A 72,089-nucleotide genomic window follows, 5' to 3' on the forward strand; every position below is an offset into this window, starting at 1 on the left:
ATTTTTCTTACTATTCATTTCATCAAGCACTTCTTTTTGAGCCTTAAGTACTTGTTCTACTTGTGTGGTAACCATAGAAGCATGTTTGCTAACAAGTTTAAGTTCACCTTTAATATTAGCCATGTAATCACCCAAGCGTCTAATCATATAAGCATTTTCTTTTAATTGTCTACCAAAATAAGCATTGAAGTCGTCTTGCTTAAACATAAAATTATCAAACTCATCCAAGCACTGACTAGCAATTTTAGTAGGAGGGACTTCAGCTTTATCATATCTATAGAGAGAATTTACCTTTACTACCTGTGTCGGGATATCGGGATCAGGAGGTTCTTCAATAAATAAAGAATTGAGATCATATGTTTCTTCAACGGGCGGTATATTAAGACCATGTATTTCTTCAATAGGAGGTAAATTCTTAACGTCTTCAGCTTTAATACCTTTTTATTTCATAGGTTTCTTTGCCTCTTGCATATCTTCGAGACTGAGAAATAGAATACCTCTCTTCTTCGGAGTTGGTTTAAGAATAGGCTCAGTAATTGGAGCAGGAGCTGGCTCAGGAGGTGCCCAATTATTTTCATTTGTCAACATATTATTCAATAGGATTTCAGCTTCATCTGGTGTTCTTTCCCTGAAAAGAGAACCAACACAACTATCCAGGTAATCTCTGGAAGCATCGGTTAGTCCATTATAAAAGATATCAAGTATTTCGGGTTTCTTAGGAGGATGATCAGGCAAAGCATTAAGTAACTTGAGAAGCCTCCCCCAAGCTTGTGGGAGACTCTCTTCTTTAATTTGCACAAAGTTGTATATTTCCCTCAAAGTAGCTTGTTTCTTATGAGCAGGGAAATATGTAGCAGAGAAGTAATAAATCATATCCTGGGGACTAAGCACGCAACCAGGATCAAGAGAATTAAACCATATCTTAGCATCATCCTTTAATGAGCAGGGAAATATTTTGAGTATATAAAAGTAACGCGATCTCTCATCATTAGTAAACAGGGCAGCTATATCATTTAACTTAGTAAGATGTGCCACAACAGTTTCAGATTCATAGCCATAAAACGGATCAGATTCAACCAAAGTAATTATATCAGGATCAACCAAGAATTCATAATCCTTATCAGGAACACAGATAGGTGAAGTAGCAAAAGCAGGGTCAGGTTTCATCTTATCTCTAAGTGATTCTTTGTTCCATTTAACTAATAACCTCTTAAGCTCATATCTATCTATGCAAGCTAAAATAGTGGCAGAAGATTCCATATCAAAAAGATAACCCTCAGGAATAACAGGCATATTTTCATCATCACTATCATCATCGTATTCAGATTCAATAATTTCTTTTTCTCTAGACCTAGCAATTTGTTCATCAAGAAATTCACCAAGGGGCACAGTAGTATCAGGCATAGAAGCAGTTTCATCATAAGTATCATGCATAGCAGAAGTGGCATCATCAATAACATGCGACATATCGGAACGAATAGCAGAAGCAGGTTTAGGTGTCGCTAGCCTACTCATAACAGAAGGTGAATCAAGTGCAGAGCTAGATGGCAGTTCCTTACCTCCCCTCGTACTTGAGGGATAAATTATTGTCTTAGCGTCTTTCAAGTTCTTCATAGTGTCCAGTAGATATAAATCCCAAGTGACTCAAAGAATAGAGCTATGCTCCTCGGCAACGGCGCCAGAAATTAGTCTTGATAACCCACAAGTATAGGGGATCGCAACAGCTTTCGAGGGTAGAGTATTCGACCCAAATTTATTGATTCGACACAAGGGGAGCCAAAGAATATTCTCAAGTATTAGCAGCTGAGTTGTCAATTCAACCACACCTAGAAACTTAGTATCTGCATCAAAGTGTTTAGTAGCAAAGTAATATGATAGTGGTGGTAGCGGCAACAAAAGTGAAGACAGCAAAAGTAATATTTTTGGTATTTTTTAGTGATTGTAACAGTAGCAGCGGGAAAGTAAATAAGCAAGAACCAGTATATGGAAAACTCGTAGGCACCGGATCAGTGATGGATAATTATGCCAGATGTGGTTCATCATGTAACAGTCATAACATAGGGTGACACAGAACTAGCTCCAATTCATCAATGTAATGTAGGCATGTATTCCGTATATAGTCGTACGTGCTTACGAAAAAGAACTTGCATGACATCTTTTGTCCTACCCTCCCGTGGCAGCGGAGTCCTATTGGAAACTAAGGGATATTAAGGCCTCCTTTTAATAGAGAACGGGAACAAAGCAATAGCACATAGTGAATACATGAACTCCTCAAACTGTGGTCATCACCGGGAGTGGTCCCGATTATTGTCACTTCGGGGTTGCTGGATCAGAACACATAGTAGGTGACTATAGACTTGCAAGATAGGATCAAGAACTCATATATATTCATGAAAACATAATACGTTCATATCTAAAATCATGGCACTCAGGCCCTAGTGACAAGCATTAAGCATAGCAAAGTCATAGCAACATCAATCTCAGAACATAATGGATACTAGGGATCAAACCCCAACAAAACTAACTCGATTACATGATAAATCTCATCCAACCCATCACCGTCCAGCAAGCCTACGATGGAATTACTCACGCACGGCAGTGAGCATCATGAAATTGGTGATGGAGGATGGTTGATGATGACGACGGCGATGAGTCCCCCTCTCCAGAGCCCCGAACGGACTCCAGATCAGCCCTCCCAAGAGGTTTTAGGGCTTGACGGTGGCTCCGTGTCGTAAAACGCGATGATTTCTTCTCTCTGATTTTTTTCTCTCCGAAAGCAAATATATAGAGTTGGAGTTGGCGTCGGAGGGCATCCAGGGGGCCCACGAGGTAGGGGGCGTGCCCCCGCCCTCGTGAACAGGGTGTGGCCCCCCTGGTCTTCATCTTTGGCGAGGATTTTTTATTATTTTTTCTAAGATGTTCCGTGGAGTTTCAGGTCATTCCGAGAATATTTGTTTTATGCACATAAAACAACATCATGGCAATTCTGCTGAAAACAGCGTAAGTCCGGATTAGTTCCATTCAAATCATACAAGTTAGAGTCCAAAACAAGGGCAAAAGTGTTTGGAAAAGTAGATACGACGAAGACGTATCAGTAAGAACTTGTAGCGTCGTTGTAGTTAATTATAGCTTCTAATGTTCCAGAATTTGGTTGTTGTCTCAGTACCAATTATTTCATTTGCACATTGATCTTTTTGAGAACATATGTCATAATTAACATGTTTCTTCAGTTTTAAAAAATAAGCATTGGTGATTTTCTATGTTGCTATAAACCCATTTCCCCTACAATTTTTACTGATCTAGTTTGAAATATTATAGGATGAACGGAAGTGTTCTTACCTGGAGTGGGTTGATCAAGGGTGGCCATAGTCTTGGAAGATGTGCCTAGCGAAGCTCTGGAGCATGTATGAGGAAGAGAACAGACGTAGGCTTAGAGAAACTGTTGTCAATGCTGAAGAATATTTGAAGATGCGGGATAAAAAGTTGGAGGTGGAGAATGAGCTCAGATTTTTTAAATCAGACTTTGCTAAGATGGTGTTGGCGAAGGAGGAGGCACTTTCCCAGTTGTCCCATGTTCTTACTGAACTGAAAGTAGAGGTGGATGAGACAAGCCTGGATGATCTCAATTAGGGAAATGAATATATTGTTCTTATGAAGTTGAACTAGCTATATGTTGTACCGTGTTGTTTTCATGTAGCTACTGTACTGTGATGTTATAATATATTTATGTGCCTGATATGAAATTGGAAAACAGTTGTTCAATATGAAATGTGAATTTACGTAATACTAGAATTATTAATTGTAAACTAATAAACCCGCTAAATGTGTCATGGACCTTTGCAAACGGTTCTAGTAGTAAAAGCGCTCGCGATAGATAGCCCAATGCCACACAATTTTCTTCATCAAATCGTGTGTGATATAGTTGATAAAAGCAAACAGTTAACCAAGGAAGACCATGTGTGATAGTAACACCTTTCACACACGAGCCTACAAATAAAACTGTGTGGGATGTACGTACGAACGGAAACATTTTCCCTAGATTGACTGTGTGGGATGTACATAAGAATAGAAACGTATTCATTGGATTGACACTGTGTGATATACATAAGAATGGAAATGTTTTTCTGGGATTCACCGTGTGGGATGAACATACCTACGGAAATGATTTTCTCGGATTACCATGTGGGATGTACATATCTACAGAAATGATTGGGTTTCGATGCCTCGCCCGATCACACACGGCCCCAGCCTGTGTCCCTGGAGGGCCTATCCCCGACGATTTCTGGGTCGTGTGGGAAGGACACCCTATCGCACACACTCACTTGGCGACGGTTCCAAATGCTGTCGTGGAAAGGGATTAAAAACAGTTTGTTTAGGATCAACGCGTACCAGTGTACACAGGACAATTTTTGGAACGATTGTTGTTTTCCATCGAGGTTAGTTTCATTCCATGGCTTATATCTGCTCACTGTTCAGGATATCGGTAGCTGGTACCATATAGGCCGGGGGCTGATAAGGGACTGATCGGTGAATCGGACTTTTAACTGAATATATCTGCAACCCATTTATCATTAGGTTAACTAGGGCCATATGTAATATATCTGAGGCTACATAGCAACATGCACTATACTTAATGTCTAAATATGCAATCCTAGGATACATAGCAACAAGGAAGAGTGTTACATTAATGTTCTAATGATGTCTAGATATACGTAGAAGAGCAGCAACAACAACAACACAGCCATGTTTGGATACTCAACTTAGCTAGAGGTTAGATTTAGTTTCTAGCTCATGACTAACCTTGAACTAATTCCATCCAAAGAGTTGTTTGGATGGCAGGGTTAGATTGACAATAAATGCACTAGAAGAACTAGCTCCAATTAGCACCTCTTGGGTTGGATAGTTTTTTTGGGTGGGTTATAGATGCAACTAGCTCAAACTAGCCCTCATGTTTAGATATACTTTAGGGCTATTTGAGCCCGAACTAGCTCAAACTAACTATAACGCATGGATACAGCAGCAATTAATCAGCCGATAATTTGTAAGAATGCACTAAACTTCTTCCAGCCCATAATATAAGATGTTAATTCATCTAATATGTGAGTATATTGGATGTTATAAGATACTACCTCCATTCCTAAATATTTGTCTTTTTAGAGATTTCAAATGGACTACCACATACAGATGTATATAGACATATTTTAGAGTGTAGATTCACTCATTTTGCTCTGTATGTAGTCACTTGTTGAAATCGCTAGAAAGACAAATATTTAGGAACGGAGGGAGTATTATAAAACAGTGTTGTACTACATCATTATGCAATTGTTGTTTAGCTTCTAATATTAACTTGGTGCTTTTAGGTACATATGTCATTGGTAAAGATCCGTGCTTCGACCCTTTCTGCATATGGGGCAATGAGATATCGATGAACCAGCATCAAGTGAGGAAGCTGATAAAGATTGTTAGTAAAATGGGTCCAAAGATGGCAATTAAACTACTTTTTTACACTTTATCCAAGACAACAGCGAACTTCATGATGGTAAGTAAGAACTCTTCAGCCTTCTTTTTACTGCCCATAATGAGTTGTGTTAGATGACAATGTCTGAATCTTTTTCCTTTGAAGTGGTTGCCAAAGCAGCTTACTCAAGATTACCTCTCAAACTACATGATTGGTGGGCATGCAAAGGTTAAAGTATTTCTACCAGAACACGATCATTATCTAGATGTTTTCATGAAGACCGTGAAGGATGGGCGGTCAGCCATCACAAGGGGTTCGACTAGAGTTGTGCGTGCCTTCTGCATGGAGGAGGGCACAATATGGGCATTCCGCTTCACCTTGTTCAGCAACCAGAATGTATTTCGCCTCTTTCTTTACCGTCTTTAATAGTACAAGTATACAATTGTGGTTCATCATTCTTTATTTGGTTCTTATGTAATTCTTGAACATATGTATGTATGAATCGAATAATGCATTGGTTGTTTGAACCTGATGGATATGAATAAAGTTGTAGCATACATTCAAATTCAAATCTGGTACAATTCGAAATAGCAACAATTAAATTACGATGAAATTACGCTCTCCAGGTTGTTATGGCACGCCGTTGGTAAAACACAAACGTTTGCGATATACACCATAATCCGAGACGGATCACACAGAGGAAACGTGTGCATGCAAGCACACAGTTGCCGTTTGCAAAGCGTGTGCGATGTCAGACAATATCACAAACGGTGGGGGAAAACTAAATGTTTGTGTTAGTTGCCTTATCGTACATGATTCGCAACCATCAACTGTTTCTGATGAAGTATGCATTGTAAACGTTGCACCATAGAATAGCGTGTGCGATAGTTATCGTGTACGACGATGTTACGACGGTCCGATGTTTCATAATCCTGTCTGACACTGGTACGACGATTAGCTAATCTTCTTAATAGTGAACTGTTTGTGATGGGCCGCGCATTATACACGTTCTATAACAGTGAACCGTTTGTGATGGGCCACGCATCGTAAACGTAGCACCACAGAATACGGACTATGATGGCAATGCGAGCACAAACGAGTAGGAGTACTGTTGGGTCCCTATCCCCGACGGTTTCTGGGTCGTGTGGGAAGGACCCCCTATCGTTGTCACTCACTAGGCGACGGTTCCAAATGCCGTCACAGAAAGGGGTTAAAAACCATTTGTATAGCACCGACGCGTACCAGTGTTAGGATCACATTTCATTCTAGCATTCAGAGATTTTTATTTATACTTGCATAATAATTTCTCTAGATCATCTCTCTCTCTCTCTCTGCAAGCAAGAATATCTCTAGTTGTCTCCTCATTCATACATAACCTTCTGGTACCTTAGGCAATTCATATCTAGGCAGGCTCGTTCTAGCAGGTGTTTCAGGAGTTTCAGTTTCAAGCTCATCATCAGATTCAACAACATCATGTTATATTAATCTAGCGATTTGTTTATCAAGAAATTCACCAAGTGGCACATCATCATTATCAAGCAAGGTACTAGCATCATCATAAGCATTATCTATAGCAGAAGTAGAATCATCAATAACTTGCGAAATATCATAATTAATAGCATATGGTGGTGTTGCAAGTTTACTTATAATAGAAGGTGAATCTAAAGCAGAACTAGATGGCAGGTTCCTTACCTCCCCTCATCTTTTCAGGAAAAATCTAAGTCTTAGCATCCTTCAGATTCTTCATAATGATAATATGATAATAATCCCAAGTGACGCAACAAATATAGCTATGCTCCCCGGCAACGGCGCCAAAAAAGGTCTTGATAACCCACAAGTATAGGGGATCACAACAGTTTTCGAGGGTACAGTATTCAACCCAAATTTATAGGTTTGACACAAGGGGGGCCAAAGAATATTTGAACGTAGTAGCTGAGTTGTCAATTCAACCACACCTGGAGATTAATTATCTGCAGCAACGTGATCAGTAGCAAAGTAATATGATAGTTTTGATAATAGTAGCAGTAGCAATGGTAACAGTAACAGTGATAGCAGTAGTTTCGTAACAAGTGCAACCATAACGATAGCAGTAGTAACTTAGCAAGAACAATATAGGATAAATTTGTAGGCATTGGATCGGTGATTTGTTGGATGATATTCATCATGAGATAGTTATAACTTAGGGCGATACGACACTAGCTCCAAATCATCAATATAATGTAGGCATGTATTCCTTAAATAGTCATACGTGCTTATTGAAAGAACTTGCATGACATGTTTTGTCCTACCCTCCCGTGCCAGCGGGGTCCTATTGGAAACTAAGATATTAAGGCCTCCTTTTAATAGAGAACCGGAACAAAGCATTAACACACGATGAATACATGAACTCCTTAAACTACGGTCATCACCGGGAGTGGTCCCGACTATTGTCACTCCGGGGTTGTCGGATCATAACACGTAGTAGGTGACTATAACTTGCAAGATTGGATATAGAACATGGATATAATGGTGATAACATAAACGGTTCAGATCTTAAATCATGGCACCCGAGCCCAAAGTGACAAGCATTAAGCATGGCAAAGTCATAGCAACATCAATCTTAGAACATAGTGGATACTAGGGATCAAGCCCTAACAAAACTAACTCGATTACATGATGAATCTCATCCAACTCCTGCCGACCAACGAGCCTACGAAGGAATTACTCACTCCTGGTGGGGAGCATCATGGAATTGGCGATGCAGAAGGGTTGGTGATGACGAAGAACGAAGACCCCCCTCTCTGGAGCCCCAAACTGACTCCAGATCTGGCATCCTGATGAAGAACTAGAGGTGACGGCGGCTCTGTCTCGTGGATCACGATAATTCTTTCTCCCTGATTTTTTTCTGGAAAAATAGGATTTTATAGCATCAGTTTCATGGTCTGCGGGGCCAACAGGTGGGGACAACCCACCTGGGCGCGCCAGGAGGGGGCACGCCCTGGTGGGTTGTGCCCACCCAGGTGCCCCCTCCGGTGGTTCTTGGCTCCAGAAATTCTTGTTTATTCTATAAAAAATCTTTGCAAAGTTTTCTTCCATTCTGAGAACTTTTATTTCTACACAAAAACAAAACCATGGTAGTTCTGCTGAAAACAACGTCAGTCCGAGGTTAGTTTCGTTCAAATCATGCAAATTAGAGTCCAAAACAAGAGGAAAAGCATTAGGAAAAGTAGATACGTTGGAGATGTATCAGTCACCCACAAGTACCAATCTATAGTTCTGGTTAAAAGATTGAACACAAGAGATGAACTAGGGTTTGAGAGGAGATAGTGTTGTTGAAGATGTTGATGGAGATTGCCCTCCCCAAGATGGGAGAGTTGTTGGTGATGATGATGACGATGATTTCCCCTCCGGGAGGGAAGTTCCTCCGGCGGAATCGCTCCGCCGGAGGGCAAAAGTGCTCTTGCCCAAGTTCCACCTCGAGACGGCGGTGCTTCGTCCCGAAAGTCCTCTCCTTATTTTTTCTAGGTCAAAATGACTTATATACCAGAAAATGAGCACCAAAGGTGGGCCAAGGAGAACCAACCCACCAGGGCGCTCCTGGGCTCCTTGGCGCGCCACCCACCTGGTGGGCCCCTCTGGTACTTATTGGCTCCAATATTTCTTATATATTCCATAAACATACCTCGTGAAGTTTCAGCACATTCGGAGTTGTGCAGAATAGGTAGCCTGACGTAGCTTTTTTGGGTCTAGATTTCCAGCTGCCGGAATTCTCCCTCTTTGTGTAAACCTTGCATATTATGAGATAAAAGGCATTGGAATTACTCCAAAAAACATTATTATGCATAAAACATTATAAATAACAGTAGGTAAACATGATGCAAAATTGACGTATCACCTATCTCTATTAGATCTCATCCTTGCAAGTAACCGTGATGGGATTGACAACCCCTTTATCGTGTTGGGTGCAAGTATTTGTTTGTTTGTGTAGGTGCTATCATTGGAGACTTGTTCCTTCCTCCTACTAGATTAATACATTGATTCTTAACTGAGGGAAATACTTATCTCTACTTTGCTGCGTGATACGTCTCCAAGTTATCTATATATATTTTATTGTTCCATGCTATTATATGATCTGTTTTGGATGTTTTTTATGCATTAATATGCTATTTTATATTATTTTGGGGACTAACTGAATAACCTAGTGCCCCGTGCCAGTTTTAGTTTTTTCCTTGTTTTTGACTTCTACAGAAAAGTAATATCAAAAGGAGTCCAAACGGGATAAAACTTTACGATGATTTTTCTTGGATCAGAAGAAACCCACGAGACTTGGAGAGGAGGCCAGAAAACCTACGAGGCGGCCACAAGTCATGGGGGCGCGTCCCAGGGGGGACGCCCCCTAGGTTGTGGGCCCTCGTAGCCCTTCCAGCCCTAATCTTTGCACTATAAATCCTCAAATATCTCCCTTACTTCAAAAGAGACACAAACAATACTTTTTCGCCGCCGCAAGCTTCATTTCCCGTGAGGTCCCATCTTGGGGCCTTTTCCGGCACTTCACCGGAGGGGGATTCGATTACGGAGGGCCTCTACATCAACCTTGCTGCCCTTTCGATGATGCGTGAGTTCTTTACCATGGACCTAAGGGTCCATAGCTAGTAGCTAGATGGCTTCTTCTCTCTCATTGATCTTCAATACAATGTTCTCCCTGATGTTCTTGGAGATCTATTCGTTGTAATCTTCTTTTGCGATGCATTTGTTGAAATCCGATGAATTGTGGATTTATGATCAGATTATTTATGAATATTATTTGAGTCTTCTTTGAAATCTTTTATGCATGATTGAGATAGTTTAGTATTTCTCTCTGATCTATCGATTTGGTTTGGCCTACTAGATTGGTTTTTCTTGCAATGGGAGAGATGCATGCTTTGTGTTGGGTTAAATCTTGTGGTGTCCTCTATAGTGACAGAAGGAATAACGAGTCATGTATTGTATTATTGTCAGTAAGGATAAAAAGACAGGGTTTATGTCATATTGCTTGAGTTTATCCCTCTACATCATGTCATCTTGTTTAAGGTGTTACTCTGTTCTTATGAACTTAATAATCTAGATGCATCCAGGAGTCAATCGATGTGTGGAGTAATAGTAATAGATGCAGGCAGGAGTCGGTCTACTTGTCATAGACATGATGCCTATATTCATCATCATTGCCTTAGATATCGTCATAACTCTGTGATTTTCTATCAATTGCTCAATAGTAATTTGTTTACCCACTGTATGCTTTATTCAAAAGAGAAGCCTCTAGTGAAACCTATGGCCCCTGGGTCTATTTTTCATCATATTATATTCAGATCTATAAAACCAAAAATCCGAAAATACCTTGCTGCAATTTATTTATATTTACTTTAGTTTGTGTTTTTATTTATATTTTATGTCTATCTCTATCCGATCTCACTCTTGTTCATGACCATGAAGGGATTGACAATCCCTTTTCCACGTTGTGTCACTGGTGCGCGTCGGTCCTAAACAAATGGATTTTAACCCCTTTCCACGATGGCATTTGGAACCGTCGCCAAGTAAGTGTGGGCGATAGGGGGTCCTTCCCACACGACCCAGAAACCGTCGAGGATAGGGAGCCTTCATGCATACAGTTGTCCCTATATAACCATTTCTGATATCTCGAATATCCCAAATGCTTCATCCTTGCTACTCGTTTGTGCTCACATTGCCATCACAGTCGGAATTTTGTGGTTCTTCCTAAAACCAGGCAGATTCCAGGCACGGGAGTTTTCCAGGCAGATTCTAGGGATGGGAGTTTTACAATGCCTAGCACATCACAAAGAGTTCATGATTATAAACCGTGTACGATAGGTAGACAATCACACACATTTAGTTTTCCCGCACCGTATGTGATAGTTACATCACACACGCTTCACAAACGGCAACTATGTGCATGCTTGCACACGTTTCCTCTCTGTGAACTGTCTCAGATTATGGTGTATATCGCAACTGTTTGTGTTTTACCAACCGTGTGTGCCGTAATGACCTGCACAACGTAATTTTGCCCTAATTTAATTGCTGCTATTTAAAATTGTACCCAATTTAAACTTGAAAGTAGGCTATTGAAGGAAATATGCCCTAGAGGCAACAATAAAGTTGTTATTTATATTTCCTTATATCATGATAAATGTTTGTTATTCATGCTAGAATTGTATTAACCGGAAACATAATACATGTGTGAATACATAGACAAACAAAGTATCACTAGTATGCTCTACTTGACTAGCTCGTTGATCAAAGATGGTTATGTTTCCTAACCATAGACATGAGTTGTCATTTGATAAACGGGATCACATCATTAGGAGAATGATGCGATTGACTTGACCCATTCCGTTAGCTTAGCACTTGATCGTTTTAGTTTACTGCTATTGCTTTTCTTCATGACTTATACATGTTCCTATGACTATGAGATTATGCAACACCCGATTACCGGAGGAACACTTTATGTGCTACCAAACGTCACAACATAACTGGGTGATTATAAAGGTGCTCTACAGGTGTCTCCGATGGTACTTGTTGAGTTGGCATAGATCGAGATTAGGATTTGTCACTCCGATTGTTGGAGAGGTATCTCTGGGCCCTCTCGGTAATGCACATCACTATAAGCCTTGCAAGCAATGCAACTAATGAGTTAGTTGCAGGATAGTGCATTATGGAACGAGTAAAGAGACTTGTCGGTAACGAGATTGAACTAGGTATTGAGATACCGACGATCGAATCTCGGGAAAGTAACATACCGATGACAAAGGGAACAGCGTATGCTGTTATGCGGTTTGACCGATAAAGATCTTTGTAAAATATGTAGGAGCCAATATGGGCATCCAGGTTCCGCTATTGGTTATTGACCAGAGAAGTGTCTCGGTCATGTCTACATAGTTCTCGAACCCGTAGGGTTCGCACGCTTAACCTTCATTGGCGATATAGTATTTATGAGTTATGTATGTTGGTAACCGAATGTTGTTCGGAGTTCGGGATAAGATCACGAACATGACGAGGAACTCCGGAATGGTCCAGAGATAAAGTTTGTTATATGGGATAATAGTGTTTAGTCTTCGGAAGGGTTCCGGAATTCACCAGAAGGGGTTCCGGATGTTTCCCGAAATGTTTGGGTATGAGAACACTTTATTTGGGCCAAAGGGGAAAGCCCACAAGGTTTTTGGAAAGCACAAACGGAAGTTTTGCGGAGTCCAGGGGCCAGACGCCAGGGTCCTTGGTGTCTGGCCCTGGAGTCCGCGAAGGACTCTTGCCTTTCGGATGAAACCGACTCTGTGGAGGCTTTTACTCCAAGTTTCGACCCCAAGGCTCAACATATAAATAGAGGTGTAGGTCTAGCACCCAAGACACATCAAGAAACACCAAGCTGTGTGCCGGCAACCCCGTCCCCTCTAGTTTATCTTCCATAATAGTTTTCTTAGTGGTTAGGCGAAGCCCTGTAGAGATTGTTCTTCACCAACACCCTCACCACACCGTCGTGCTGCCGGAACTCATCTACTACTTTGCCCCTCTTGCTGGATCAAGAAGGCGAGGACATCATCGAGCTGAACGTGTGCTGAACGCGGAGGTGCCGTATGTTCGGTACTTGATCGGGACGGATCGTGGAGGTGTACGACTACATCAAACGCGTTGATAAACGCTTCCGCTTTAGGTCTACGAGGGTATTTAGACATACTCTCCCCTCTCGTTGCTATGCATCACCATGATCTTGCGTGTGCGTAGGAATTTTTTTAAATTACTACGTTCCCTAACAGTGGTATCAGAGCCAGGTTTATGCGCAGATGCTATATGCACGAGTAGAACACAAGTGAGTTGTGGGCGATACAAGTCATACTGATTACTAGCATGTCATAATTTGGTTCGGCGGTATTGTTGGATGAAGCGGCCCGGACCGACATTACACGTACGCTTACACGAGACTGGTTCTACCGACGTGCTTTGCACACAGGTGGCTGGCAGGTGTCAGTTTCTCCAACTTTAGTTGAACCGAGTGTGACTATGCCCGGTCCTTGTTGAAGGTTAAAACAACACTAACTTGACGAAATATCATTGTGGTTTTGATGCGTAGGTAAGAACGGTTCTTGCTCAGACCGTAGCAGCCACGTAAAACTTGCAACAACAAAATAGAGGACGTCTAACTTGTTTTTGCAGGGCATGTTGTGATGTGATATGGTCAAGGCATGCTGCTATATTTTATTGTATGAGATGATCATGTTTTGTAATGGAGTTATCGGCAACTGGCAGGAGCCATATGGTTGTCACTTTATTGTATGCAATGCAATCGCCCTGTAATTGCTTTACTTTATCACTAAGCGGTAGCGATAGTCGTAGAAGCAATAGTTGGCGAGACAACAACGATGCTACGATGGAGATCAAGGTGTCATGCTGGTGAAGATGGTGATCATGACGGTGCTTTGGAGATGGAGATCACAGGCACAAGATGATGATGGCCATATCATATCACTTATATTGATTGCATGTGATGTTTATCCTTTATGCATCTTATTCTGCTTGATTGACGGTAGCATTATAAGATGATCTCTCACTAAAATTTCAAGGTACAAGTATTCTCCCTGAGTATGCACCATTGCCAAAGTTCGTCGTGCGAAGACACCACGTGATGATCGGGTGTGATAAGCTCTACGTTCACATACAACAGGTGCAAGCCAGTTTTGCACACGCAGAAATACTCAGGTTAAACTTGACGAGCCTAGCATATGCAGATATGGCCTGGAACACTGAGACCGAAAGGTCGAGTGTGAATCATAAAGTAGGTATGATCAACATAGTGATGTTCACCATTGAAAACTACTCCATTTCACGTGATGATCGGTCATGGTTTAGTTGATTTGGATCACGTAATCACTTAGATGATTAGAGGGATGTCTATCTAAGTGGGAGTTCTTAAGTAATATGATTAATTGAACTTTAATTTATCATGAACTTAGTCCTAATAGTATTTGCATAAATATGTTATAGATCCATAGCTCGCGATGTAGCTGCCCGTTTATTTTGTTCCTAGAGAAAAACTAAGTGGAAAGATGTTAGTAGCAATGATGCGGATTGGATCTGTGATCTGAGGATTATCCTCATTGCTGCACAGAAGAATTATGTCCTTGATGCACCTCTAGGTGATAGACCGATTGCAGGAGAAGATGCAGATGTTATGAATGTTTGGTGAGCTCGATATGATGACTACTTGATAGTTTAGTGCACCATGCTTTATGGCTTAGAATCGGGGCTTAAAAGACGTTTTGAACGCCACAGAGCATATGAGATGTTCCAAGAGTTGAAATTAGTATTTCAGACTCATGCCCATGTCAAAAGGTATGAGACCTTTGATAAGCACTTTGCCTACAAGGAGGAGAATAACTCAGTTAGTGAGTATGTGCTCAGAATGTCTGAGTACTACAATCACTTGAATCAAGTGAGAGTTAATCTTCTAGATAAGATAGTGATTGACAAAGTTCTCTAGTCACTATCACCAAGTTACTGGAACTTCGTGATGAACTATAATATGCAAGGGCTAACAGAAACGATTCCCAAGCTCTTCGTGATGCTGAAATCGATGAAGGTAGAGATCAAGAAAAGCATCAAGTGTTGATGGTTGACAAGACCACTAGTTTCAAGAAAAGGGCAAAGGGAAGAAGGGGAACTTCAAGAAGAACGGCAAGCAAGTTGTTGCTCAAATGAAGAAGCCCAAGTCTAGACCTAAGCCTGAGACTAAGTGCTTCTACTGCAAAGGGACTGGTCACTGGAAGCAGAACTGCCCCAAGTATTTGGCGGATAAGAAGGATGGCAAAGTGAACAAAGGTATATTTGATATACATGTTATTGATGTGTACTTTACTAGTGTTTATAGCAACCCCTCAGTATTTGATACTAGTTCAGTTGCTGATATTATTAACTCGAAACGGGAGTTGCAGAATGAACAGAGACTAGTTAAGGGTGAAGTGACGATGTGTGTTGGAAGTGGTTCCAAGATTAATATGATCATCATCGCACACTCCCTATACTTTCAGGATTAGTGTTGAACCTAAATAAATGTTACTTGGTGTTTACGTTAAGCATGAATATGATTTGATCGTGTTTATTGCAATATGGTTATTCATTTAAAGTCAGAGAATAATTGTTGTTCTATTTACAAGAATAAAACCTTCAATGGTTATACATCCAAGGTGAATGGTTTATTGAATCTCGATCATAGTGATACACATATTCATAATATTGAAGCCAAAATATGCAAAGTTAATAATGATAGTGCAACTTATTTGTGGCACTGCCGTTTAGGTCATATTGGTGTAAAGCGCATGAAGAAAATCCATGCTGATGGGCTTATGGAATCACTTGATTATGAATCAGTTGATGCTTGTGAACCATGCCTCATGGGCAAGATGACTAAGACTCCGTTCTCCGGAACAATTGAGCGAGCAACAGACTTGTTGGAAATAATACATACTGATGTATGCAGTCCGACGAGTGTTGAGGCTCGCGGCAGGTATCGTTATTTTCTGACCTTCACACATGATTTGAGTAAGATATGGGTATATCTTCTTGATGAAACATAAATCTGAAACATTTGAAAAGTTCAAATAATTTCAGAGTGAAGTGGAAAATCATCGGAACAAGAAAAAAAGTTTCTACGATCTGATTGTGAAGGAGAATATTTGAGTTATGAGTTTGGTCTTCATTTGAAACAATGCGGAATAGTTTCGCAACTCATGCCACCTAGAACACCATAGTGTAATGGTGTGTCCGAACATCGTAACCGTACTTTATTAGATATCGTGCAATCTATGATGTCTCTTACCGATTTACCACTATCGTTTTGGGGTTATGCATTAGAGAGAGCTGCATTCACATTAAATAGGGCACCATCTAAATCCGTTGAGACGATGCCATATGAATTGTGGTTTGGCAAGAAACCAAAGTTGTCATTTCTTAAAGTTTGGGGTTGCGATGCTTATGTGAAAAAGTTTCATCCTTGTAAGCTCAAACCCAAGTCGGAGAAATGTGTCTTCATAAGATACCCAAAGGAGACAGTTGGGTACACCTTCTATCATAGATCCGAAGGCAAGACATTTGTTGCTAAGAATGGATCCTTTCTAGAGAGGGAGTTTCTCTCGAAATAAGTGAGTGGGAGGAAAGTAGAACTTGATGAGGTAACTGTACCTGCTGCCTTATTGGAAAGTAGTTCATCACACAAATTTGTTCCTGTGACTCCTACACCAACTAGTGAGGAAGCTAATGATGATGATCATGTAACTTCAGATCAAGTTACTACCGAACCTCGTAGGTCAACCAGAGTGAGATCCGCACTAGAGTGGTATGGTAATCCTATTCTGGATGTCATGTTACTTGACCATGACGAACCTACTAACTATGAGGAAGCAATGATGAGCCCAGATTCTGCGAAATGGCTTGAGGCCATGAAATCTGAGATGGGATCCATGTATGAGAACAAAGTATGGACTTTGATTGACTTACCCGATGATCGGTGAGTCATTTAGAATAAATGGATCCTCAAGAGGAAGACGGACGCTGATAGTAGTGTTACTATCTACAAAGCTCGAATTGTCGCAAAAATATTTTTGACAAGTTCAAAGTGTTGACTACGATGAGAGTTTCTCACTCATATCGATGCTTAAAAGTCTGTCCGAATCATGTTAGCAGTTGCTGCATTTTATGAAATCTGGCAAATGGATGACAAAACTGCATTCCTTAATGGATTTCTTAAAGAAGAATTGTATATGATACAACAAGAAAGTTTGGTCAATCCTAAAGGTGCTAGCAAAGTGTGCAAGCTCCAGCGGTCCATCTATGGACTGGTGCAAGCATCTCAGAGTTGGAATATATGCTTTGATAAAGTGATTAAAGCATATGGTTTTATACAAACTTGTGGTGAAGCCTGTATTTACACGAAAGCTCATCGTTGAAAGTTGTGCTCCGGGAAGAAGGACCAGGTAGCACAGCTAAAAGTTTGCCGATGATGATATAGCTGATAAGGCTAGGAATGACTTGAAGGATTATTAAACTCGTAAGCAACAAGAATTACTTAGAGTTATTGAATCAGAGTGCGGAATCCATTCATTTATCGGTGTCCTCGAGTGACTAATAACTCAGAACCTGGGGGGATCTGAGATCGATGAGAAGCAATACTAGATGAAGACTCGCGGGAAGTAACAGAGTTCTCGAGATACCAGCGGGTAATACTCGAAGGTAGAACATGATAGAAGTAGAACCGGGCCATTGACCTATGAAGTAGATACTTCAACCTTGCCAAAAATTAGACGAGGCACTGGAATGAATTCCCATCATATATATCAAATCAGGACAGCATGGTCGGAACCATAACTGTAAGGAATCAATTTCAAGAATACCGAAAGAATCATACATCTGGATAATCATTTTGCAAGAAGCTTCTGAGACGGTCTACATCATTTTGATGGGCATGAACACAAAGTTCAAGGTCGACTCCCACTTCTCCAATGCATAACCAATCATTCACTTCTCACTTCGAGGAAGTTGTAGTGTTGAAATTTTATCTGGCAAATTACCAGAGTGTATGACTCGTGAAAACTTTTGAGTTCAAACATATTAAGGAAGGCATAGGTTCAACCCATCAGGGTATCGTGGAAATATATACCACAATCTTCAATAGTAAATACCACCAGCTCGAAAGCTGAGCATGGTTGAGAAAGCAGAGGATACAATTTACCAAAGGCATTACGTATCTGAGTGAAGGCTCACAAGGTTATTGAATATGAAGGACGTTGTTGGATAAAATCTAACAAAGGATCTGCCGGTCCATAATGGAGCTGATGTGAGCATCGGCACACGGTCAGAGGACAAAACAAAGCAAGGGCTTTGGATTATAGAAACAACTGACTAATTCAAAGCTCAAGGCAAAGGGTTTTTGTAATGTCTAGACTCAACTTCGGCCAAGGAGTGTGGAAGGGGGGTTCCTACAGGCAGTCGGCTCTGATACCAACTTGTGACGCCCCCGATTTGACCGTACACTAATCATACACGCAAATGTGTACGATCAAGATCAAGGACTCATGGAAGATATCACAACACAACTCTAGACACAAATTAAAATAATACAAGCTTTATATTACAAGCCAGGGGCCTCGAAGGCTAGAATACAAGAGCTCGATCAAAGATGAGTCAGCGGAAGCAACAATATCTAAGTACAGACATAAGTTAAACAAGTTTTCCTTAAGAAGGCTAACACAAACTGGGATACAGATCGAAAGAGGCGCAGGTCTCCTGCTTGGGATCCTCCTAAACTACTCCTGGTCGCCGTCAGCGGGCTGCACGTAGTAGTAGGCACCTCCCGAGTAGTAGTAGTCGTCATCAACGGTGGCGTCTGGCTCCTGGACTCCAGCATCTGGTTGCGACAACCAGAAAGAAAGGAAAGGGGGGAAAAGGGGGAGAAAGCAACCGTGAGTACTCATCCAAAGTACTAGCAAGCAAGGAGCTACACTACATATGCATGGGTATCAAATGGAATAAGGGTATCATATGTGGACTGAACTGCAGAATGCCAGAATAAGAGGGGGATAACTAATCCTGTCGAAGACTACGCTTCTGGCCACCTCCATCTTGCAGCATGTAGGAGAGAGTAGATGGTAAGTTCACCAAGTAGCATCAAGTAGCATCGTATAGCATAATCCTAACCGATGATCCTCCCCTCATCGCTCTGTGAGAGAGCGATCACCGGTTGTATCTGGCACTTGGAAGGGTGTGTTTTATTAAGTATCCGGTTCTAGTTGTCATAAGGTCAAGGTACAACTCCAAGTCGTCCTGTTACCGAAGATCATGGCTATTCGAATAGATTAACTTCCCTGCAGGGGTGCACCACATAACCCAACACGCTCGATCCCATTTGGCCGGACACACTTTCCTGGGTCATGCCCGGCCTCGGAAGATCAACACGTCGCTGCCCTACCTAGGCACAATAGAGAGGTCAGCACACCGGTCTAAATCCTATGGCGCAGGGGTCTGGGCCCATCACCCATTGCACACCTGCACGTTGCGTACACGGCCGGAAGCAGAACTAGCCCCCTTAATACAAGAGCAGGCTTACGGTCCAATCCGGTGCGCGCCACTCAGTTGTTGACGTCACGAAGGCTACGGCTGATACCACGACGTCGAGTGCCCATAACTGTCCCCGCGTAGATGGTCAGTGCGTAGAGGCCAATAGCCAGACTCAGATCAAATACCAAGATCTCGTTAAACGTGTTAAGTATCTGCGAACACCGACCAGGGCCAGGCCCACCTCTCTCCTAGGTGGTCTCAACCTGCCCTGTCGCTCCGCCACAAAGTAACAGTCGAGGGCCGTCGGGAACCTAGGCCCACCTCTACCGGGATGGAGCCACCTGCCCCTTCAGCCCCCATCTCCAAACAGTATCACCGGTAATGTAACAGTGTAAAGTATATAGTACATGCCCGTGATCACCTCCCGAAGTGATCACGGCCCAGTAGTATATAATGGCAGACGGACAAGAGTGTAGGGCCACTGATGGAACACTAGTATCCTATACTAACAATTTAGGATTGTAGTTAAGGTATCAACAGTTGTAACAACAATGACAGGCTATGCATCAGAATAGGATTAACGGAAAGCAGTAACATGCTACACTACTCTAATGCAAGTAGTATAGAGAAGAGTAGGCGATATCTGGTGATCAAGGGGGGGCTTGCCTGGTTGCTCTGGCAAGAAGGAGGGGTCGTCAACTCCGTAGTCGAACGGGGCGGCAGCAGCGTCGGTCTCGTAGTCTATCAAAGAGAAGAGGGGGAAGAAACAATAAATACAATGCAAACATAAGCATGACGATGCGTGACGTGACAATGAGCGGTGCTAGGTATGCCCTAACGCGGTAGTAGGTGATACCGGCGAAGGGGGAAAACATCCGGGAAAGTATTCCCGGTGTTTCGCATTTTCGGACAGATGAACCGGAGGGGGGAAAGTTGCGTGTTCACTATGATAGGGATGTGTGGCGGACGTACGGGCTGTGTATCCAGATTCGTCTTGTCGTTCTGAGCGACTTTCATGTATAAAGTATTTGCATCCGAGTTACGGTTTATTTTCTATGATTTATCAAAGTTTTATGCATTTTTTACATTTATTTAATTAATTAACTCGAACATTATCCAGAACAGTGAAAGGTGATGTCAGCATGACATCACCATGGCATCAGCAGGTCAAACCCAGCTGACCAAAGTCAAACCTGGCCTGTGGGTCCAGTGGGACCCACCTGTCATAGACTAACATGTTAATTAGGGTTTAATTAAGCATGATTAATTAAACTAGATTAATTAAGTTAATCAACTAATTAATTATTATTATCTTATTATTTATTTATTTATTTTATTCCTTTTCTTCTTTTCTTTTTCATTCTAAAAAAAAGGGTCGGGCCCCAGTGGTCAGTGACACACGCCACTGCTGGGCGCCCCGTAACGGGATAATGGGCGCGGGTGCTCCCCCGGTTGGCCCCGGGCACCGGTCGGGGCGGAGGAGAGCGCCGGCCAGGGCGGACAGGGAGCGTCGGGCGCAGCTGGGGGAGGTAGCGGGCGGCAGGGGGAGTGACGACGTGGCCAGCGCGGTTGTGGCGCACGCGGACCACGGTCGGGAGGTGCAGATTGCTTGGCCGGAGCACGGCCTCGTGCGAAGTGGCGAAGCCGGAGCGGGAGGGGGGAGCCGGGCGGCCATGGCAGGTGCGTAGCTGGCGCTGGTGGTGCGAGCCACGGCGGGGGGGGGGGGGGAAGGACACGACGGTGACGGCGCGTGGCGATAGCCGCAGCACAAGCAGAGAAGGAGCGAGGCCGGAGCCCGGGGGCTCACCCACGTTGCAGGGACGAGGGGCGGCGGGGCTCGTTGGAGCTGTTGAGGAGGAAGACGGGGACGAGTAGGCGACGAAGAGGACGACGGGGAGGCAGTCCGGCGATGGCGTCCGGCGAGGTCCAAGCAGGGCGGCGGTGGCTGCGGTGTCTGCGGCCTTCGGGCACGACCTTGGGCGAGGAAGAGATGACGGGACGGCACGGACGGTGTCCGGCGAGCGCCAGGCAACGGGGGAACGGCGGGGTAGGCAGCGGGGCACCGGGCGCCGAGGTTGTTGCCCCGATCCAGAAGGGGGTCGGGGAGCGAGGAGAGTGGGGAGTGGGGTTTCGTCACCGATCCAGATCGGATCGGGACGGGGAGAGGGAGTGGGGCGAGTGGGGGGTTAGGGTTACGGGGGTGGGAAGTTAGTAGGGGAGGTGGGCTGGGGTGGGCCAGCCCGTTCGAGCGGCTGAGGCCAGCTGGGCCACTTGGCCCAGCGGGGGGGGGGGGGTCCTGTTTTCTTTTCTCTTTTCTTGTATTTGTTTTGTCTTCTGTTTTTATTCTTTTATTTATTTTCTGTTACTTTTAGTTTCACATTTATTTTAGATTTATGAATTATAAAAGTAGTCCCTAATTTGGTCTAAATAATTATACTACGGCCACATAAGTTTGGGCAACTAGATAGAATAGTTTAATAATTAATTAATTGTAAAAAGCATTTTATTAATTGTTTTGCTACTATTTATTTACTTTAGGAATCAAACACTTTCAAAGAGGTTGGTTTCTTCACCAATATTACTTATGCATTATTTGTCTCTCTCCAAACATTTTAGTTTTAAGATTGGAAAACTTATATTATTTGTTTGATTTTGAATTTGGATTTGAATCGGTTTCGAACTAATGCGAGGTTAGTAACCGTAATGGAGGTGATGTGGCATCGTTAGTAGAGGGTTACTGTAGCTTGATTATCCGGGCGTCATAGTACAATAGTGATCTAGGAGTAGATCACTGACAGCGGTCAAAATTATCCTTAGAGCACTAAGGAAATATTTCTCGGTTATGGAGATGATAAAAGAGTTCGTCGTAAAGAGTTACGTCGATGCAAGCTTTTTACATTGACCTAGATGACTCTAAGTCTCGATCTGGATACATATTGAAAGTGGGAGCAATTAGCTAGAGTAGCTCCGTGCAGAGCATTGTAGACATAGAAATTTACGAAATACATACGGATCTGAATGTTGCAGACCCGTTGACTAAATTTCTCTCACAAGCAAAACATGATCACTCTTTGGGTGTTAATCACATAGCAATGCGAACTAGATCATTAACTCTAGTAAACCCTTTGGGTGTTAGTCACATGGAGATGTGAACTAATCACATAAAGATGTAAACTATTGGTGTTAAATCACATGACGATGTGAACTAGATTATTGACTCTAGTGCAAGTGGGAGACTGAAGGAAATATGCCCTAGAGGCAACAATAAAGTTGTTATTTATATTTCCTTATATCATGATAAATGTTTATTATTCATGCTAGAATTGTATTAACCGGAAACATAATACATGTGTGAATACATAGACAAACAAAGTATCACTAGTATGCTCTACTTGACTAGCTCGTTGATCAAAGATGGTTATGTTTCCTACCCATAGACATGAGTTGTCATTTGATAAATGGGATCACATCCTTAGGAGAATGATGTGACTGACTTGAACCATTCCGTTAGCTTAGCACTTGATCGTTTTAGTTTACTGCTATTGCTTTCTTCATGACTTATACATGTTCCTATGACTATGAGATTATGCAACTCCCGATTACCGGAGGAACACTTTGTGTGCTACCAAACGTCACAAGGTAACTGGGTGATTATAAAGGTGCTCTACAGGTGTCTCCGATGGTACTTGCTGAGTTGGCATAGATCGAGATTAGGATTTGTCACTCTGATTGTTCGAGTGGTATCTCTGGGCCCTCTCAGTAATGCACATCACTATAAGCCTTGCAAGCAATGCAACTAATGAGTTAGTTGCGGGATAGTGCATTACGGAACAAGTAAAGAGACTTGCCAGTAACGAGATTGAACTAGGTATTGAGAGACCGACGGTCGAATCTCGGGAAAGTAACATACTGATGACAAAGGGAACAACGTATGCTGTTATGCGGTTCGACCGATAAAGATCTTCGTAGAATATGTAGGAGCCAATATGGGCATCCAGGTTCCTCTATTGGTTATTGACCAGAGAAGTGTCTCGGTCATGTCTACCTAGTTCTCGAACCCGTAGGGTCCGCACGCTTAACGTTCGTTGACGATATAGTATTTATGAGTTATGTATGTTGGTAACCGAATGTTGTTCGGAGTTCCGGATAAGATCACGGACATGATGAGGAACTCCGGAATGGTGCGGAGATAAAGTTTGTTATATTGGATAATAGTGTTTGGTCTCCAGAAGGGTTCCGGAATTCACCGGAAGGGGTTTCGGATGTTTCCTGAAATGTTTGGGTACGAGAACAATTTATTTGGGCCAAAGGGGAAAGCCCACAAGGTTTTTGGAAAAGCGCAAAAGGAAGTTTTGCAGAGTTCAGGGGCCAGACGCCAGGGTCCCTGGCATCTGGGTCCAGACGCCGGGAACCCTGGCGTCTGGCCTTGGAGTCCGAGAAGGACTCTTGTCTTTCGGGTGAAACCGACTTTGTGGAGGCTTTTCTCCAAGTTTCGACCCCAAGGCTCAACATATAAATAGAGGGGTAGGGCTAGCACCCAAGACACATCAAGAAACACCAAGCTGTGTGCCGGCAACCCCATCCCCTCTAGTTTATCCTCCGTAATAATTTTCGTAGTGCTTAGGCGAAGCCCTACAGAGATTGTTCTTCACCAACACCGTCACCACGCCGTCGTGCTGTCGGAACTCATCTACTACTTCGCTCCTCTTGCTGGATCAAGAAGGTGAGGACATCATCGAGCTAAACGTGTGCTGAACGCGGAGGTGTTGTACGTTCAGTACTTGATCGGGACGGATTGTGAAGGTGTATGACTACATCAACCGCGTTGTTAAACGCTTCCGCTTTCGGTCTGTGAGGGTTCGTAGACATACTCTCCCCTCTCGTTGCTATGCATCACCATGTTCTTGCATGTGCGTATGAAAATTTTGAAATTACTACGTTCCCTAACAGCTACAGCTTTATTCATATCCATCAGGTTTAAACAACCAATGCATTACTCGATTCACAGGTACATATGTTTAAGAATTACATAAGCACCAAATAAAGAATGATGTACCAGGGTTCTATACTTGTACTATTACAGATGGTAAAGAAAGAGGTGACAGACATTCCAGTTGCTGAACAAGGTGAAGCGGAATGGCCCTATTGTGCTCTCCTAGATGCAGAAGGCATGCAGGACTCTAGTCCAACCCCTTGTGATGGTCGGCTGCCAATCATGTAGTTTGAGAGGTAATCTTGAGTAAACTGCTTCAGGATCCACTGCAAAAGAAAAAAGCTTCAGATATTGTCCTCTAACACAACTCATTATGGGCAGTAAAAATAAGGCTACAGGGTTCTTACTTCCCATCCTGCAGTTCATTGTTTTCTTGCATAAAGTGTAAACAAATAGTTTGATTGACATCTTTCGACCCATTTTAATAACAATCTTTATCAGTTTCCTCACTTGATGCTGGTTCATTGGCAATGATATATGTACCTAAAAGCACCAAGTTAATATTAGAAGCTAAACAACAATTGAAAAATGATGTAGTACAACACTCCATCCATCCCATTATATAAGATTTTATTACATGTATATCTAGACATCATCAGAACATTAAGGTAACACTCTTCCTTGTTGCCATGTAGCCCGGGATTGCATATTTAGTCATTCAGTATAATGCATGTTGCTAAACAACAATTGAAAAACGAAAAGTCATGTTAACTGCAATATCCTTACTAGCAACCAAATATCATAATTCATAGTGGTATTGTTGAAACTGTTATTGATGAAATTGAACTACACGGCAAATAGTTGCACATATAGAGCATCACATTATGAAGAACTGAAATAAACAAGTCATAAGGACATCTCTAGGTGATCCTTAAAAAGTTAAAGGACTAAAACGCTTAGTTTATATATATATATATACTCCAGCAATTTTTGGCCTTTCTAGTTGATCCCCTAAACTTAAGGTTGTAGACTTCAATTTGATCAAGTTCAAAGCAGGTTCAACCGAAAGTAGCATGCATTCAAACATAAACATAGATGGTTTTGCATAACCGAACATAAAGCATAAATTTAAACTAAGCTAAACTACTTTCGGTCGAACTAGAGGTCGAGCCAATCCTTCCTCATTATGTACGGTGCCACGAGCCGGGTCCGGTCCAGTACCGTCGTCGGAGTCATTGGGGAAGGCACTCCTCCACTCGTCGACATCAATATCCTCGTCCTCGGGGCTCACCTCGACGCCCTTCACGCCACCATCACCGCCGCCTTGGACCTCATCATCAGAGGAAAGCGCGATAACCTTGCCACCTTCTGCGTCGCCGTCCTCGCCGCCTTCGACCTCGTCATCGGAGGAGAGCGCGATAACCTCGCCGCCCTCTGCGCCGGCAAAGATCACCTGCTCCGCCTCCACGAGCTCCGGGTGCTGCCGGTGGAGCTCTTGCATGTAGGCCTCGTCGGCGGCCTCGGCCTCGAGGCACTCCCACGCCTCGCGGTCCTCCCGCGCCATAGCCGAGCTCACCACCCATGGCTCCGGCGGAACGAGGTCGACTGGACGTGTGCCAAAGCGGAAATTGAGCCTAGCCTCCACGCCACCGGTCGTACTCCATGGCCGCGAGATCGGCCGTGTTGAAGCTATAGAGCCACCGCTGGGTGTGGGTCTCTTGATCTATAATCTCGGCGACCCACGTCCCGCACCACCGCTGTCGGACCCTGAGGTAGGACTTCGTCGGCTGCCAGGTCCGGGAGAGGACCAGGGAAGTCCTCGAACTGGTGTAGGGGCGCAGCGGCGGGCGGATCGGGGGACCAGCGACGGCGGATCGGGCCCGCGGAGGACGACGAGGACACCTCGGCAGCCACCTCGTCGGCATCGAGCGAAAAGGCCGTGATAAACCTCTTTTTGTCCATTGGCTCCTCGAGCTCCCCGGCACACAGGTAGAGGATGAGGATGGAGGCACCGGCGATGGCGGTGGCCTACCAATGGTTTTGAGGGTTGTGTGTGTGTCTGTGTAAGCGGAGGTTGTGTTTGAGGAAATACGGCGGCAACTAAAAATTTTACTAGGCGGGAGTAACGAGGAGGGGCTACTAAAAATTTGGATCAAGGGAGAGCAGATATTTTTGAGATTGCGAGGGATGCAGAGGCAGGAGTAGAATGCTGGGGCTACTGAAAATTTGAATCAAGGGACTGAATCAGAGCGGGAGTAACAAACATCACTCACGGTCCACACATACTAATCGTGTACTATCAAACATTAAAACCTTCCAGACGGTAGATATTTTCGAGATTGTGAGGGATGCAGAGGCGGGAGTTTTTGGGGAGCGAGCTAGTGTGTTAAACACACCGGTTGTGGACTGTAGCCGATGCACCTTGTCGCGTAAGCCATAGGCGTACTATATACACCGACGGTGCTCTAAGATATTTTGTACTACATCTCACAGAGTTGGTGATAATAAACTGTGTGGGGTCAACTTGATTTGAATTACAAAATGGGGTCACAGCAGCAATGGACGTTGTTTGAATTGCTAGACCTTTTATCTGCAGTGAACATGCAACTATATGTGTGTCGTAAAAGAATTGGAATTATGCAGGGTTTGTTTGGATATTTTATACATTAAAATGGTTTTCTAGCCATTTCAGGTGCACAATTCAAAATTAAACTACATGCACATGCTCCGCTACATTCAAATTGGTTGAAAAATCAAATATGTGTCCTTCAGTGCATGCTTAGGTCCCATGCAAGAAATGGGAATGAATTTTTCAGGGTTCGCTTGGCCTTTTTATACATTAACTGGGTTTTCTAGGCATCTTATGTGCATAATTCAAATTTGAACTACAAGCACATGCTCCCATGCACTAAAGTTGGTTGAAAAAACACATGTGTGTCCTTGCACGAATTTCTAGGTCCCATGCAAGAGATGGGAATGAATTTCAAACACCATGGCACTGTTGATTGCCGGCAAAATGTTGAGATACCTGGTTTTTAAATTCTAGTAAATCCAAAACTCGTCTGAAATTCATGAAACTTGGCATGCTATCATGGAGCAACATCAACATGCCGTGGTAAAAAATTTGTCCCATTTGGGGTAGGTTTGGGTATAAGCTTCTCACAAACCAGAGCTTCTCACAACAACCATGATGGTTTCGGTAGGGGACGTGCCACCTTTGGGGACGGGACGATATATGTTGCCTCTTATTGCTTTCAAAAAAATTCTAGTGTCAACATATAACAATAGGAGTGTTGTGTTTAATCTTGGAATTTTTTGGGGTTCGTTTGGCCTTTTTTATACATTAACTAGGTTTTCTAGGCATTTTATTTGCATAATTCAAATTTGAACTACAAGCACATCCTCCCATGCACTAAAGTTGGTTGAAAAAACACATGTGTGTCCTTGCACGAATTTCTAGGTCCCATGCAAGAGATGGGGATGAATTTCAAACACCAGGGCACTGTTGATTGCCGGCAAAACGTTGAGATGCCTGGTTTTTAAATTCTAGTATATCCAAAACTCGTCTGAAATTCATGAAACTTGGCACGCTATCATGGAGAAGCATCAACATGCCGTGGTAAAAAATTTGTCCCATTTGGGGAATGTTTGGGTATCATCTTCTCACAAACCAGAGCTTCTCACAACAAGCATGATGGTTTCAATAGGGAATGTACCACCTTTGGGGACGGGACGATATCCGTTGCCTCTTATTGCTTTGAAAAAATATTCTAGTGTCAACCTAGAACAACAGGAGTTTTGTGTTTAATCTTGAAATTTTTCGGGGTTCATTTGGCCTTTTTTTATACATTAACTGGGTTTTCTAGGCATTTTATGTACATAATTCCAATTTGAACTACAAGCACATGCTCCAATGCACCAAAGTTAGTTGAAAAATCACATGTGTGTCCTTGGGTGAATTTCTAGGTCCCATGCAAGAGATGGGAATGAATTTCAAACACCATGGCACTGTTGATTGCCGGCAAAATGTTGAGATACCTGGTTTTTAAATTCTAGTAAATCCAAAACTCGTCTGAAATTCATGAAACTTGGCATGCTATCATGGAGCAACATCAACATGCCATGGTAAAAAATTTGTCCCATTTGGGGTAGGTTTGGGTATAAGCTTCTCACAAACCAGAGCTTCTCACAACAACCATGATGGTTTCGGTAGGGGACGTGCCACCTTTGGGGACGGGACGATATATGTTGCCTCTTATTGCTTTCAAAAAAATTCTAGTGTCAACATAGAACAACAGGAGTGTTGTGTTTAATCTTGGAATTTTTTGGGGTTCGTTTGGCCTTTCTTATACATTAACTAGGTTTTCTAGGCATTTTATGTGCATAATTCAAATTTGAACTACAAGCACATGCTCCAATGCACTAAAGTTGGTTGAAAAATCACATGTGCGTCCTTGGGTGAATTTCTAGGTCCCATGCAAGAGATGGGAATGAAATTCAAACACTAGGGCACTGTTGATTGCCGGCAAAACATTGAGATGCCTGGTTTTTAAACTCTAGTATATCCAAAACTCGTCTGAAATTCATGAAACTTGGCACGCTATCATGGAGAAGCATCAACATGCCGTGGTAAAAAATTTGTCCCATTTGGGGAATGTTTGGGTATAAGCTTCTCACAACCTAGAGCTTCTCACAACAAGCATGATGGTTTCGATAGGGAACTTCCCACCTTTGGGGACGAAACGAAATCCATTGCCTCTTGATAACCCACAAGTATAGGTGATCGCAACAGTTTTCGAGGGTAGAGTATTCAACCCAAATTTATTGATTTGACACAAGGGGAGCCAAAGAATATTCCCAAGTATTAGCAGCTGAGTTGTCAATTCAACCACACCTGGAAACTTAATATCTGCAGCTAAGTGTTTAGTAGCAAAGTAATATGATAGTAATAAGCGAAGAACAATATATGAAAAGCTCGTAGTCATTGGATCGGTGATGGATAATTATGTCGGATGCGATCAATCATGCAACAGTTATAACATAGGGTGACACAGAACTAGATCCAGTTCATCAATGTAATGTAGGCATGTATTCCGGATATAGTCATACGTGCTTATGGAAAAGAACTTGCATGACATCTTTTGTCCTACCCTCCCGTGGCAGCGGGGTCCTATTGGAAACTGAGGGATATTAAGGCCTCCTTTTATAGAGTACCGGACCAAAGCATTAACACATAGTGAATACATGAACTCCTCAAACTATGGTCATCACCGGTAAGTATCCTGATTATTGTCACTTCGGGGTTAACGGATCATAACACATAATAGGTGACTATACACTTGCAAGATAGGATCAAGAACTCACATATATTCATGAAAACATAATAGGTTCAGATCTGAAATCATGGCACTCGGGCCCTAGTGACAAGCATTAAGCATAGCAAAGTCATAGCAACATCAATTTCAGAACATAATGGATACTAGGGATCAAACCCTAACAAAACTAACTCGATTACATGATAAATCTCATCCAACCCATCACCGTCCAGCAAGCCTATGATGGAATTACTCACGCACGGCGGTGAGCATCATGAAATTGGTGATGGAGGAAGGTTGATGATGACGATGGCGACGGATTCCCCTCTTTGGAGCCCCGAATGGACTCCAGATCAGCCCTCCCGAGAGAGTTTAGGGCTTGGCGGCGGCTCCATATCGTAAAACGCGGTGAATCCTTCTCTCTAAGTTTTTTCTCCCCGAACACGAATATATGGAGTCAAGACGGATGTCGGTGGAGCATCAGGGGGCCCACGAGGCAGGGGGCACGCCTGGGGGGGGGGGGGGTAGGCGCGCCCCCACCCTCGTGGACAAGGTGTGGGCCCCCTGCCGTGGATATTTTTGCCAGTATTTTTTATATATTCCAAAAATAATCTCCGTTGATTTTCTGGTCATTTTGAGAACTTTAATTTCTGCAAAAAAAATAACACCATGGCAATTCTGCTGAAAACAGCGTTAGTCCAGGTTAGTTCTATTCAAATTATGCAAGTTAGAGTCCAAAACAAGGGCAAAAGTGTTTGGAAAAGTAGATACGACGGAGACGTATCAACCCCCCCCCCCCCAGCTTAAACCTTTGCTTGTCCTCAAGCAATTCACTTGATAAACTGAAAGTGATAAAAAAAAACTGTTACAAACTCTGTTTGCTCTTGTTATTGTAAATATGTAAAGCCAACATTCAAGTTTTCAGCAAATATTATGGACTAACCATATTCACAATAACATTTAGGTCTCATGTTTACTCATATCAATGGCATAAACAACTAGCGAGCAATAATAATAAATCTCGGATGACAACACTTTCTCAAAACAATCATAATATGATATAACAAGATGGTATCTCGCTAGCCCTTTCTGAGACCGCAAAACATAAATGCAGAGCATGTTTAAAGATCAAGGACTGACTAGACATTGTAATTCATGGTAAAAGAGATCCAGTCAAGTCATAATCAATGTAAACTAACAGTAATGAATGCAAATGACAGTGGTGCTCTCCAACTGGTCTTTTTTAATAAGAGGATGATGACTCAACATAAAAGTAAATAGATAGGCCCTTCGCAGAGTGAAGCAGGGATTTGTAGAGGTGCCAGAGCTCTATTTTGAAATAGAGGTGAATAATATTTTGAGCGGTATACTTTCATTGTCAACATAACAACCGAGAGTTCTCGATATCTTCCATGCTACACACATTATAGGCGGTTCCCAAGCAGAATGGTAAAGTTTATACTCCCCCACCACCAACAAGCATAAATCCATGGCTTGCCCGAAACAACGGGTGCCTCCAACTAACAACAATCCTGGGGGAGTTTTGTTTGCAATTATTTTGATTTGATTTGAGCATGGGACTGGGCATCCCAGTGACCAGCCATTTTCTCGTGAATGAGGAGTGGAGTCCACTCCTCTTGAGAATAACCCGCCTAGCATGGAAGATACAGACAGCCCTAGTTGATATATGAGCTATTCGAGCATACAAAACAGAATGTTTATTTGAAGGTTTAGAGTTTGGCACATACAAATTTACTTGGAACGGCAGGTAGATACCATATATAGGAAGGTATGGTGGACTCATATGGAATAACTTTGGGGTTTATGGAATTGGATGCACTAGCAGTATTCCCGGTTAGTACAAGTGAAGGCTAGAAAAAGACTGGGTAGCGACCAGCTAGGGAGCGACAACAGTCATGAACTTGCATTAAAATTAATCAACACCGAATGCAAGCATGAATAGGATATAATTCACCATGAACATAAATATCGTAGAGGCTATGTTGATTTTGTTTCAACTACATGCGTGAACATGTGCCATGTCAAGCCACTCGAATCGTTCAAAGGAGGATACCACCCTATCATACCACATCACAACCACTTTAATAGCATGTTGGCACGCAAGGTAAACCATTATAAACTCCTAGCAAATTAAGCATGGCATAAGCAACTATAATCTCTAATTGTCATTGCAAACATGTTTCATTTATAATAGGTTGAATCAGGAACGATGGACTAATCATATTTACAAAAACAAGAAATGTCGAGTTCATACCAGCTTTTCTCATTTCAATCAATTCATCATATATCGTCATTATTGCCTTCCACTTGCACGACCAAATAGTGTGGATAATAATAATAGTGCACGTGCATTGGACTAAGCTGGAATCTGCAATCATTCAATTCAAGAGAGAAGACAAGGTAATATGAGCTCTTTGTTAGATCAACAATAATGCATATGAGAGCCACTTAACATTTTCATTATGGTCTTCTCCTCTCGACCCCCAAAGGAAAGAAAAGAAACAAAACTAATTGCACGGGAAAGCTCCCAACAAACAAAAGAAGAACAACAAATCTTTTTGTGTTTTCTTTTTAATTACTACTACTACAGGCAAGAAATGTAAACTAGCTAGAAGCTACAACTAATTTTTTTTGTTTTTCTTAAGGTTTTTCAAACACACAAGAAGAAAGCTTAAAAAGAAATTAAACTAGCATGGATGATATAATGAAAAAGTATGAGCACCGACAACGGGCATTTGTGTGTGAACATGAATGTAATGTCGGTGAGAAATACGTACTCCCCCAAACTTAGGCTTTTGGCCTAAGTTTGTCTATGCCCATGGGTGGCCTGGTGGATATCCGAAGTTGAAGCTGGGGTCATACTGAGATGCATCAGCTACTGCGTGAAGAGCTACAGCTTGGAGGCGGGCTGCCTCCGTCCTCCTCTCGTACTTGTCCGCCTCCTCCCTGGTTATAACATATCTCCTTTTTGCCCATAAGTCAAAGAAAGTAGGAGCAGGGAGAGCGACGTGATAGGTGCGTCGTCTGTCAAAGATTAGTCAGTACTGGAGGGACTAATCGTTCCTCTCAACAAACTGATGACGAACCATAGCATTATAATCTAAGAAAGCAAGAGGCAACTCAATATCATATCCACGTATGGGTACCTCAAGAAAATTAGCTAAACGGGTTGCGTAAATTCCACCGAACAAATCTCCATTAATACTGTTATTATGCAACCTATGTGCAACAATACCCCCAAGTTATATTGTCTATCTCCTAATACAGCACTCTTGAGAACACTAAGATCTGGAACACACGTGTGACATGCCTCATCGTTACCATTTATGCATCTACCTATAAAGAGAGCAAAATAATGTATAGCAGGAAAATGAATGCTCCCTATGGTAGCTTGAGTGATTTCCCTAGATTCCCCCACAGTTATACTAGCAAGAAAGTCTTTATACTCAGATTTTCGATGTTCACTAACATTACCCCACTGCGGGAGTTTACAGGCAGTATTAAAATCTTCTAAGTCCATGGTATAAGATTTATCATAAAGATCAAACAGGACAGTTTGAGAATTGCGTGATGATGTAAATTTAAATCTTCTCACAAAGGAATCAGTTACGTAATAATATTGGAGGCACTTATCTGCCTCGAAGCTCTCAAGATCAGAGTTACGCACATATGCGTCAAATTCTTCCTTGATGCCTGCCCGAACCGAAGTCTTCGGATGGCCATTCACAAGGCCGCACTTGAGCATCTCTTGGTAGTTCATTGTCCGGCTCACGTATCGCGGGCCTGGGTCCTTGCTTCCTTGAGGAACCACCATGGTACATTTTCCTAAACATATTTCTTCCGCTGAAAAATTTCTGTAATTTTTAGTGACTCAAAATAAAAGTGAACCAAACTCAACAAAATTGATAGCAACTACTCCTACAAGTGCCTAGAGGCTATATCATGCATTGAAATTACTTTTGACCACATAAATTTGGCATGCAAGCTCGAGAATAGGGTCACCTAAGCAGCAAAAAAATGCAATGAATAAAGCACTAGAACAAAAACTAATTGGACCATTGGAGGAGTCACATACCGAAGAACAATCCCCCAAAGTAATTTTGTGAGAGGAGCTTTGAGCAAGGAGATCAAAAATGGCAGCAAAATGAGCTAGAACTCGGGTTTGAGCTGGCTAGTGATTTTTCTGGAGCAAGACGAAGTGTGTGGGTGCAAGGATAAGTGGAGGGGACCCACGTGGGGTCCACGAGGCAGGGGGCGCGCCCAGGGGTGGGAGCACCCTCCACCCTCGTGGGCACGTGGTGGGTCCCCCTAGTGTGTTCTCAGTGCCAGATATTCTCATATATTCTAGAAAAAAACATATTTAATTTTCAGGGCATTTGGAGAACTTTTATTTTTGGGGTATTTTTTATTGCATAGATAATTCAGAAAACAGACAGAAAATACTACTTTTTGCTTTATTTAATATAAATAACAGAAAGTAAAAAAGATGGTACAGAAAGTTGTGTTCTCTAACTTCATCCATCTCGTGCTCATCAAAAGGAATCCACTAACAAGGTTGATCAAGTCTTGTTAACAAACTCTTTTCGAATAACATGAAACTAGAGAATTTTCGAATAACACTAGGTTACCTCAACGAGGATATGCATGTCCCCAACAATAAGAATATCATATTTCTTCTTGACAGTAGGAAGAGGAAATTCAAAACCTCCAATAGTAATTTTTGAAATTTTTCCAATAGAATTGATACTGTGGACTTGAGGTTGTTTCCTCGGAAAGTGTACCGTATGCTCATTACCATTAACATGAAAAGTGACATTGCCTTTGTTGCAATCAATAACAGCCCCTGCAGTATTTAAAAAGGGTCTACCAAGGATAATCGACATACTATCGTCCTCGGGAATATCAAGAATAACAAAGTCCGTTAAAATAGTAATGTTTGCAACACAACAGGCACATCCTCACAAATACTGACAGGTATAGCAGTTGATTTATCGGCCATTTGCAAAGATACTACAGTAGGTGTGAATGTCGGTGTCAAAACCGGCGGATCCTGGGTAGGGGGTCCCGAACTGTGCGTCTAAGGCGGATGGTAACAGGAGGCAGGGGACACGATGTTTTACCCAGGTTCGGGCCCTCTTGATGGAGGTAAAACCCTACGTCCTGCTTGATTTATTCTTGATGATATGATTATTACAAGAGTTGATCTACCATGAGATCGGAGAGGCTAAACCCTAGAAGCTAGCCTATGGTATGATTGTATGTTGTCCTACGGACTAAAACCCTCCGGTTTATATAGACACCAGAGGAGGCTAGGGTTACACAAGGTCGGTTAAAAGGAGGAGATATACACATCCGTATTGCCTAGCTTGCCTTCCACGCCAAGTAGAGTCCCATCCAGACATGAGACGAAGTCTTCAATCTTGTATCTTCATAGTCCAATAGTCCGGCCAAAGGATATAATCCGGCTGTCCGGATACCCCCTAATCTAGGACTCCCTCAGTAGCCCCCGAACCAGGCTTCAATGACGATGAGTCCGGCGTGCAGTATTGTCTTCGACATTGCAAGGCGGGTTCTTCTCCATCTTTCGAATGTTTGTAAAGCAGTGTCCGGTCCCATAAATGTTTGGGCCTCTTGGCTTCTATGCCCAATAAGGGATTTCTCCCACGCGCCGAATGAATACGAGGTGCCAGGGCATTTTTACATTTGCCCCCCTAGCCAGATAAATAAATTGTCTATTAAAGGGATGGGGATCCTTAGATCCGATCCATACCATCCTCCCCCAGTGAGAGTCCATCAGAGCGCGGTCCGGAAAGATCCATTCCAGCATGGCCGACCTCCGCAGCTCCTCCTCCCTCCCCGAAGCCCTAAGCCCGGTGACTGGGAGAGGTGTTCAGTCCCACACAGTCGTTTAGTCGAACTGCAGACTAAGGGATTTCTCCCTCCCGCGTACATGGTGCCTGTTCGAGCCGGGCTTGCCACCTATAATGGCGGGGAACAAGCGGAGAGCTTTCCCTGTCCCTCTATGGGGGAACGGTTCTGCCTTGTTCCCTATCTATTAAAGGGACTCGGCTTTCATATTCATCTGTTCCTCCGCGGGCTCCTGGAGTTCTACGGCCTCCAATTACAAAATTTCACCCCCGCCTCCATCCTACATATCGCCGGCTATGTGGCTCTCTACGAGTTGTTCCTGGGCTGCGAGGCTCACTTCGAGCTGTGGAAAAGGCTATTTTGCCTCGTCCCTCACACACAGAGGGGGTCACTTTATCAAGTGGGCGGAGCCGAAAAATGGCGCATCGCCGACACCGGATACCTGTACGGTACCCCGAAGAAGTCACCCGAAGACTGGCCTTCAGAATGGTTTTATATGGAGGACGTTCCCCTTACGGACCCTGTTCGGCGGGGTCTTCCTGAGTTCAACAATACTCCTAAGAAGAAACACCGAAGTTGGCGCCCACGGAACCCCCAGGTGGAAGACAATGGAGAAGTCCTCTATCTGATGAACCGAATTAAAGCACTGGCTCGATCAGTATTGACGGTAATCGAAGTTATAACGGGGCGGATGACGCCACCCGCTGCGGACGTAAGGGTCCGGACAATGCTGCCGCTTTAGCGAAAATTCTGTCCGAATTGTTCAAGGGTGAGGAAGAGGAGTTCACCTGCATCAAGCCACGGGATGGATTCTCCATGTACAATCCTCCAAGATGGGTAAGTTATATCTCCCTGCTCCCATTTTTCCCGCATTCTTTGTCGTAAGTATTCACCTTGCCAATTTGCGGCAGGAACTGCGAAAAGCCATAAAGGAGGTCAGCATCCCTTCTCCACAACCAGAGGACCCTGACCGGGCCCTCGACTCCGGACTTGAAGAAGATTCGGTTATATTCGTGGAGCTGATAGACCGGCAGTTCTATCAGTTAAGCTGCGACGATGCCATGGTGGCCATTACGGCCAACTATCCCGGACTGCTCCTTGCATCGCACGTAAGAAAAACCAAAAATCCCAACTCCAAAACTAGGATCCCCTTTTAGACGCTTCACCCACCATATACACATGGCCTTTTTACAGGGAAGGCATTCGGGACGCCCTGCCGATCCCGCAGCAACGCGCCAACAGGAGGCACCGAGGCCGGGTAGGCCAAAAAGGAAGGCGGTCAGGACGGAGACACCGGCGCAAAGGTATAACAAACCCCGCTCCGTGGTTGTCATCTTTTTCGAAATATAATGACGCCCGTGTTTCTTTAACAGAAAAAACGCTCGCCGGAATATGTCCGGCGATGTTACTAATCAAGCTTCCACCAGCCGGGCGCCAGGACCGGACATAGAGGCGGAAGCCGATATGGGGCAGGCGCCAGATAATCCCCCTACAGAGGATGCAGATAGATTATCCGCTACAAACTCAGAGGTGGAAAGCGCCATGAATCATAGGCGCTGCCGGGCCGTACTCCGTGACGCTTGTTTCTCCCTAGAGGCATTTGATGCCTTCAATTCTGGAGAGGCGTACCTCCGAGCTACTCAAGATGGTCTAGCCAGAGCCACGGATCAGTATGTAAAGGATGTACGGTTAAGTAAATCTGACGATTTATATGTATCAGTAGCCCTGAGACTTGAAACAGTTAGCAGAACTGATTTAAGGATCATCTTTATTGTGCAGGTTCTTATAGAGAAGAATACTACGCTGTCACGGGAGATAGAGGAATGCAAGACCCAACTGCGGGCTGCTGTGGCCGCATTGCAGGGACCGAAAAAGTCACCTGCTGGTAACCTTTACTTTAAAGAATGATGGTTACCATATAATGTGCGGCATGGCTGCAGATCTAACAACAGATGTTGCAGATGAATCCGGAGAAAATCCGGAGGACCAGCATGTTATGCGACAGCTAGAGGCTGGCAAACGCGTGCTGACTGAGGTTAGGCGGGAGAAAAACAATCTGCAAGATGCCAATATTAAGCTGAGCGTGGAACTAAAAGACGTTCAGGGCCAGCTTGCAGACTTCGAGAAGGAGAATAAGCGGCTTCGGCGCGGCATTTTCAGTAAGTGCTTGAACCAATCCTTTTAAAGGAGTTTGGCGAAGAAGCCGACCAACAGTGTTATGTCTATAGGTATGTTGACGGGTCGTCCCACGGAGGAAATGCCCGGGTCTGCGGGTGATCTTCTATCCGAGCTATCACATCTGCACGAACAAGTTCGGCAGGTGATGCAGGGTGTTGCCCAGGACTTATGGCCGTCCGTCTCCCTGCCAGAGAGCGTTGCAGAGCTTGCGGAGAAGCTCAAGGGAGCACGGCGGCACTTCCGATTATGGAAGACATCAGCCTGCCGACAGGGTGCCAGAGAAGCCTAGGCCATGGTGAAGACGCGGTATACCAAGGCAGACCCAAATCACATGGCCGAGGTTGGACCTGTGGGGCCCGACGGAAAAGAGATCCCTGTTAGCTTAGTTTATGGGCAAGTAGAATTAGCCGCAAAGTATTCCCAACAGGATTGTAAGCTAGACCGCCTGTTGGATGGTATAGAAGAGGAATTTAGTCAGTCTGCATGACTATGTAATGAAAGTGACATTTATAATGCCTTCTAGCCAGATTGTAGATCATTTGTCTTGGCGGACCTTTTCGCTTCAACCTCGGGACCTGATAGTCCGGAGAGTATCCGAATACCCGCGCAGTTATATAAGAACCGGGGCATGCGTGGAGACCAGGCGTAGGGGTCATAAGTGCTTGAACAGACAAGTTCCCAACTAGTTATGTTATATTACATGGGTAGTAAGAAACATCTTCCAGGGAGAATAGTTCCGTTAAGGGTTCCTTTCCCTGGGTAAGCATGCCCTAAAGTGCATGTCCGGACTGTGATAGGAAACGCAGGAAAAACATCTGGGGGCAGATATGGACAATAAATAAAAATCATCTTTTGTTCACCGACCGAATATTCCCTTAAGAACGCTAGCTTTCGGCTTCACCCAGTCTAAGGTACACGTCCGGCTGACCCGGCAGTAACAATCGCAGAGGTGCTCCCTTATGCCCTGGCTGAATTAACGGGAACGTATGGCATAAATACAAGAGCCGGGCAACCCAGCTTGGCCAAAACATAAGTCATATCGATGCATATAATGGTGAAAAAAAGGTACATGTGGAAGCATGACACATGTTCGGGGCCTGAGGCCCAGATAAATAATTAAGCTTCTGTGAAAGAAGCCCCCAGGTATTATGAGCGCGGCTAGCGCATCTATAATGTGCAAGCGAGGCACAAGTTGGCCCTTAAATGCCTAGAGAAATAATAACAGAAAGGAAGAAAGAAAACAAGACAGATAATGTACATGCAAAAAATGGACAAAGGGAGGGGACGAACATAGGGTCCGACGCTAGGCGTAGAATCTTCGGAGCCTGGCCGCGTTCCATGGGTTCGGCTCGAGTCGACTAGTCGATGCATCCCGCAGTCGGTATGCTCCACCAGACAGAACTTGGTCAATAATGAAGGGACCTTCCCATTTGGGCTCGAGCTTGTTCTTTTTCTTATCCGGCAGGCGTAGAACTAGTTTGCCAACGTTATAAGTTTTGGCCCGTACTTCTCTGCTTTGGTATCTGCGAGCCTGTTGCTGATAAAATGCGGAACAGGCTTTGGCTACGTCGCGCTCCTCCTCCAGGGTGTCCAGACTGTCCTACCGATCGAGCTCAGCTTCTCTTTCTTCGTACATGCACACTCGAGGTGAGTCATGAATTATGTCACAGGGCAAGACTGCCTCTGCGCCGTACACCATAAAGAAGGTTGTATATCCGGTACTACGATTCGGCGTGGTCCGCAGCCCCCAGAGTACGGAGTTGAGCTCCTCTACCCAGTGTGTGTTAGACCCCGTTAAGGAACGCACTAATCTAAGTTTAAAGCCGCTCATTATAAGACCGTTTGCTCGCTCAACTTGACTGTTGGTTTGTGGGTGATAGACTGAAGCATAATCGAGCTTAATGCCCATTTTGCTGCACCATAGTTTTACCTCATTGGCTGTGAAGTTTGTGCCCTTGTCAGTGATGATGCTGTGGGGGATGCCATAACGGTGTACGACCCCAGATATGAAGTCTATCACTGGTCCGGATTCGGCTGTTTTAACAGGTTTGGCCTCTATCCATTTGGTGAATTTATCCACCATGACCAGTAAGTATTTTTTCTTGTGGGTTCCCCCTTTAAGGGGTCCAACCATGTCAAGCCCCCAAACCGCGAAGGGCCACGTAATGAGGATTGTTTGGAGGGCAGTTGTTACGTCTCCAACGTATCTATAATTTTTGATTGCTCCATGCTATATTATCTACTGTTTTGGACAATATTGGGCTTTATTTTCCACTTTTATATTATTTTGGGACTAACCTATTAACCGGAGGCCCAGCCCAGAATTGTTGTTTTTTGCCTATTTCAGTGTTTCAAAGAAACGGAATATCAAACGGAGTCCAAACGGAATGAAACCTTTGGGAACGTGATTTTCTCATCGAATATGACCCAGGAGACTTGGACCCTATGCCAAGGAAGCTTCAAGGTGTGCATGAGGTAGGGGGGCGCGCGCTATACTCCCAGGCGTGCCCCCACCCTCGTGGGCCCATCGAAGCTCCACCGACGTACTTCTTCCTCCTATATATACCTACGTACCCCTAAACGAACAGATACAGAGCCAAAAACCTAATTCCACCGCCGCAACTTTTTGTATCCACGAGATCCCATCTTGGGGCTTGTTCCGGAGCTCCGCCGGAGAGGGTCGTCATCACGGAGGGCTTCTACATCATCATAGCCTCTTCGGTGAAGTGTGAGTAGTTTACCTCAGACCTTCGGGTCCATAGTTAGTAGCTAGATGGCTTCTTCTCTCTTTTTGGATCTCAATACAAAGTTCTCCCCCTCTCTCGTCGAGATCTATTCGATGTAATCTTCTCTTTTTTTGTGGTGTGTTTGTTGAGACCGATGAATTGTGGGTTTATGATCAAGTCTATCTATGAATAATATTTGAATCTTCTCTGAATTCTTTTATGTATGATTGGTTATCTTTGCAAGTCTCTTCGAATTATTAGTTTGGTTTGGCCTACTAGATTGGTTTTTCTTGCCATGGGAGAAGTGCTTAGCTTTGGGTTCGATCTTGTGGTGTCCTTTCCCAGTGACAGAAGGGGCAGCAAGGCACGTATTGTATCGTTTCCATCGAGGATAACAAGATGGGGTTTATTTCATATTGCATGAATTTATGTCTCTACATCATGTCATCTTGCTTAAAGCGTTACACTTTTTTTAACTTAATACTCTAGATGCATGCTGGATAGCGGTCGATGAGTGGAGTAATAGTAGTAGATGCAGAATCGTTTCGGTCTACTTGTCACGGACGTGATGCCTATATACATGATCATGCCTGGATATTCTCATAACTATGCTCAATTCTGTCAATTGCTCAACAGTAATTTGTTCACCCACCGTAGAATACTTAAGCTCTTGAGAGAAGCCACTAGTGAAACCTATGGCCCCGGGTCTATTCTCATCATATCAATCTCCATCACTTTAATCTTGCTTTGCTTTTTTACTTTGCCTTTTACTTTTCACTTTGCATCTCTATACCAAAAATACCATCTATCAGATCTCACTCTCGTAAGTGACCATGAAGGGATTGACAACCCCTAATCGCGTTGGTTGTGAGTAGCTATCGTTTTATGCAGGTACGAGGGAATTGAGCGTGGCCTCCTACTGGATTGATACCTTGGTTCTCAAAAACTGATGGAAATACTTACGCTACTCTGCTGCATCATCCTCTCCTCTTCAGGGAAAACCAACACAAGCTCAAGAGGTAGCAAGAAGAATTTCTCGCGCCGTTGCCGGGGAGTCTACACAAAAAGTCAACATACCAAGTACCCATCACAATCCCTATCTCTCGCATTACATTAGTTGCTATTTGCCTCTCGTTTTCCTCTCCCCCACTTCACCCTTGCCGTTTTATTCGCCCTCTCTTTCTCTTTCTCCTTCTCCTTCTCCTCCTCCTTTCTCCGTTTGCCTTTTCCTCGCTTGCCTTTTGTTTGCTCGTGTGTTGGATTGCTTGTCTGTCGCGATGGCTCAATCGAGATTTGGTGATCTTCACCTTAAAAGGTTAGAGGAGATCGAAAACAACGTTAGGAAGTTTATGGTTTTGCAATTTGAGCATAATAATTTCTTTAGAAACGAGATTAAGGAACAAAAAAGTTTTATGAGTTATATGAATAAAGAGCTTGATGATATGTCTAAAGAATTTGATGGTATAAGATCCCAAATTGCTCGTCTAGAAAAGATGACTGCTGAAATTTCGGATATGCAAGCCACCTTAGTCAATAAGATGGCCGCTAAACCGAATTCCTATGAAAATCAAGATGAAGATCTAAAAGTTATTGATGTGTCCCCTATCAAATCTTTGTTTTGCAATATGAATCTTGATGAAAATGAATATGATCTTCCTTTACCTAGAAGGCGTTCTAAAAATTCAGAGTATTTAGATCTTTATGATGAAATTGATGAAGGTGGGATTGAAAGAAATAAAAATCTAGATGTTGCTAAACCCACTATATTGGATTTCAAGGAATTTAATTATGAAAGTTGCTCTTTAATTGATTGTATTTCCTTGTTGCAATCCATGCTAAATTCTCCACATGCTTATAGTCAAAAGAAAGCCTTTACCGAACATATTGTTGATGCCTTGATGCAATCTTATGAAAAAAAGCTTGAGTGGAAAGTTTCTATCCCTAGAAAACTCTATGATGAGTGGGAACCAACTATTAAAATTAAAATTAAAAATCATGAGTTTTATGCTTTGTGTGATTTGGGTGCTAGTGTTTCCACTATCCCCAAAACTTTGTGTGATTTGCTAGATTTCCGCAATTTTGATGATTGCTCTCTAAACTTGCATCTTGCAGATTCCACTATTAAGAAACCTATGGTAAGAATTAATGATGTTCTTATTGTTGCAAATAGAAATTATGTGCCCGTAGATTTCATTGTTCTTGATATAGATTGCAATCCTTCTTGCCCTATTATTCTTTGTAGACCTTTCCTTAGAACGGTTGGTGCAATTATTGATATGAAGGAAGGGAATATTAGATTTAAATTTCCATTAAAAAAGGGCATGGAACACTTTCTTAGAAAGAAAATAAAATTGCCATATGAAATTATCATGAGAGCCACTTATGGATTGCCTACCAAAGATGGCAATACCTAGATCTATCCTCGCTTTTATGCCTAGCTAGGGGCGTTAAATGATAGCGCTTGTTGGGAGGCAACCCAATTTTATTTTTTCAGTTTTTTGTGTTTTTATTCTGTTAGGGAATAAATAACCCATCTAACTTCTGTTTGGATGTGGTTTTGTGTTTTAATTGGTGTTTGTGCCAAGTTAGACCTATTGGATCTTCTTGGATGATAGTTATTTGATCTTGCTGTAATTTCCAGAAACTTTGCGTTCAGTGCCCGAATTATTAAAAATCATCATAATGTGATAAAATACTGATTCCAATTGCTTCTGATCGATAAACAAATTTTCTAGGTCGTCCAAGTTTGGTAGATTTTTTGGAGTTCCAGAAGTTTGCGTTAGTTACAGATTACTACAGACTGTTCTGTTTTTGACAGATTCTGTTTTTCGTGTGTTGTTTGCTTATTTTGATAAATCTATGGCTAGTAAAATAGTTTATAATCCATAGAGAAGTTGGAATATAGTAGGTTTAACACCAATATAAATAAAGAATGAGTTCATTACAGTACCTTGAAGTGGTGTTTTGTTTTCTTTCTCTAACGGAGCTCACGAGATTTCTATTGAGTTTTGTGTTGTGAAGTTTTCAAGTTTTGTGTGAATTCTTTTGATGGATTATGGAAAAAGGAGTGGCAAGAGCCTAAGCTTGGGTATGCCCATGGCACCCCCAAGATAATCCAAGGACACCAAAAAGTCAAAGCTTGGGGATGCCCCGGAAGGCATCCCCTCTTTCCTCTACTTCCATCGGTAATTTACTTGGAGCTATATTTTTATTCATCAACATGATATGTGTTTTGCTTGGAGCGTCTTGTATTATTTGTGTCTTTGTTTGCTAGAGTGCCACAATCATCCTTGCTGTACACACCTTTTGAGAGAGCCATACATGAATTAGAATTTGATAGAATACTCTATGTGCTTCACTTATATCTTTTGAGCTATGTAGTTCTGCTCTATGTGCTTCACTTATATCTTTTGAGCGTTATAATTTTTCTCTATGTGCTTCACTTAGATATTTTAGAGCACGGTGGTGGATTTGTTTTAAAGAAACTATTGATCTCTCATGCTTCACTTAAATTATTTTGAGAGTCCTAATAGCATGGTAATTTGCTTAATAATAACATGCTTGGTATTCAAGATTTGTGAAACTTTCTTTGGAGTGCGTTGAATACTAAGAAAAGTTGGATGCTTGATAATTGTTTTGAGATATGGAGGTAGTAATATCAAAGTCATGCTAGTAGAGTAATTGTGAATTTGAGAAGTGCTTAAGTTAAAGTTTGCAAGTCCCGTAGCATGCATGTATGGTAAACGTTATGCAACAAATTTGAAACATGAGGTGTTATTTGATTGTCCTCCTTATGAGTGGCGGTCGGAGACGAGCGATGGTCTTTTCCTACCAATCTATCCCCCTAGGAGCATGCGCGTAATGCTTTGGGTTTTGATGGCTTGTAGATTTTTGCAATAAGTATATGAGTTCTTTATGACTAATGTTGAGTCCATGGATTATACGCACTCTCACCCTTCCATCATTGCTAGCCTCTACGGTACCGTGCATTGCCCTTTCTCACATCAAGAGTTGGTGCAAACTTCGCCGATGCATCCAAACCCCGTGATATGATACACTCTTTCACACATAAACCTCCTTATATCTTCCTCAAAACAGCCACCATACCTGCCTATTATGGCATTTCCATAGCCATTCCGAGATATATTGCCATGCAACTTTCCACCATCCAGTTTATCATGACACATTCATCATTGCCATATTGCTAGCATGATCATGTAGTTGACATAGTATTTTTGGCAAAGCCACCATTCATAATTCTTTCATACTTGTCACTCTTGATTCATTGCATACCCCGGTACACCGCCGGAGGCATCCATATTGAGTCATACTTTGTTCTAGTATCGAGTTGTAATCATTGAGTTGTAAATAAATAGAAGTGTGATGATCATCATTCAATACAGCATTGTCCCAAAAAAGAGAGAAAGGCCAAAGAAAAAAAAGAAGGCCCAAATAAAAGAAAATAAATAAAAAGGGGCAATGCTACTATCCTTTTTTTCGACACTTGTGTTTCAAAATCTTCATGATAGAAAGTCTCGTGTTTTGTCACTTTCATATACTAGTGGGAATTTTTCATTATAGAACTTGGCTGGTATATTCCAACAATGGGCCTCCTCAAGTGCCCTAGGTCTTCGTGAGCAAGTAAATTGGATGCACACCCACTTAGTTTCTTTTGTTGAGCTTTCATACATTTATAGCTCTAGTGCATTCGTTGCATGGCAATCCCTACTCCTTGCATTAACATCAATCGATGGGCATCTCCATAGCCCATTAATTAGCCTTGTTGATGTGAGACTTTCTCCTTTTTGTCTTCTCCACATAACCCCCATCATTATAATCTATTCCACCCATAGTGATATATCCATGGCTCACGCTCATGTATTGCGTGAAAGTTTATGAGTTTGAAATTATTAAGGTATGAAACAATTGCTTGGCTTGTCATCGGGGTTGTGCATAATGAGAGCATTCTTGTGTGACGAAAATGGAGCATGACTAAACTATATGATTTTGTAGGGATGAACTTTCTTTGGCCATGTTACTTTGAGAAAACATAATTGCTTTGTTGGTTTGCTTGAAGTATTATTATTCTCTATGTCAATATGAACTTTTGTCTTGAATCTTTCTAATCTGAATATTCATACCACAATTAAGAAGATTTGCATTGAAATTATGCCAAGTAGCACTCCGCATCAAAAATTCTCTTTTTATCATTTACCTACTCGAGGACGAGCAGGAATTAAGCTTGGGGATGCCTGATACGTCTCCAACGTATCTATAATTTTTGATTTCTCCATGCTATATTATCTACTGTTTTGGACTATATTGGGTTTTATTTTCCACTTTTATATTATTTTTGGGACTAACCTATTAACCGGAGGCCTAGCCCAGAATTGTTGTTTTTTGCCTATTTCACTGTTTCGAAGAAACGTAATATCAAACGGAGTCCAAACGGAATGAAACCTTTGGGAACGTGATTTTCTCACCGAATATGACCCAGGAGACTTGGACCCTACGCCCAGGAAGCTTCGAGGTGGGCACGAGGTAGGGGGGCGCGCCCTATACCCCCAGGCGCGCCCCCCACCCTCGTGGGCCCACCGAAGCTCCACCGACGTACTTCTTCCTCCTATATATACCTACGTACCCCCAAACGAACAGATACAAAGCCAAAAACCTAATTCCACTGCCACAACTTTTTGTATCCACGAGATCCCATCTTGGGGCCTGTTCCGGAGCTCCGCCGGAGAGAGCCGTCATCACGGAGGGCTTCTACATCATCATAGCCTCTCCGATGAAGTGTGAGTAGTTTACCTTAGACCTTCGGGTCCATAGTTAGTAGCTAGATGGCTTCTTCTCTCTTTTTGGATCTCAGTACAAGGTTCTCCCCCTCTCTCGTGGAGATCTATTCGATGTAATCTTCTTCTTTTTTGCGGTGTGTTTGTTGAGACCGATGAATTGTGGGTTTATGATCAAGTCTATCTATGAATAATATTTGAATCTTCTCTGAATTCTTTTATGTATGATTGGTTATCTTTGCAAGTCTCTTCGAATTATCAGTTTGGTTTGGCCTACTAGATTGGTTATTCTTGCCATGGGAGAAGTGCTTAGCTTTGGGTTCGATCTTGCGGTGTCCTTTCCCAGTGACAGAAGGGGCAACAAGGCACGTATTTTATCATTGCCATCGAGGATAACAAGATGGGGTTTATTTCATATTGCATGAATTTATCTCTCTACATCATGTCATCTTGCTTAAAGCGTTACTCTGTTTTTAACTTAATACTCTAGATGCATGCTGGATAGCGGTCGATGAGTGGAGTAATAGTAGTAGATGCAGAATCATTTCGGTCTACTTGTCACGGACGTGATGCCTATATACATGATCATGCCTAGATATTCTCATAACTATGCTCAATTCTGTCAATTGCTCAATAGTAATTTGTTCACCCACCGTAGAATACTTATGCTCTTGAGAGAAGCCACTAGTGAAACCTATGGCCCCCGGGTCTATTCTCAACATATCAATCTCCGTCACTTTAATCTTGCTTTGATTTGCCTTTTACTTTTCACTTTGCATCTTTATACCAAAAATACCAAAAATACTATCTATCATATCTCACTCTCGTAAGTGACCGTGAAGGGATTGACAACCCCTAATCGCGTTGGTTGCGAGTAGCTATCGTTTTGTGCAGGTACGAGGGACTCGAGCGTGGCCTCCTACTGGATTGATACCTTGGTTCTCAAAAACTGAGGGAAATACTTATGCTACTCTACTACATCATCCTCTCCTCTTCGGGGAAAACCAACGCAAGCTCAAGAGGTAGCAGTGGTGGGTGGCATGTGGCTTTGTTTTGCAAAGAGCTGGCAACCGGCGCAATGTTGGACCAAGTCCTGTGCATCTGCCCGGGCCGTTGGCCAATAGAATCCTGTACGGAAGGCCTTGCTTACAAGAGCCCGGGCTGCGGCATGGTGACCGCTGAGTCCGGCATGGATTTCTGCCAAAAGGTTCTGCCCTTCCTATTCGGAGGTGCACCTTTGAAGGACTCCGGTAGTGCTTTTTTTATACAATTCTCCCTCGTGGACCCTGTAGGACTTAGATCGCCGCACTATGCAGCGTGCCTCATTTTGGTCCTCCGGAAGTTCCTGCCTAGTTAGGTAGGCCAGGAATGGTTCTGTCCACGGGGCGATAATGGCCATTATTACGTGGGTTAAGGTGTTATTTCGGTGGCGGAGCCTCCGATTGTGTCAGAGTACTCGGTATCGGGCATTTTGGTCGGGTCCGGACTATTGTTACCGGTGTCCCCTTCCCATACTACGGATGGTTTGAACAGCCTTTCCAGAAATATGTTGGGGGGACCGCGTCACGTTTTGCGCCGATGCGGGCGAGGATATCCGCCGCTTGATTGTTTTCCCGAGCCACATGGTGAAATTCGAGTCCCTCGAACCGAGCTGACATTTTTAGGACGGCATTTCGGTAGGCTGCCATTTTCGGATCTTTGGCGTCAAAGTCTCCATTTATTTGGGATATTGCAAGGTTTGAATCCCCACGCACCTCTAGGCGTTGAATGCCCATGGAGACTACCATCCGAAGGCCATGCAACAGAGCTTCGTATTCGGCTGCGTTGTTGGAGTCTTTATACAATATTTGCAAGATGTACTGAACGGTATCTCCGGTTGGGGACGTCAGGACGACGCCAGCCCCTAGACCAGCTAGCATTTTAGAACCGTTGAAGTGCATGATCCAATTGGAGGATGCGCCGTACTCTTTAGGGAGCTCGGCCTCCGTCCATTCGGCGACAAAGTAGGCTAATACTTGTGACTTAATGGCCCATCGAGGTTTGTATGTTATGTTGAACGGGAGGAGCTCAATGGCCCATTTAGTAATCCGGCCCATAGCATCGCGGTTGTTTATAATATCATTAAGTGGCACTTCTGAGGCTACTGTAATCGAACACTCTTGAAAGTAGTGTCGCAGCTTCCGGGATGCCATGAATACCGCATAGGCTATCTTCTGATAATGTGGGTATCGTGATTTGCATGGAGTGAGGACAGTGGATACATAGTATACCGGCTTTTGAAGAGAGAATTTATATCCGGCAGCTTCTCGTTCGACGATGAGCACTGCGCTTACAACTTGATGAGTTGCCGCAATGTACAACAGCATTGGTTCGCCGATGTTTGGCGTGGCTAGGATTGGGTTAGTTGCCAAAATGGCCTTTATTTCTTCCAATCCGGCTGTGGCAGCGTCCGTCCACTCAAAGTGTTCGGTGCGCCGAAGGAGGCGATAAAGGGGTAAAGCCTTTTCTCCTAAGCGGGAGATAAAGCGGCTTAGAGCCGCCACGCATCCAGTTAACTTCTAGATTTGTTTGAGGTCTGTTGGGGTAGCCAACTGTGACAAATCTTGGATTTTGGCCGGATTAGCTTCAATACCTCTGCTGGAGACAATGAAACCCAGGAGCTTTTCGGCTGGTACGCCGAAAACGCATTTTTCCGGATTGAGCTTGATGTCGTATGTTCAGAGGTTGTCGAATGTGAGCCTCAAGTCGTCTATCAAAGAGTCGACGTGCTTGGTTTTGATGACCACATCGTCTACGTACGCCTCTACTGTTTTGCCGATTTGTTTCTCCAGACATGTCTGAATCATGCGCTGATATGTTGCGCCGGCGTTTTTGAGCCCAAAAGGCATTGTGTTGAAACAGAAGGGACCGTATGGTGTGATGAATGTCGTTGCGGCTGGGTCGGACTCCGCCATCTTGATTTGGTGGTAACCGGAGTATGCGTCGAGGAAACACAATGACTCGTGTCCTGCGGTAGCATCGATAATTTGATCGATGTGGGGGAGGGGGAAGGGATCCTTTGGGCAAGCTTTATTGAGGTCATTGAAATCGACACAAAGGCGCCAAGATTTATCCTTCTTTGGTACCATCACCAGGTTTGCTAGCCAGTCCGGGTGTTTTATCTCTCTGATGAATCCGGCCTCTAATAACTTGGCTAGTTCCTCTCCCATGGCCTGTCTCTTAGGTTCGGAGAAACGCCGAAGAGCTTTCTTGACCGGCTTGAATCCCTTTAGGATATTGAGGCTATGCTCGGCCAGCCTGCGTGGGATTCCTGGCATGTCTGAGGGGTGCCAGGCGAATATGTCCCAATTCTCGCGCAGGAACTCTCGTAGTGCGGCGTCCACGGCGGGGTTTAACTATGCCCAGATGGAGGCTGTTTTTGTAGGGTCCATTGGGTGGACTTGGAATTTGACTATTTCATCCGCTGGTTTAAAAGAGGTGGACTTGGATCTCTTATCGAGTATCACGTCGTCCCTGTCCACTTTGGAGCGTAGCATGGTTAATTCCTCGGCCGAGAGGGCTTCGGATAATGCCTCGAGGGCCAGTGTGGCTGTTTTGTTTTTGGCGCGGAGTGTTGTGTCCGGATCACTGGCGAGAGTGATGATTTCGTTGGGCCCGGGCATTTTGAGCTTCATGTACCCATAATGGGGTACAGCTTGGAAGATCGTGAACGCCTCACGTCCTAAAATGGCATGGTATCCACTGCTGAACGGGGCCACTTGAAATGTAATTTCTTCGGACCTATAATTCTCTGGCGTACCGAAAACCACATCTAGTGTGATTTTCCTAGCGCATCGTGCCTCCCGACTGGGTATTATTCCTCGGAAGGTTGTGCTACTTTGCTCAATGCGGCTCTAGTCTATTTCCATTTTTTGAAGAGTTCCCTCGTAGATGAGGTTTAATCCGCTGCCGCCGTCCATGAGTACTTTGCTGAGTCGAAAGTCGTCCACAATTGGACTAAGGACCAGTGCGGCTGGTGCTCGGGCTGTTCGGAATTTAGGTTCATCACTGGCATTGAAGGTAAAAGCCATGTCACTCCATGGATTTATTGCTGCTACGTGGCAGATTTCGGCCATGCTGCGGAGTGTTCGCTTGTGCCTATTATTTGACGCAAATGTCTCAAAGACTATTAACACCGTATTCTTATCCACGGGATGGTGCTCTATGGTATTTGGTATAAGAAGATCCTCACCACTTTTGTCCACCTGCCGGAGTATCCAACATGCTTTAAGGCTGTGCGCTGGTATTGTATCCGTTGTACTATGAATTTTGCAGGGTCCATTTAGCCATCCCTCCAGTACGGTTCCATACCCTATAGAGGGTTTTTGCTTTTTGGTAGTTGACCCGGGTGTCTTTTGATACTGCACCCTTTTATTTCGGACTGGGTTCGCATTTAGGGCCGGATTATCCCAAAAGTTTGTTTCGGTTTTCCAGGCACTTTCCATCGCACAGTACTTTCGTACTATGGACGCCAAGTCAGCGAAGCGTGATATCTCACGGCGATTTATGGCGTTAAGGATTCCCTTGTCCGTGCAATTATTGTTGGGGAACGTAGTAATTTCAAATGTTTTCCTACGCACACGCAAGATCATGGTGATGCATAGCAACGAGAGCGGAGAGTGTTGTCTACGTACCCTTGTAGACCGTTCGCGGAAGCGTTATATCAACGCGGTTGATGTAGTCGTACGTCTTCATGTCCGACCGATCCAAGTACCGAAAGCACGGCACCTCCGAGTTCTGCACACGTTCGGCTCAGTGATGTCCTCGCCTTCTCGATCCAGCAAGAGGGACGAAGTAGTAGATGAGTTCCGGCAGCACGACGGCGTGGTGACGGTGTTGGTGAAGAACAATCTCCGCAGGGCTTCGCCTAAGCACTACGAAAACTATGACGGAGGATAAACTAGAGGGGGCGGGGTTGCCGACACACGGCTTGGTGTTTCTTGATGTGTCTTTGGTGCTAGCCCTACCCCTCTATTTATATGTTGAGCCCTGGGGTCGAAACTTGGAGTAAAAGCCTCCTCAAAGTCGGTTTCACCCGAAAGGCAAGAGTCATTCTCGGACTCCAGGGCTAGACGCCAGGGTTCCCGGCGTCTACCCCCAAGACGCCAGGGTTCCTGACGTCTAGCCTCTGGTCTCCGCAAAATTTCCTTTTGCACTTTCCAAAAGCCTCGTGGGCTTTCCCCTTTGGCCCAGATAAAGTGTTCTCGTGCCCAAACATTTCGGGAAACATCCGGAAACCCCCTTCCAGTGAATTCCGGAACCCTTCCGGAGATCAAACACTACTATCCACATATCAATCTTTACTTCCGGACCATTCCGGAGTTCCTCGTCATATCTGTGATCTCATCCAAAACTCCGAACAACATTCGGTCACCAACATACATAACTCATAGTACTATATCGTCAATGAACGTTAAGCGTGCGGACCCTACGGGTTCGAGAACTATGTAGACATGACCGAGACACCTCTCTTGTCAATAACCAATAGCGGGACCTGGATGCCCATATTGGCTCCTACATATTCTACGAAGATCTTTATCGGTCAGACTGCATAACAACATACGTTGTTCCCTTTGTCATCGGTATGTTACTTGCCCGAGATTCGATCGTTGGTATCTCAATACCTAGTTCAATCTCGTTACTGGCAAGTCTCTTTACTCGTTCCGTAATACATCATCCCCCAACTAACTCATTAGTTGCAATGCTTGCAAGGCTTATAGTGATGTGCATTACCGAGTGGGCCCAGAGATACCTCTCCGACAATCGGAGTGACAAATCCTAATCTCGAAATACGCCAACCCAACAAGTACCTTTGGAGACACCTGTAGAGCACCTTTATAATCACCCAGTTACATTGTGATGTTTGGTGGCACACAAAGTGTTCCTCCGGTAAACGGGAGTTGCATAATCTCATAGTTATAGGAACATGTATAAGTCATGAAGAAAGCAATAGCAACAAACTAACGATCAAGTGCTAAGCTAACGGAATGGGTCAAGTCAATCACATCATTCTCCTAATGATGTGATCCCGTTAATCAAATGACAACCCATGTCTATGGTTAGGAAACATAACCATCTTTGATCAATGAGCTAGTCAAGTAGAGGCATACTAGTGACACTCTGTTTGTCTATGTATTCACACATGTATTATGTTTCTGGTTAATAAAATTCTAGCATGAATAATAAACATTTATCATTATATAAGGAAATAAATAATAACTTTATTATTTCCTCTAGGGCATATTTCCTTCAATTATTGCAAAAAAATAAGACTGCGTCTTCCTCACGACAGTCCTTAACCTTGTTCATCGCAACGAGGAATCTGGCCCAATAGTGATGTACTGTTTCCTGGGGCTCTTGCCTGATGTGGGAAAGATCGCTTATGTTTGGGTGGGTGGGTGGAATTGACTCCGAACCCTTACCCGATCTAGGATCCAGGGGCCGAGGAATTTCCAATTTTGGAAATTCCGGTTCCGGGGTGTTGCCCGATAATCCTGGCCCGCTGCCTGACTCTAAGTTCAGGGATTGGATGTTGTCCTCCCGCGAATGGGTATCCGGCTCAGAGAGCTCAGGAATCCGGACATAGTTGGTCCTCAATATGGAGGAGAGGTCGCCGCATTGTTCCTCCACCACTGCAATATGATGGGTGACCGGCGGAGAGTTAATCTCCCTTTGATCGGGTTTAAGCCCAATCCGATCATAGTCCGTAGCGACTCCGAGGGCGGTGATGCAATCCAAGAGCTCGTTTAGGGAGGCGAGCTCCACCGTATCCATCTGTTCGGCGAGTGCTGATTTGACGTGGAGGCTGTTTTCGATGACCCGAGAAGTCATCATCGACGCTGCGGCCGAACAGGCGGTCGTGATGAAACCGCCTAGCTGGAGAGTTTGGCCGACAGCCAAAGCTCCCCCAACAGTAGTACCGTCTTTAAAGATGAGACAAGACATCCTTCCTTCTCGCGAAGTCACAGAGGAACTCTCAATGAAAGCACCAATGTCGGTGTCAAAACCGGCGGATCTCCGGTAGGGGGTCCCGAACTGTGCGTCTAAGGCGGATGGTAACAAGAGGCAGGGGACATGATATTTTACCCAGGTTCGGGCCCTCTTGATGGAGGTAAAACCCTACGTCATGCTTGATTTATTCTTGATGATATGAGTATTACAAGAGTTGATCTACCAAGAGATCGGAGAGGCTAAACCCTAGAAGCTAGCCTATGGTATGATTGTATGTTGTCCTACGGACTAAAACCCTCCGGTTTATATAGACACTAGAGGGGGCTAGGGTTACACAACGTCGGTTACAAAGAAGGAGATATACACATCCATATTGCCTAGCTTGCCTTCCACGCAAAGTAGAGTCCCATCCGGACACGAGACGAAGTCTTCAATCTTGTATCTTCATAGTCCAACAGTCCAGCCAAAGGATATAATCTGGCTGTCCGAATACCCCCTAATCCAGGACTCCCTCAGTGAACTTATTCAAATCAAGTCTACGATATAAAGAGAGAGGCATAAAACTAACACCAGCTCCAAGATCACATAAAGTTGTTTTAACATAGTTTCTTTTAATAGAGCATGGTATAGTTGGTACTCCAGAATCTCCTAGTTTCTTTGGTATTCCACCCTTAAAAGTGTAATTATCAAGCATGGTGGATATTTCAGCTTCCGGTATCTTTCTTTTATTAGTAACGATATCTTTCATGTATTTAGCATAAGGGTTCATTTTAAGCATATCAGTCAAACGCATACGCCAAAAGATAGGTCTAATCATTTCAGCAAAGCGCTCAAAATCCTCATCATCCTTTTTCTTGGATGGTTTAGGAGGAAAAGGCATGGGTTTTTGAACCCATGGTTCTCTTTCTTTACCGTGTTTCCTAGCAACAAAGTCTCTCTTATCATAACATTGATTCTTTGATTGTGGGTTATCAAGATCAATAGTAGGTTCAATTTCTACATCATTAGTATTGCTAGGTTGAGCATCAACATGAACATCATTATTAACATTATCACTAGGTTCATGTTCATTACCAGATTGTGTTTCAGCATCAGAAATAGAAATATCATTGGGATTCTCAGGTGTGTCAACAACAGGTTCACTACAGGTATGCAAGGTCCTATCATTTTTGTTTTTGTTCCTTTTAGCAGGACAAGGTGCATCAACATTAGTTCTCTGAGAATCTTCCTCAATTCTCTTAGGGTGGCCTTCAGGATACAAAGGTTCCTGAGTCATTTTACCTCCTCTAGTCATAACTCTAACAGCATTATCATTCTTCTTATTATTTAATTCATTGAGCAAACTGATGACCCACAAGTATAGGGGATCTATCGTAATCCTTTCGATAAGTAAGAGTGTCGAACGCAACAAGGAGCAGAAGGAAATGATAAGCGGTTTCCAACAAGGTATTCTCTGCAAGTACTGAAATAAGTGGTAACAGATAGTTTTGTGATAGGATAATTTGTAACGAGCAACAAGTAACAAAAGTAAATAAAGTGCAGCAAGGTGGCCCAATCCTTTTGTAGCAAAGGACAAGCCTGGACAAACTCTTATATAGAGAAAAGCGCTCCCGAGGACACATGGGAATATCGTCAAGCTAGTTTTCATCATGCTCATATGATTTGTGTTCGGTACTTTGATAATCTGGTATGTGGGTGGACCGGTACTTGGGTACTTCCCTTACTTGGACAAGCATCCCACTTATGATTAACCTCTATTGCAAGCATCCGCAACTACAACAAAAGTATTAAGGTAAACCTAACCATAGCATGAAACATATGGATCCAAATCAGCCCCTTACGAAGCAACGCATAAACTAGGGTTTAAGCTTTTGTCACTCTAGCAACCCATCATCTACTTATTACTCCCCAATGCCTTCCTCTAGGCCCAAACAATGGTGAAGTGTCATGTAGTTGACGTTCACATAACACCACCAGAGGAGAGACAAGATACATCTCATCAAAATATCGAACGAATACCAAATTCACATGACTACTAATAGTAAGACTTCTCCCATGTCCTCAGGAATAAAAGTAACTACTCACAAAGCATAAACATGTTCATAATCAGAGGGGTATTAATATGCATATAGGATCTGAACAGATGATCTTCCACCAATTAAACCAACTAGCATCAACTACAAGGAGTAATTAACACTACTAGCAACCTACTAGCACCAATCCCGGACTTGGAGACAAGAATTGGATACAAGAGATGAACTAGGGTTTTGAGAGGAGATGGTGCTGATGAAGATGTTCATAGAGATTGCCCTCTCCCGATGAGAGGAGCGTTGGTGATGACGATGGAGATGATTTCCCCCTCCAGGAGGGACGTTTCCCCGGCAGATCAGCTCCGCCAGAGCCCTAGATTGGTTCCGCCAAGGTTTCGCCTCGTGGCGGCAGAGTTTCGTCCGAGAAGATGGCTTCTTATTTTTTTCCATCAAAAGACTTCATATAGCAGAAGATGGTCACCGGAGGGCCACCAGGGAGCCCACGATGTAGTTGGCGCGCCCAGGGGGGTAGGGCGCGCCCCCACCCTCATGGGCAGGGTGTGGCCCCCTAGTGAAGTTCTTGCTCTTGGTATTTTTTATATATTTGGAAAACGTCTTCCGTGGAGTTTCAGGACTTTTGGAGCTGTACAGAATAGGTCTCTAATATTTTCTCCTTTTCCAGCCTAGAATCCCAGCTGCCGGCATTCTCCCTCTTTATGTAAACCTTGTAAAATAAGAGAGAATAGGCATAAGTATTGTGACATAATGTGTAATAACAGCCCATGATGCAATAAATATCGATATAAAACCATGATGCAAATTGGACGTATCAACTCCCCCAAGCTTAGACCTCGCTTGTCCTCAAGCGAAAAGCCGAAATCGAAAAATATGTCCACATGTTTAGAGATAGAGGTGTCGATAAAAATATAATACGGGCATGAGGGCATCATGATCATTCTTAGAACATCAACTTATATAATTCTTGTCATATGATTTCTTATGCTAGAGTAATAATTCAATCACAATTTCAAGTATGAATCGTAAACTTCATTGAAAACTAACAAACTATAATCTCAGTCATTGGAGCAATTGAAATTTATCATAACATAGGAAAGAGTCAACATATAAGAGCTTTTCAGCAAGTCCACATACTCAACTATCATATAGTCTTTCACAATTGCTGACACTCACGCAATACTTATGGGTATGGAGTTTTAATCGGACACAGAGAAAGATAGGGGCTTATAGTTTTGCCTCCCAATGTTTTACCTCAAGGGTGATGTCAACAATAATAGTTCATGAAAACTCACATCCAATTAGCCATATATACCAGGATCTTTCCAACATATTGTGCTTGCCAAAGGATAAAATGTAAAAAGGAAGGGTGAAGATCACCATGACTCTTATGTAAGGTAGGAGATAAAAGTAAAAGATAGGCCCTTCGCAGAGGGACGCAGAGGTTGTCATGCACTTTTATGGTTGGATGCACAAAATCTTAATGCGAAAGAACGTCACTTTATATTGCCACTTGTGATATGGACCTTTATTATGCAGTCTGTCGCTCTTATTTCTTCCATATCACACGATCGTATAGAGCTTATTTTTCTCCCACACTAATAAGTCATACATATTTAGAGAGCAGTTGTTATTGCTTGCACCGATGAAAACTTACTTGGAGGATCTTACTCGATCCATTGGTAGGTGTGGTGGACTCTCATGGCAAGACTAGTTTAAGGGTGTTTGGAAGCACAAGTAGTATGTCTACTTGGTGCGATGAATTTGGCTAACATGAGGGGGAAAGGCAAGCTCAACATGTTGGAGGATCCAAGACAATATAATTTATCTCAGATGTAAGAAAACATAACCCATTACGTTGTCTTCCTTGTCCAATGTCAACTCTTTAACATGTCATATTTTAACGAGTGCTCACAATCATAAAAGATGTCCAAGATAGTATATTTATATGTGAAGACCTCTCTTTATTTATTACTTACTATTAATTGCAATGATGACCAAAACTATGTTTGTCAACTCTCAACAACTTTTATTCATCATACTTTTTTCTATGTGAGCTCATTACTCTCCATAAGGCTCACATGATCTCTTTGTTTCTTTTTATTTCTTTCTCTTTTCTTTTATTCACTTAGGATCATGGAAAATAATCAAGCCCTTGACTCAACACTAATCTTTATTATATAGCTCACGGACTCGATTACATAGAAGGATAATAAAGCAAAGCACACAACTAGATCATACTTAGAACTTTTATTCTACTAGATCAATATATTACCAAAAGGATCGAACTAAGAAAAACGGTAAAGATAAAAGTGATGGTGATACGATACCGGGGCACTCCCCCAAGCTTGGCAGTTGCCAAGTGGAGTGCCCATACCCATGTGGTTATGTCTCTCTTTTCGGGGGTGGTGATGTGATATTCTTGGCGATGATGCCCCTCAGGATATGATTCTCCTCCTCTAGCTTATTGACCTGCTGCTTGAGGTCCATTATTTCCTTCCGTAGTTTTCCTGTAACAGCCAATGCTCCTTGCACCCAAGGGTGTTGCATAGCTGCGGGAGAACCAGTGACACTCTTTTTCATATTCTCATAAGAAAGAAATCTAACATTGGAAGGGATAACTGAGTTTGGAATAGCCGAGCTCTGCAGTTCTCCCATTGTGAATCCATCTTGGAAGCGGGAAGTGACTTCTTGATCCTCCTCCATGGCATCTATACTCTTCAATTCGGCCTCCATCTGTTCCTCCGTTGCTGGCCCAAAGGGGTCAACATTGTTGTTTGTCATTGATCTCGGTGCCGGATGAGACACCCGGCTCTCCCCCACTGACTCCTGCGAAGACATCCTGCTCTGATCTGCAGTAGCAACATCTCGAAACACAAACAGGAGATTTTTGTGTGATCCGGGAGTCAAAACCCCCGGGAGATTATATAATGAATTTTTACTGACCAAAATACGTGTCGTGTACGAAAACAGAGTCCAGAGAGCACACGAGGTGCCCACGAGGTAGGGGGCGCGCCTAGGGGGGTAGGGCCCGCCCTCCACCCTCGTGGAGCACTCGTGTCCTTCCCGGAGTGCTACTTATTTTTCTATTTTTCTAAATATTCCAAAATGGAGAAATATTGCCTTAAAACTGTTTTGGAGTCGGTTTACTTACCGTACCACATACCTATTCCTTTTCGGATTCTGAAACGTTTCAGAAAGTGTCCCTTATGTATTCCTCTAGGGTTACGGTTTCAATAATATTGGTTTCAACATTTATAGGATTAACTGAGATATAATGTTTGATTCTTTGACCGTTCACCACCTTCGGATTTGTGCCTTCGGAGTTGTTGATTTTTATGGCACCGGAACGATAGACCTCCTCGATAACGTAAGGACCTTCCCATTTAGAGAGAAGTTTTCCTTCAAAAAATCTTAAATGAGAGTTGTATAGCAATACATAATCACCTACATTAAACTCACGCTTTTGTATTCTTTTGTCATGCCATCTTTTAACTTTTTCTTTAAACAACTTGGCATTTTCATAGGCTTGGGTTCTCCATTCATCAAGTGAGCTAATATCAAATAGCCTCTTCTCACCGGCAAGTTTGAAATCATAATTGAGCTCTTTAATAGCCCAATATGCCTTGTGTTCTAGTTCGAGAGGTAAGTGACATGCTTTTCCATAAACCATTTTATACGGAGACATACCCATAGGATTTTTATATGTAGTTCTATAGGCCCATAATGCATCATCAAGTTTCTTGGGGCAATTCTTTCTAGATCTATTAACAGTCTTTTGCAAAATTAATTTGAGCTCTCTATTACTCAATTCTACTTGACCACTAGACGGTGGGTGATAAGGAGATGGAATTCTATGATTAACATCATATTTAGCAAGCATTTTACGGAAAGCACCATGAATAAAATGTGAACCACCATCAGTCATTAAATATTTAGGGACTCCGAATCTTGGAAAAATAACTTCTTTAAGCATTTTAATAGAAGTGCCATGGTCAGCACTACTAGTTGGAATAGCTTCTACCCACTTAGTAACGTAATCAACAGCAACTAAAGTATGTGTATATCCATTAGAGGAAGGAAAGGGTCCCATATAGTCAAAGCCCCAAACATCAAATGGTTCAATAACGAGTGAAAAGTTCATAGGAATTTCTTGACATCTACTAATATTACCAATTCTTTGACATTCATCACAAGATAAGACGAACTTACGGGCATCCTTGAAGAGAGTAGGCCAATAAAAACTAGATTGCAATACCTTATGTGCAGTTCTATCTCCAGCATGGTGTCCTCCATAAGCTTCGGAGTGACACTTGCATAGGATATGTTCCTGTTCATGCTCAGGTACACAATGTCTAATAACACCATCTACTCCTTCTTTATAAAGATGTGGGTCATCCCAAAAGTAATGCCTTAAATCATAGAAGAACTTTTTCTTTTGCTGGTATGTGAAACTAGGTGGTATAAACTTAGCAACAATGTAATTAGCATAATCAGCATACCATGGAGCACTATGAGAAGCATTTATGACATTTAATTGCTCATCCGGAAATCTATCATCAATAGGAAGTGGGTCATCAAGCACATTTTCTAACCTAGACAAGTTGTCTGCAACGGGGTTCTCAGCTCCATTTCTATCAACAATATGTAAATCAAATTCTTGTAGCAAGAGAACCCATCTAATAAGTCTAGATTTATCATCTTTCTTTTCCATGAGATATTTAATAGCAGCGTGATCAGTGTGAATACTTACTTTAGAATCAACAATATAAGGTCTGAACTTATCACAAGCAAATACAACTGCTAAGAATTCTTTTTCAGTGGTAGCATAATTTCTTTGAGCATTGTCTAGGGTTTTACTAGCATATTGAATAACATTTAATTTCTTATCAACTCTTTGTCCTAGAATAGCACCTACAGCATAATCACTAGCATCACACATAATTTCAAAGGGTAAATTCCAATCAGGTGGCTGAACAATAGGTGCAGAAATCAATGCTTTCTTAAGTATTTCAAATGCTTCTACACAATCATCATCAAAAACAAATGGTATATATTTTTGTAATAAATTAGTCAGAGGCCGAGAAATTTTTGAGAAGTCCTTATGAACCTCCTATAAAATCCGGCATGACCAAAGAAACTTCTTATACCTTTGATGTCCTTGGGACATGGCATCTTTTCAATAGCATCAACCTTGGCTTTATCAACTTCAATACCTCTTTCAGAAACTTTATGCCCCAAGACAATACCTTCATTAACCATAAAGTGGCACTTTTCCCAATTCAAGACAAGATTAGTTTCTTCGCATCTCTGCAAAACTCAATCAAGGTTGCTTAAGCAATCATCAAAAGAAGATCCATAGATGGAAAAATCGTCCATGAAAACCTCACAAATCTTTTCACAAAAGTCAGAGAATATAGCCATCATGCATCTTGGAAAGGTAGCAGGTGCATTATATAAACCAAAAGGCATATGTCTATAAGCAAAAGTACCAAAAGGGCATGTAAAAGTAGTCTTTGATTGATCTTTGGCTGACACAGGTATTTGAGAGAAACCAGAATAACCATCTAGAAAGCAAAAATGTGTATGTTTGGATAATCTTTCTAGCATTTGATCAATAAAAAGGTAAGGGGTAATGATCCTTTTTAGTTGCCTTATTTAATTTGCGGAAATCAATTACCATCCTATAAACTGTAATAATTCTTTGAGGAATCAATTCATCTTTATCATTAGGAATGACAGTAATGCCTCCCTTCTTAGGGACACAATGGACAGGACTTACCCACTGACTATCAGCAATGGGATAGATTATACCTACCTCAAGGAGCTTTAGTATTTCCTTTCTTACCACTTCTTTCATTTTAGGATTCAGCCGTCGTTGATGATCACGAACTGGTTTAGCATCTTCTTCTAAATTAATTTTATGTTGACATAGAGTGGGACTAATGCCCTTAAGATCATCAATAGTATACCCAATAGCAGCACCGTGCTTCTTCAGAGTTTTCAATAATCTCTATTCCTCATGCTCTGAAAGGTTAGCACTAATAATAACAGGATATATCTTTTTCTCATCAAGATAAGCATATTTAAGAATATCAGGTAATGCTTTAAGCTCAAACACGGGATCACCCTTGGGTGGAGGAGGATCCCCTAGGATTTCAACAGGTAAATTATTTTTCAGAATAGGTTCCTGTTTAAAGAATACATCATCCAATTCCCTTCTTTCATTCATAAACATATCATTTTCATGGTGTAGCAAATATTGTTCTAAAGGATCACTAGGGGGTACGGCAATAGAAGCAAGACCAATAATTTCATCCTTACTAGGTAATTCTTCTTCACGGTGTTGTCTACTAAATTTAGAGAAATTAAATTCATGAGTCATTCTAAACCGACAGTAACAACATCCCTTTTGCAATCTATGGTAGCATTAACACTATTCAAGAAGGGTCTACCAAATATAATGGGACAAAAGCTATCTTGTGGGGAACCAAGAACAAGAAAATCAGAAGGATATTTAGTTTTCCCACACAAGACTTCAACATCTCTAACAATTCCCATTGGTGAAATAGTATTTCTATTAGCAAGTTTAATTGTGACATCAATATCTTCTATTTCAGCAGGTGCAATCTCATGCATAATTTCTTTGTATGAGGAATGAGGTATTGCGCTATCACTGGCACCCATATCACATAAGCCATGATAACAATGATCTCCTATTTTAACAGAAATAACAGGCATGCCTACCACGGGTCTAGGTTTATCTTTAGCACAGGGTTTAGCAATTCTAGTAGTTTCATCACAGAAATAAATAACATGCCCATCAATATTATCGGACAAGAGATCTTTAACAATAGCAATATTAGGTTAAACTTTAACTTGCTCAGGAGGTGTATATGTTTTAATATTGCTTTTACAAACTACATTTGAAGCTTTAGCATGATCCTTTATCCTAACAGGGAAAGGTGGTTTCTCAACGTAAGAAGTAGGAACAATAGGGTCATTATAAGTGACAATCTTTTCTTCAACTTTAATAGGTGCAGCTACTTTTACTTCTATGGGAGGATGATATTTAAACCACTTCTCCTTGGGGAGATCAACATAAGTAGCAAAAGATTCGTAGAAAGAAGCTACTATCTCAGAGTCAAGTCCATATTTAGTGCTAAATTTACGAAAAATATCGGTATCCATAAAAGATTTAACACAATCAAAACTAGGTGTTATACCTGACTCCTTACCTTTGTCGAGGTCCCAATCTTCAGAGTTGCGTTTAATTATTTCCAATAAATCCCATTTGAATTCAATAGTCTTCATCATAAAAGAACCAGCACAAGAAGTATCAAGCATGGTGCGATTGTTATCAGAAAGCCTAGCATAGAAATTTTGAATAATCCTTTTTCTCGAGAGCTCATGATTGGGGCATGAATATAACATTGATTTAAGCCTCCCCCAAGCTTGAGCGATGCTTTCTCCTTCGCGAGGCCAAAAATTATATATGTAATTGCGATCACGATGAACAAGATTCATAGGATAAAACTTCTGATGAAATTCCAATTTCAATCGTTTGTAATTCCAAGACCCCATATCATCACATAGCCTATACCATGTCGATGCGTCTCCCTTCAAAGATAAAGGGAAGACCTTCTTCTTAACAACATCTTCGGGTACACCTGCAAGCTTAAATAGTCCACAAACTTCATCCACATATATTAGATGCTCATCAGGATGTTTTGTTCCATCTCCTAAAAAGGGATTAGCTAGCAGTTTTTCTAGCATACCCGAAGTAATTTCAAAGCACTCATTTTCATTTTTAGTAGGTTTAGTAGGTTGAGGAGCAACTCTTTGCTCTACTGGTCGCGGTGAAGATACCCCGGACAAGCCCCTCAGAGGATTACTTTCCATAATAACAAGTGATAGTAAATTTCAGCACACTATATAAATTTTTCCTTACCAAATTCCACCTACCAAAGGCGATTCACTCCCTACAACGGCGCCAGAAAAGAATCTTGATGACCCACAAGTATAGGGGATCTATCTAGTCCTTTCGATAAGTAAGAGTGTCGAACCCAACAAGGAGCAGAAGGAAATGATAAGCGGTTTCCAGCAAGGTATTCTCTGCAAGTACTGAAATAAGTGGTAACAGCTAGTTTTGTGATAGGATAATTTGTAACGAGCAACAAGTAACAAAAGTAAATAAAGTGCAGCAAGGTGGCCCAATCCTTTTTGTAGCAAAGGACAAGCCTGGACAAACTCTTATATAGAGAAAAGCGCTCCCGAGGACACATGGGAATATCTTCAAGCTAGTTTTCATCATGCTCATATGATTCGCGTTCGGTACTTTGATAATCTGGTATGTGGGTGGACCGGTGCTTGGGTACTGCCCTTACTTGGACAAGCAACCCACTTATGATTAACCTCTATTGCAAGCATCTGCAACTACAACAAAATTATTAAGGTAAACCTAACCATAGCATGAAACATATGGATCCAAATCAGCCCCTTACGAAGCAACACTTAAACTAGGGTTTAAGATTTTGTCACTCTAGCAACCCATCATCTACTTATTACTCCCCAATGACTTCCTCTAGGCCCAAAAAATGGTGAAGTGTCATGTAGTCGACGTTCACATAACACCACTAGAGGAGAGACAACATATATCTCATCAAAATATCGAACGAATACCAAATTCACATGACTACTAATACCAAGACTTCTCCCATGTCCTCAGGAACAAAAGTAACTACTCACAAAGCATAAACATGTTCATAATCAGAGGGGTATTAATATGCATATAGGCTCTGAACATATGATCTTCCACCAATTAAACCAACTAGCATCAACTACAAGGAGTAATTAACACTACTAGCAACCTACTAGCACCAATCCCGGACTTGGAGACAAGAATTGGATACAAGATATGAACTAGGGTTTTGAGAGGAGATGGTGATGATGAAGATGTGGATGGAGATTGCCCTCTCCCGATGTGAGGAGCGTTGGTGATGACGATGGCGATGATTTCCCCCTCAGGGAGGGAAGTTTCCCCGGTAGAACAGCTCCGCCAGAGCCCTAGATTGGTTCCGCCAAGGTTCCGCCTCGTGGTGGCGGAGTTTCGTCCGAGAAGATGGCTTCTTATTTTTTACCCATCGAAAGACTTCATATAGCAGAAGATGGTCACCTGAGGGCCACCAGGGGGACCATGAGGTAGGGGGCGCGCTCAGGGGGGTAGGGCGCTCCCCCCACCCTCGTGGGTAGGGTGTGGCCCCCTGGTGAAGTTCTTGCTCTCAGTATTTTTTTATATATTTGGAAAACGTCTTCCGTGGAGTTTCAGGACTTTTGGAGCTGTGCAGAATAGGTGTCTAATATTTGCTCCTTTTCCACCCCAGAATCCCAGCTGCCGGCATTCTCCCTCTTTATATAAAGCTTGTAAAATAAGAGAGAATAAGCATAAGTATTGTGACATAATGTGTAATAACAACCCATAATGCAATAAATATCGATATAAAAGCATGATGCAAAATGGACGTATCACAAATCATTCTGAGTCTTAAGTACTTGTTCTACTTCAGTGGTAACCATAGAAGCATGTTTACTAATAAGTTTAAGTTCACCTTTAACTCTAGACATGTAATCACTCAAGTGTTCAAGCATATCAGCATTGTGTTTCAATTGTCTACCAACATAAGCATTGAAGTTTTCTTGCTTAACCATAAAGTCATCAAACTCATCCAAGCATTAGCTAGCAAACTTAGTAAATGGGATTTCTCATTTATCGAATCTATAGAGAGAATTGACCTTTACTACCTGTGTTGGGTTATCAAGACCATGCATTTCTTCAATAGGTGGTAAATTCTTAACATCTTCAGCTTTAATACCTTTTTCTTTCATAGATTTCTTCAGGACTGAGAAATAGAATACCCCTTTTCTTCGGAGTTGGCTTAGGAGTTGGTTCAAGAAGTGTCCAACTATTTTCATTTGTCCACATATTATTCAATAGCAATTCAGCTTGATCAACAGTTCTTTCCCTAAAAACACAACCAGCACAACTATCTAGGTAGTCTCTGGAAGCATCGGTTAGTCCTTTATAAAATATATCAAGTATTTCATTTTTCTGGAGAGGATGATCAGGCAAAGCATTAAGTAATCGGAGAAGCCTCCCCCAAGCTTGTGGGAGACTCTCTTCTTCAATTTGCACAAAATTATATATTTCCCTTAAAGCAGCTTATTTCTTGTGAGCGGGGAAATATTTAGCAGAGAAGTAATAAATCATATCCTGGGGATAGGATCAAGAGAATTAAACCATGTTTTAGCATCACCCTTTAATGAGAACGGAAACAACTAAAGGATAAAGTAGTAGCGAGTTTTCTCATCATGAGTAAACAGGGTGGCTATATCATTTAATTTAGTAAGATGTGCCACAACAGTTTCAGATTCGTAGCCATAAGAAGGATCAGATTCAACCAAAGTAATTAACTCGGGATCGACGGAGAAATCATAATCATTATCAGTAATAAAGATAGGTGAAGTAGCAAAAGCAGGGTCATATTTCATTCTAGCATTCAAAGACTTTTATTTAAGCTTAGCTAATAATTTCTTAAGATCAGATCTATCATTGCAAACTAAGAAGTCTCTAGCAGTTTCTTCATCCATAACATAACCCTCAGGCACAACAGGCAATTTATATCTAGGGGGAGAATCATCATCATCACTTTCATCAATATTATCAGATTCAATAATTTCATTCTCTCTAGCCCTAGCAAGTTGTTCATTAAGAAATTCACCTAGTGGCACAGTAGTATCAAGCATAGAAGTAGTTTCATCATAAGTATCATGCAAAGCAGAAGTGGCATCATCAATAACATGCGACATATCACAATGAATAGCAGGTGTAGCTGTCGCAAGTTTACTCAAAACAGAAGGTGAATCAAGTGCAGAGCTAGATGGCAGTTCCTTACCTCCCCTCGTAGTTGAGGGAAAAATCTTGGTTCTTTGATCTTTCAAGTTCTTCATAGTGATAAGCAAATATAAATCCCAAGTGACTCAAAGAATAGAGCTATGCTCCCCGGCAACGGCGCCAGAAAATAGTCTTGATAACCCACAAGTATAGGGGATCGCAACAGTTTTCGAGGGTAGAGTATTCAACCCAAATTTATTGATTCGACACAAGGGGAGCCAAAGAATATTCTCAAGTATTAGCAGTTGAGTTTTCAATTCAACCACACCTGGAAACTTAATATCTGCAACAAAGTGTTTAGTAGCAAAGTAATATGATAGTAGTGGTAAAGGTAGCAAAAGTAATATTTTTGGTTTTATAGTGATTGTAACAGTAGCAACGAGAAAGTAAATAAGTGAAGAACAATATATGAAAAGCTCGTAGGCATTGGATCGGTGATGGATAATTATGTCGGATGCGATCAATCATGCAACAGTTATAACATAGGGTGACACAGAACTAGCTCCAGTTCATCAATGTAATGTAGGCATGTATTCCGAATATAGTCATACATGCTTATGGAAAAGAACTTGCATGACATCTTTTGTCCTACCCTCCCGTGGCAGCGGGGTCCTATTGGAAACTAAGGGATATTAAGGCCTCCTTTTATAGAGTACCAGACCAAAGCATTAACACATAGTGAATACATGAACTCCTCAAACTACGGTCATCACCGGTAAGTATCCTGATTATTGTCACTTCGGGGTTAATGGATCATAACACGGAATAGGTGACTATAGACTTGCAAGATAGGATCAAGAACTCACATATATTCATGAAAACATAATAGGTTCAGATCTGAAATCATGGCACTCGGGCCCTAGTGACAAGCATTATGCATAGCAAAGTCATAGCAACATCTATCTCAGAACATAGTGGATACTAGGGATCAAACCCTAACAAAACTAACTCGATTACATGATAAATCTCATCCAACCCATCACCGTCCAGCAAGCCTACGATGGAATTACTCACGCACGGCGGTGAGCATCATGAAATTGGTGATGGAGGAAGGTTGATGATGACGATGGCGACGGATTCCCCTCTCCGGAGCCTCGAACGGACTCCAGGTCAGCCCTCCCAAGAGAGTTTAGGGCTTGGCGGCGGCTCCGTATCATAAAACGTGATGAATCCTTCTCTCTAATTTTATTCTCCCTGAACACGAATATATGGAGTCAAGATGGACGTCGGTGGAGCATCAGGGGGCCCACGAGGCAGGGGCGTGCCCCCACCCTCGTGGACAGGGTGTGGGCCCCCGATGTGGATCTTTTCGCCAGTATTTTTATATATTCCAAAAATAATCTCCGTTGATTTTCAGGTCATTTCGATAACTTCTGTTTCTGCACAAAAATAACACCATGGCAATTCTGCTGAAAACAGCGTCAGTCCGGGTTAGTTCTATTCAAATCATGCAAGTTAGAGTCCAAAACAAGGGCAAAAGTGTTTGGAAAAGTAGATACGATGGAGACATATCACCTCTTATTGCTTTGAAAAAATTTGTAGTTTCAACATAGAACAACAGGAGTATTGTGTTAATTTCTGTGATTTTTCACGGTTCGTTTGGACATTTTTAGGCATTAACTAGGTTTTCTAACCATTTTATGTGCATAATTCAAATTTGAACTACAAGCACATGCTCTAATGCACTAAGGTTAGTTCAAAAATCTAATATGTGTCCTTGGGTGAATTCCTATGTCCCATGCAAGAGATGGGAATGAAATCCAAACACTAGGGCACTGTTGATTGCCGGCAAAATGTTGAGATGCCTGGTTTTTAAATTCTAGTAAATCCAAAACTCGTCTGAAATTCATGAAACTTGGCATGTTATCATGGAGCGGCATCAACATGTCGTGGTAAAAAAATTGTCCCATTTGGGGCAGGTTCGGGTATAAGCTTCTCACAACCCAGAGCTTCTCACAACAAGCATGATGGTTTTGATAGGGAACGTCCCACCTTTGGAGACGAAACGATATCCATTGCCTCTTATTGCTTTCAAAAAATTTCTAGTGTCAACATAGAACAATAGGAGTGTTGTGTCAATTTCTGTGATTTTTCGAGGCTCGTTTGGACATTTTTAGGCATTAACTGGGTTTTCTAGCCATTTTATGTGCATAATTCAAATTTGAACTACAAGCACATGCTCCAATGCACTAAGGTTGGTTGAAAAATCTAATGTGTGTCCTTGGGTGAATTTCTAGGTCCCATGCAAGAGATGGGAATGAAATTCAAACACCAGGGTACTGTTGATTGCCGGCAAAACATTGAGATGCCTGGTTTTTAAATTCTAGTAAATCTAAAACTGTCTGAAAATCATGAAACTTGGCATGCTATCATGGAGCGGCATCAACATGCCATGTTAAAAAAATTATCCCATTTGGGGCAGGTTCGGGTATATGCTTCTCACAAACCAGAGCTTCTCACAACAAGCATCATGGTTTCGGTAGGGAATGTCCCACCTTTGGGGACGAAACAATATCCATTGCCTCTTATTGCTTTCAAAAACATTCTCGTGTCAACATAGAACAACGGAGTCACTACTGCAGGATGCTGCTAACGCGACACTACGATCAGAGACCCTTCGACGAAATTGTGTGCGATGCAATAATCGCAAATGGTGGTGTAAAAAACCATCAAAAAAGGCACAAAACGTTTGCGATGCCGGATGCATCAAACACGGTTCATATTTTAGTTGCGTGTGCGATTCAGGGCATACGGTTCAGTTCAATTAACCGTTTCCAATGAATAGGACAAAAGAAACGGGCAGCCAGATGAAGGTATGTGTGATGTACAGCATATGGTTCACTCGGATGAACTACTTGTGATTAGGAAACACAAAATAAATGGTCAGCCAGATCATGGTGTGTGCGATGTACAACATACAGTTCACTCGGATGAACTATTTGTGATTAGGCAACACAAAAGAAACGGTCAGCCAGATCAAGGCGTGTGCGATGTACGACAAGCGGTTCACCCGGATGAACTATTTGCGTTGAGACAAGAGACTAGAAACGGTTCAATATAACAAATACCATAAATATTGCAAGGTTCAAATTCAAAGACTACAACGCCCAAATTCAAACATTGCAAGCTGCGTCATTTCTGAAAAGGGATCAGCCGCTGACAAGTCATGTACGGGTTTGACACAATAAATTTCAATTGCTTTGCCATATGTTCTTCCCATATGAAGTTTGGCATTTTTTGAGGCACTTCCATTCCACAGTACCAGCCGGCTCTGATAGATCTTTCCTAATTAAATGCGTGTTCAACCTCAGTACACTCAGCACCTTTGCTCTGGCAAGAAAGTACCTGGCGAGTGTAATCTCCAGTGGGGTCTCTCGGTAGGAGTTCAAAGTAATATTTGAGAGATGCAGATCCAGGCATTTGATATGATTGTCGTTATAAACATCATCCACCAGGCCTAATATGCACTGCAAAAGAAGAGAACATGTTAGTGCCTACATGCGGTTTTGAACACTGCTACATGCCCATTTGGTTTGCAGGATTTGTAAAATGCACCAACGTACCATCTTCGATCTGGCATGATTAACATGGGCATATGATTACAATCTAGAAACATGTAGCCTTCTTCACAAGAGGTTGGATTAGATGAAACATTCCCTAAGAAAACTAGTACAGATGAATCCAAATGAGAAATGCTTATGGACGATTGTAACCATATGAATGAAGCAACCAATATGGGGTGGGGGTGTATGTCCTAAAATCCTCCAAAATTCCTTCAGAAATCATAGTACATTGTCATTGTAAACTTGGGAAAAGGTGGAAAAATTGAACTCCCTTATGGTTAACATTTAACAGGAAAGGAACATCACCTCGATCTACAACTTCTTCAGGCACGGAAAGCATCTCAGGCAACTGAAAACTTGGTCCAGGTTGGGGACGACAGATTCTAGTGCCAAGACCTTCACTGTTCCCAGAGTCTGGGTGAAGCTTCGCTGGATGACAGACGAACATACATCTTCAAAACTAGAAATAACGTTGATATCAAGAAGGAGAGGTATATAAAGCGACTATTGTACCTAAAAGTTGTAGTGTTTGACAGACGAGTAGCCCACCACTTTCAATTTCGGCGCAGAAATGACATTGATTCTTGTTGGACCTTGTTGATCAACTACAAGTAATCTCTCAAGTGAAGGTGTGTCCTGGATGACCATATTGTGGTCCACCTTTTGTGATCTCTCATTGCAGCACCAGCAACACACATAAATAGTCTGGAGAGTCCTGGAGGTGATGTGCAAGGTAGTCGACCAATTCATCGCCTGAAGATGAAGGAACTCGAGTGCAGTACAGCCGCGGAGCAGGCGCTCCATGTCATCCTTTGGGATGCGGACGACGACAATCTCGAGGTGCTTCAGTCATGGTAGAAAAAGAGAGGGCGCGTCATTAAGGGGGATGGCAGTTCATGAACTTGGCGAGGCGCAGCGTGGGCGCGAAGCGGAGCGCGCACGCTGGCAGCAAGCGCATATGCCCATCATTATAACTTAGCTTCTCAAGCTGATCTATGGCGCAGAATCGGAACCACTCGTCAACCTTGGCTCGGTCCTTGCCATTGGAACGGAACTTGCCCGCGATAAGGCCTTTGATTGGGCCATTGTCACTGTCGAGGATCTGGGAGAACGCATCCAGGCTTTGGCGATAGCCATGGCAAAGCTTGTGGGCGTCGAGGAGGTCGACAGGGGTGCGGAGCCATAGGGTGCGCCACCGCCCGGAAAGGGCGGCTGTCCTCGCCCGATATTTGATTGGGAGGAGGGATATGATGACTATCAACATATCATCGGGGAGGTTGTTGATGAAGTCTAGGCCTGCTGGAGTCGCTTGTGGTTCTTTCTCGACCCGCCTCCGCTTGTTGGTAGCCTCGTTCTCCACCTCAACGGCGGGGATGGAAACCTCTATCTACATATTCACGTCGTGCTCCAGTGCTTCAGTAGCCCCGGCGTCGCCACTCCCTCCGATGGGGCGCTTTGGCGGCATCCTCGTACACTGACGACTTTGAGGACTCAGAGCGGCATTGAGGATGCGGTCGGAGAGAGAGGAATTGTGTGTGTGGTGAGGATGGGGGGTGCGGCCGCTCAGCGACACCATTAATATATACCAGTGGGAGCAAGGCGGGCGGCGGTCCTAGGCTATCTCGCTTCCCGATGAGAACGACTGCTTAATCTCTAGTATGAATGAAATCTATGCTTAATTACTGAATTTTATTTGCAAAAAATATATAGTGCTATTGATTTTTAGCTGCATATTTTGACAAATCGCAGTGTCTCTTGGCTTAGCGCCAAAGTCTGGCTTTAATTCGCATACCGTAATCTGAACCGTTTGCATTGAAGAGATGCACAGATCCTGCGTTCAACAACTTGTACGCTTCCCGGTGAGCCTGCGTACCGCACTGCGCTCGCACGCCTCCTGTTCAGTCAAGCAGCTGCCCACACGGCACCTCATATAGCCATTAAAACCAAGGCACGTGGCATCATGTGAATGGTTAACCGAATGCACACGGTTTGAATTATACAAACGTTTGAGATATTAAAGTGGCAGCTATTTTTTCAAAATGCATTTGTTGGCTGTCATTATTCGAGTGTGCCTTCTCTCAAAATGGACATGAAAAATACCACAGCATGTCGGGTGCCCTTCCATGATAGCATGCCAAGTTTCATGAATTTTAGACGAGTTCTAGATTTACTAGAATTT

Source organism: Triticum urartu, chromosome 6A (genome assembly GCF_056163025.1).
Source record: "Triticum urartu cultivar PI428250 chromosome 6A, HENAU_Tu73, whole genome shotgun sequence".
NCBI classification, from domain to species: Eukaryota; Viridiplantae; Streptophyta; class Magnoliopsida; order Poales; family Poaceae; genus Triticum; species Triticum urartu.